This window comes from Diorhabda carinulata, chromosome 6, assembly GCF_026250575.1.
Source record: "Diorhabda carinulata isolate Delta chromosome 6, icDioCari1.1, whole genome shotgun sequence".
Lineage (NCBI taxonomy): Eukaryota > Metazoa > Arthropoda > Insecta > Coleoptera > Chrysomelidae > Diorhabda > Diorhabda carinulata.
Window position 1 is genome coordinate 9,645,435 of NC_079465.1, and position 60,948 is coordinate 9,706,382.

The 60,948-nt window shown below is 31.4% G+C and overlaps 3 protein-coding genes across 4 annotated transcripts; 1 reads left to right on the forward strand and 2 right to left on the reverse strand.

The window, feature by feature from the left end:
* Positions 1-1,088: 1,088 nt before the first annotated feature.
* LOC130894867 (general transcription factor 3C polypeptide 1) lies at positions 1,089-53,187 on the forward strand. The gene is made up of 24 exons (XM_057801882.1): positions 1,089-1,540; positions 3,213-3,409; positions 3,641-3,777; positions 4,160-4,655; positions 5,741-5,912; positions 8,350-8,566; positions 12,107-12,655; positions 16,323-16,633; positions 20,266-20,677; positions 24,107-24,439; positions 25,687-25,994; positions 26,065-26,182; positions 26,897-27,047; positions 27,677-28,065; positions 32,339-32,586; positions 34,709-34,888; positions 37,271-37,787; positions 38,791-39,146; positions 40,519-40,774; positions 43,344-43,497; positions 43,666-43,850; positions 44,480-44,666; positions 45,712-45,799; positions 53,007-53,187. The coding sequence occupies exons 1-24, from the start codon at positions 1,186-1,188 to the stop codon at positions 53,102-53,104; spliced, it is 6,414 nt and encodes a 2,137-aa protein (XP_057657865.1). The 5' UTR covers positions 1,089-1,185; the 3' UTR covers positions 53,105-53,187.
* LOC130894870 (uncharacterized) lies at positions 17,089-20,144 on the reverse strand. 2 transcript variants are annotated; one of them, XM_057801885.1, is made up of 3 exons: positions 20,115-20,144; positions 17,934-18,323; positions 17,089-17,576 (listed from the first exon to the last, which is right to left on the reverse strand). In XM_057801885.1, the coding sequence occupies exons 2-3, from the start codon at positions 18,293-18,295 to the stop codon at positions 17,345-17,347; spliced, it is 594 nt and encodes a 197-aa protein (XP_057657868.1). In that variant the 5' UTR covers positions 18,296-18,323; positions 20,115-20,144; the 3' UTR covers positions 17,089-17,344. The 2 variants fall into 2 exon arrangements, with proteins under 2 accessions (XP_057657868.1, XP_057657867.1); XM_057801884.1 differs by lacking the exon at positions 20,115-20,144 and adding an exon at positions 19,823-19,904.
* Positions 53,100-60,724, reverse strand: LOC130894868 (DNA replication licensing factor Mcm6). Its single transcript, XM_057801883.1, has 8 exons — positions 60,365-60,724; positions 59,897-60,305; positions 59,647-59,838; positions 58,801-59,230; positions 57,396-58,197; positions 55,320-55,540; positions 53,771-53,907; positions 53,100-53,561 (listed from the first exon to the last, which is right to left on the reverse strand). The coding sequence occupies exons 1-8, from the start codon at positions 60,454-60,456 to the stop codon at positions 53,454-53,456; spliced, it is 2,391 nt and encodes a 796-aa protein (XP_057657866.1). The 5' UTR covers positions 60,457-60,724; the 3' UTR covers positions 53,100-53,453.
* Positions 60,725-60,948: the final 224 nt, after the last annotated feature.

Genomic DNA, 60,948 nt, shown 5'->3' on the forward strand with positions numbered 1-60,948 from the left:
ATACATGAATTGATTTTACGAGGGTTGTTTGAGAGGTTTCCGACCTAATAAAGAAACAAGAAATTTATGCTGCATTAAAATTTTTATGTTTCAACATAGTCTCCTTTTAAGTTTATAAACTTAGTACATCAATGCACTAACCTTCCAAATAATAATTGGCGTCTTTCTCGTCAAAATATCAAAATAGATGTTTACGTATGCGAGAATGTCCTCGTCTAATGACAATATCTCTCTCTCTCTCTCTCTCTCTCTCTCTCTCTCTCTCTCTCTCTCTCTCTCTCTCTCTCTCTCTCTCTCTCTCTCTCTCTCTCTCTCTCTCTCTCTATATATATATATATATATATATATATATATATATATATATATATATATATATATATATATATATATATATATATATATATATATATATATATATATATATATATCTTGTAATTGAAGTAAGTTAGGAAACAGGAAAAAGTCTCTGGAGGACAGATCTGGTCAATTCGGTGGGAGGTCAACCAATTCGAAATGCAATTCGTTAATTTTATCCATGGCGATCACTGGGGTGTAAGAAGGTGCATTGATCTGATGGAAAAGCATTCTTAAAATATCATTTGCAAAGAAATTTAATGATTCTATAACTATCCCAAAAAATGGGCGCCATTCCTACTCTGGCCGAAGAAACCTTTGCCTTTTTCGGAGTAAGTTTGCTGTCTCCAATGAACTCTTGGCCGTTTTTTTCGTTTCAGGAGTGTAGTGGTGGGTCCAGGTTTTATCTACAGTCATGAATCCCCATAATGTTGATTAAACCGCGTCAATAAGACCTGGACAATGCGTTTTTAGTCCAAAGTGAGTCTTCTTTTTCTCTAACATTAATCCAAAACGTCTTCGTCAGAAAAGTTTTCATCTTCGGAAGAGGAAAACAGTTTCAAAAATTAATCCAAAAATAAGAAATACAGTTGTTTTTTGTTATTTTAGCCTTATGAAGGTGATCTATATCATCTGAGAAAGTATTTAATACATATATTTTCAAACAAGTCACAATGTTGGAAGCCGTATACTAAAAAGTAAGAGACCATAAACGCGAAGTTATTTTAAACCACGGTCTTAATTGAAGTATGACAATTTATGTAGATACAATAACAAAAGTACTAAGTTAAAATGAGAAATAATTTAAAGTTATAATATATTGAAACTAAAATGGGTAAAAGGTTACAAACAAAGTATTCAGATTTAAATCAACGTATTATAAAAAGATCCAAATACATCAAAGAAAATATTCGTAAACGTAAATCAAATATTGATGTGGAGGAACCTTTAAAAAAAGCTCTTAAACTAGAAACTAGTGGTCAGGAAATAAGTAGAGAAACAGTTTTTGTAGAAAAATTAGATGATAATGGAACCCTTATATTAAATACTCGAGAGCATGTATCATATGATTTGTTTTTCAGTGATGAACTTAAAAACAATTATATCAATTTCAATTCCAAAGATATGTATTTTCATATTAATGATGAAGTTGCATTAGAAGGTTTAGATGGAATTACAATTGAAGGTATGTATATGAACAAAAAAATTCTTATTGAATGAGATTTCGAGACAAACTATAGACTATACTGTTAAGAAATTGTAAGCTTTTTGACTATCAAATGGAGACTTTTCAACACAAATCTTGAATGGTGGATGAGTCGTAAAAACCAACTGCTTGGGGAAAAGCATCTTATTTTTGATGTGGATGTGGTAGTTCCAGCTAGTAACAGGTTCAAAAGAAAGTTGCCTTTGATGATGCTGTAGGGGATCTACTACAGGGCAATCCAGATCCATGAACTGCGCAACACCAAAATCGGCGCTGAACGACAAACAATTTATTTAATACTCTTGTGTTCACTAGGTTTTGTTACTTTTTCAGTGTAATTTTAAATTCTGTTGCCTTGCTTTGATTAAGATTTATTTTTAAAAGACATTATTCTTTCATTGTAATGTGTTATGAATTTTTGTGTTTATATTCCAAATCTATATCCCAAGTCATGGTAATCCAAATTTAAATGTTGCGTTATTATTTTTAGCAATTTATAAATTACTATGTATGACTCCAGTAAACCTACAGTAATTTTAAAACCTGTGTAGTTATTTAAACTTGTATAATATTTACTTTTCTTATCATCATTTCTTAAAAATTGCACTAGAAAGGGCATGTGATCTGATATGTCTTCTGATGATAAATATGTCTGCACTTCTTGAGTACATCTACATGGAAATTCTCCTGGAACATTTTCTCCATTTTTACTTGGAGTTTCAGTATCTTCTAGTATAACCTAAAGATATTCTCCAAATAGAGTTAAGATTACGGACAGAAAAGAAGTAGGCTTTATCAAGCATCTTTCCCAGTAACCTTTCACAAAGATTTAAAAATTAATTATTAAAGCTTATCATGTTTTGTACACTTTAATATTAAGTATAATTAGAAGGACTAAATGAAAGAACTTATTAGAGAATAGATCGGTGCATTCTGGAAGCCATTTAATGGATTCAGAATTCACCTTTAAGCAAGGCCTAGTCTCAGACTCTGTGCAAAGTTGAAATAATGCTTTTCTATCATATTATTAAACTTGTATAAGGAAATGGAATTGAACATGAATGTAAAAAATTATAACAAGACTATTACAGAGTCTTGATAGACTTATGGGTTCAGTCTGATATGCAGATTTGGAATGAACATAGAAAATTTGTGAAAAAATTAGTGGTTAAAGTATTAAAAATTTATTAAAGCTTCTTTTAAAGAATAATGAGCTCAAGAATGAGGTTAAGATTTTAAAATGTGCAGCAAGTTATCAACCAAATGTGCCAACAATCAATTTTTTTAAGAAGTACGTTTCTAGACTGCCAAATACTTTTGAGCGCTAGTATATAACTTTTAATAAGGCGCAATTCAAGGAGGGTTCACGGAGGTCCCCTTACTTCCAGGAAAAATTTTAGGGAAGCATCAAAGGTTTAGTACAGTTTGAACAAAGTGCCTGAAATTCATGTACTAGTATCTTATATTTCTTTTATTTCTTTATATGGATTTACTGGTTTTCGATCAGAAAAATTTACATATAGAAAGTTCTGATCACAGTTTTACTTTCTCTTTCTTTTTTTCAATTTTAATTCGTGACCTCTTCTCCCAAAGTGAGAAGCCAAAACCGTGCCTGCTTTTGATTGCTAATATATAATTTTATGTATTGCAGCATTTTGGAAAAGATTTTTAACTGCATTAGATGGACCGCTTTGCCTAGATAAGCAATTAAAAAGATTCATATGGGAGAATATTATTGTAAGTCAAGACCAGTTTCAATTTTTTGAGTTGCCTGTTCCAAGGCCTGAATTAGTTATATACAATGTGTTTGACTATTTGCACACTGAAATTGGTGTTGTTATGGAAGTGGTGAGTCTTATTTAAATTGTTTCTCATTTAATTACACCTAGAATCAAGAAATAAAATATCGAAATACTCCAATAGACGGAAATTGAAAACATAGAAAAACACAACAAATAAAATGATAAATTTATAGAAAATATTGCATCAGGTACTTGAGCAGTTCAAGTTACATGTTAACAATCTTGGCTAAAAACCTGTATTGCTAAGTAAAAAATATTATTTTTATAAAATTTTTAGGCATATGCTCCACCAGATATATATCCAATAGCTTTGGTAAATGCATCACCAATTCTTGGCTCCTGTTCCACTTTCAAGGAGAGAATCAATATAACATCGATTGCTCAAAGTTTATCATTAGATGAAGCAGAAGAAAGGTGAGATACAGTAATTCTATTTAGTAGATATTTTTTAGCGTAAACTAGGCTTCACATAGTAGTAAGAGAAAATAATGTCAACATGTTATGTCTGTTGTATCTTAGCATCATGTGGATGCAATGAATATTTGGATTAGTCTTTAATGTACTTGAAGTATTTAAATGCACTTTATCATACTTTATCATATTATAAAACAAAAGGATTTTTTCTACATGCAACATTGATCATGACGCCAAAATATGAATAAGAAATATGAATATTTCTTCGATCAATACATTAGTTTTTTAGCTTATATTGAACACAACCTGCTGATAGGTTTGTTTTATAATATGAAGTGATAAAAACATTTAAAACAAAAAGTTGAATTTCTGTTATTTTCAGATATGGCCAAAAATTAGTAATAGTAGCTAGTCAAAACATGAGGATACAAGCCCTTTATGAAGATACAGCTGACCCATGTATAGAACTTCTGAATATGGATTACTCTATACTAGAAAGAATAGGCAGATCTAGAAAATTAGGAGAATTGACACAAGGGACTATGTCTATAACAGCTGCATTTAAAATTGATGCGAAAAGCATATTTCATTATAAAAAAAATTTGTGTCTCAACAATCTCATTTCTACTCAGATGTTTATAATCAAGTCTGCATTATTGGACCACAATAAAACCGGGAGTCTCATACAGTTGAAACGTTTTTACACAAATATAAGATCTCGACAAAGTTGCATAGCTGATCAGATTATAAATGTGATAAAAAACCAACCAAACTGCAGAATATATAGCAAATTATTGAAATCTTTGTTCTCTGATAATATCCAATGTGTCAATAAGTTATTGAAGAACCCCGAATTTAAAAAATTTGTAACTACTAAGGTAAATAAATGAGACATTTATGTATATACAAAAATATCAGGAATTTAAATATCTAAACTTACATTAGTAAGTTTCAGTTCATTCAAGGTACATTCCACTTAACGCCTATAACAAGTTTAACACCTTTTCTACCATTCCACCCAAGGCCTCTTTTCTTTCTTATTTTTTTTGTTATACCTTTTCATGAGTCTGATAAGAGTTCATGTCCCGCTTGTACTTATTTACATCACTATCTTCTGAATTTGCCATTTTTCTCAATTCCTTTTTAGGCTGTTCTTTTTTGTTCCCAACTCATTTAACTGGTCTAAATTTTTCTTTCTTGGTTTTCCCTATTGGTTTTTTAATAGTGTACTGTCTCAAAGAACTATATCAAGGTTTCCCAATGTGGTCAGGTCTACGTAAATTTTTTGTTTAGAATTCATTTTCATATTGTTTGACGAGTTTTGAAAATATGGCAGAAATGTATTTTGAAGGAAAAAAGTTTGGGAACATAAACTATGTCTATTACTAACACTTTATTATATATAATGAAGTTTGAAAATTTTTTGTTTGTTGATTAAGTATTCTTAGTATTGACCAGTTTTTTCTTGAACTTGACAAACAATCAATTATTCTAAGACAGTTGTACGTAACAAAATAAGAACCGTATTGTGATCGCCAGCCTTGCTTCTAATGATTTGAAAGAAATTGTGGCGAAATTCACAGTTTAAAGGTAAGGTTTCCTACCTGTAGAGATCCGGAAGGGTTATTACAACTTGTAGAAGAATTCTTGATATAGGAGGGCACTTGTTACAATTGCAAAGTTTGAAGAACCCTAGATCTTATTTAAGACTCAATACATGGTAACATCAATGGAAAATTAATCAAAAATAACCAAACCTTCTTTCATATTTTAAGATTCTGAATACCATTTAACAAGGTTGTATATGTAACAGTTTATGAAGTTCTAGGTAAACTCATTTTGGATGAAATCTGTAAATGTTTCTAACTTCAAAAACCTTTCAAAGACGACAAATAGTAGTAACAAAAATTTTAATTTCTTATGCACTTGTGAAAAAGATTACAATACTTTCCAATTATTTTAGATTCTACCATATAGAACTTTTTATCCAGATGCCACACGTTCTGAATATGAAACTAAGAAGACCAAAGTTGAGAAAGAGTTAGTTTATTATGAACTTATAGATCCTTATGTTAATCCCATGGCATATTGGAGAGCACAAGAAAAGACAGATCCAGATGAAGAGGAAGATAAAGGTAATCAAAGTTTGTTATCCCGAAATTTTCTGATATTATCAAATATACAAGGAAACATAAAACTAGGTTCAATTTGTAGAAACATTCATCATTATAATACAGATTTTGAGCCAGTCAATCAATGGAAATAATTATAAATAGTTTCATTAGTAGTTTATTGTATAGTATATAGAGCTAATACAACGTAAATATAAATACCACATCTTCTGATTATAATATATATATATATATATATATATATATATATATATATATATATATATATATATATATATATACATTCGCAAAAAAATGTAATTAATTGAATGTTTACTCATTTCAAGATCAGATTTTTAGTTTTTCTTAAAATTCTTTAATTGTTTTAATTAATTGTATTGTACAATTAATAATTGTAATTAATTAAAAGCAAAGACTTTTACAAAGTTTTTAAATCGAAATTTCATCATATCTTCTTCTATTATCCATTAATGGATGTTGGCAAACCCGATTTATAGCTTCCTCGACGATAGCACACTGGTGTCGTCGTTCAAATTAGCTGCCCTATAAACTCTGCTATCGCACATGGCAGCAACATATCACCATCATCAATACCAATCTTAGAAACATTCTGGAATGGGGTGGAAGAAATCTGATTGAGTTTAATATAGCAAAGACGAAGGCTGCTGTTTTTATAAAGAAGACTGGTACTGAAAGCTGAGGATTTGGTCCTGTCTGGACATAAAATATCACCTGCATCGCTTGTTAGGTGTTGAGGCTGAGAGCAATATGTTCTGGTATAGTAATGTGGCCGAATTAGTCAAAGCTGCTTCATAAAAACTTGGAGCTCCCTTTAAGACTAAAAAGCAGTATACTCTGCTACTAATCCTCTACAAGCCCCAGATTCGTCCATCTTTGGAATATTGTTCGCAAATTTGGAGTTTTGCTCCCAAGCATACCCTGAGGATACTCAACTTAATAAAGAGGAAAGAAATTCAACTTATAGGTGATAAAGAGTTAACCAGGAACTTGTACAACTTAGAGCACAGACGGCAGATGCTCTTCTGAACTGTCCAATATAATACCACCTAGAGCAATATTTGCAAGACCTACTTGAGAGGCAGACGTGTATGTTTTGCATTTACATCTTTTCTCATATTCTGCAATTTGTTATTAAACTATTTAATATTGGGTTTATTAGTCTTAATTGGTTGGTGGTTCATAAAAGATTTGTTTTAATGTATCCTTTACGGTGTCTGCTAAATTACCTATACTCATGGTGTCTATATTCAAATCATTCCAATAAACTACAGAAAGTTTTTCTGTGAAATCCGTTTTAGTTATCTTTTAATAGATAATTGCAATGTATATATTGGTCATTACGATCAGGCTCAAGAGGATCTGCTACTCCTACTTCTATTAAACTAGACAAGATTGACTATTTATACGGTAACACCACTGTAGAACCCGGTTTCTGAAGGACATTTTTGGATTTTTTTTTTCACTAAAATGATATATTGCACCTCCGCTCAAAGAGTGTTATAAGTCAAAAAAATTAGAAAATCTCTTGGTACTAGAAAACTCAAATTTCTGGGCTTGAATAATGTCATGTAAATAGTTACTATTGCGGTAACTTTGTCAGTTTTATAGTTATCATCCAAAAGGTGGAAAATAAACTTCGATTTAATTTAAAACGCTTATTACAAACGATACTCTGTTTGTTGACACTATTTGAGCGAAGGTGCGATATCAGATGCAAAATCTAATTAGATGAATTTATGAAACATGTAATGTAAGGAAATTTATAATACATTTTACTTTCATTTCGAGGTACCTGTATTACGTTATGATTGCTCTCATTTATAATTTTATTAACCAGCTCTCTTGCTGGTTAACTGGAAAGGGTAGTTGCTTCAAACTTTCAGTAAATTTGCCAAAGCTGGGCTAGCAGGATTTCCCGTGGCTGTGCCTTCCAGTTGTAGAGTCTGTCATTAAAAGAAAAGTAACTGAATCCAAACAAGTAATCAATTGAATCTATAATCAAATTATACTGTATATCAGTGTGTGCCGATAGGTATCTCCCATATTTCTTAATGATGTTATTTACTAAAATTCTAAGTATATTAGTAAAAAGTGATACTAAGTCTAAATATATCAGAATATAACCATTATCCAGTGCTATATCATTTGTTCACATAAGTTTTTACTTTGTTCTTACCTTATATCTACAAGTGGCCCTATGTTCTAAATTATGCGCTATTTCCAGTGATAATTTTTTAATGCTGGATGCAGTAAAATGATTGCTGCTTAAGTTAAAATAATTATTCTAATGTATTATTAGTTCCTCGTTCTCACTAACTAAATATACCATGTACTCATTCGAACGTGGCTCACCTTTAGCAATACAGTAACTTTATGTGAATCGGAATATCCATATAATTGTATATTTTGTTTATTGCAGAAGAAAAACTTTCTGGTCATAAGATGTACGGTGCAGATACTATTAGAGATATTTACCAATATATCCGATCAAATGAAGATAAAGGTTGCTTTGGTAATGAAATCAAACTAAACGTAGGGATTGACAAAAATACTGCGAGATTAGCTTTGAATAAACTACTTGGAAAAGCGCTTATAGATTTTACCAAATTTGATGATGGAAAGCAAAGGAAATATGTGTAAGTATTTATTAACAAGTAAATGAATTTATTTAAAAAAAACTGTCTCTAAAAAAATATTCTCAAAGGCAAACGTCTTTAAGAAATCGTCGTCTAAATGCAGTTTAACTGCAACAACAGTTCCATGAAAAATGAGGAGGGGTTATTAGTAAGTGGACAGTGAAAATAAAATTGTAGGAAAGTAACCTGAACCCGATTGGGCTTTGTTCTGTTCTCAGAGGAGATCAGAATATACCTCCTTGATAAGGACAGAATGAAGAAACTGTATTAAACACCAGGAGAGTAATTTGTTACATTGAGGAAAGGACTGTTCATGGCTGTGGTTCCTTCATAATCTGAGATACAATTTATAGATTGGCCAGCATGCAGTCACGACGTAAACCAGATTTAACATTTATGGGATGAACTAATATGAAGAATTTCTCCTTTACTAACTCTAACCTCAATCGCAGGACCTAATATCGCAGTTGGAGAAGAGTCAGGCTCATTATTAAAAAGCAATTGTTAATTTAGGTAGAAGACTATACTTCTTTAAAAATAGAATGTTTTTGTTATTTATTTAAACAGTTTTTAACGGTGCGGTGAAATTATACCCAATATTTCTTACTTAGTTGATGAACTATGTACTAAACTATTCAGTTTTTACTCAATTTTCCGCTAAGACTTGAGTATTCACTTAATTATTACTAAAAACGTGTATGTATATATAGATTGGGGGTCTCATATACACTCGGACCCAAAGGACTTGCTGCTATACTGGAGAATCCAGTGATCCATCAATCCCACTCATTTTAAAAAGTCTAAAATGTAGGATGGCTTCAATTGTCAGAGATGTTCGTCTTCTATTTCATAAGCACCCAGCTGTAGTGCTCTTGAGTTTCGTAGTATTTCATACTTCGAGAGAATGTGGATAGAGGTTTTGTCCTCTGTGCAACAAAACATTATCTGCTAAGTCTAACGTGTTCAGGTGTTTGTTGAGACGACAGTGCCCCAAGAGAACTCCTGTAGATTGTTCTTACTTACGTTGATACATTCAGCAGATGTACTCTGCTTATAGTTACCCAGAAGAGTCTTTGCCTGTCTCATGAAGGGACTAAACACTTACATAATTTATTTAAGTTCACCATTTACTTGTCTATCCTGATGTGTTCTGAATGACATCAGATTATTTACTGACTACTACTGCTGTTAGAGACTTGTTTATAGTTCAGTCAAATAAAACTTACAAAGGTTACAAAAATTCCCATAGAGCTAAAAATTGGTATGAATGTTGATACTATTAAAATGAATTGTGAAGAGTCCTCATCAATCCCCCTTGTGCAAAAAATTTTATTGATGGTTAATGTTTGCAAAAATAGGTTTTTCGCGTTTTTCAGCTAAATGTTGAGTTTTACAGCAAAAATAGTTCAAACAAAAATCGTAGATCATCCGATTCTCAACAAAAAATGTATCCACACTTTTTTTCATAAGTATTGCCATTTCCGAGATATAGCGGTTGAAGGAATTGAAAAAAAAAATGTTTTATTCGTAATATGCACCTTAATGTACTTTTATATACATTTTTGAACAGTTATACGAGTAAACATATGAGTCCCCATGTCTTATACATACAAATTATAAAATTATTAGAATATAAATGAACGTCAAAAACTCCGCCCCCATTTTCATTTAGTCGCATGGCCTTAAGTAACATCTCATGTCTTCCATTCAATTGTCAGCGTGACGATGGTCGTATATCTGCTCCGTTTCAAAGGTCTCATACTCAACAAAATACGGTTAGTCATAAGCATTGCTTCGTAGTGACAACTCGTGGCTATCGGTTATATTTTGTAACAAAGTTTGTGCATTTTACTGTTTTTAAAAAAAATGTCACAATTCTGCTTTATTTGTAGACAACTTTTGACTAAAAGTGGAGTTGTTACTGTTGATCGCAGCATGAAAGCATTAATTGATGCAAGTTTGAAAGAGGTGATGAATTTTTGGAGTACGTGAAAGACCGGACATTTGTAAAAATTCATGTGCAGTGTCGAAAAAGTAGTATTGATATCGTGAAAAAGACGGCGCCAAGAAGAAGCTGGTTCATCAAAAATGAGTCCTCCTTGAACTTGAGTACGAGTAAGTGCAGCTACATTTTGCTTCAATCAGTGTTGTTTATTTTGCGGCAATGAATTAAATGAAGAGTTGGAGAAGAAAAAAGCACTGCAGTACCGACGTATGATTTTTATAGTGACTACACTTTCGTTCAAAGACAGTATTCTAACTATACCTAAAACTCGTTGTGATGATTTAGTCAAAGCTGTTGCTGCTCGAATTGAATTTGAATATGATTTAGTCGCTGCCGAGGCTAAGTGTCATAACGATTGATACAATTCTTTTTTGAAACCGACCACTGGGGGTAAAGTCGGTCGTCCTCAAGATGAAGCTACAAATATTGCGATGAGAGAAATATTTAAGTATATTGAAAAAAACGATGATTGTCAATTCACATTAGACGAATTGAATATTTGTGAAAAATCAACAATAGATAACAGAACCATTAAAATGGGATTGAAGTTGGAGTATGGTGATAAAATTATTATTACAGAAAAATCAGGATCATCAACATATTTTGTATCAAGCTTGGTACGAAAAAGAAACAGAATAATTTTTCCAAATTATTTTTTCATTTATATATTACATAATTTGCACAGCTTTCATCATTTTCAATACTCAATTTGAATTTAATAGGATCATAATAGGTTGTGGAATAGGCGTACCGGGGATATCACGTTAAAAAAAGCACACTACCTCATAGGTGGTGTGGAAACGTATCCATATTAGGAATAAAATATTTTTTTCAATTCTTTCAACTGCTATATCACGGAAATGGCAATACTTATGATAAAAAAAGTGTGAATACATTTTTTATAGAGAATCGGATGATCTACAATTTTTGCCTGAACTATTTTTGCTGTAAAACTCACCGTTTAGCTGAAATGAAAAACGCTAAAAACCTATTTTTGCAAACTTTCATCATCAATAAAATTTTTTGCACAAGGGAGATTGATGGGGACTTTTCACAATTCATTTATAATAGTATTCTGAACATTCATACCAATTTTTAGCTCTATGGTATGTAACCTTACTTCTATTTTAAGGACTAATTTGACTGGACTATTATATACACTTAATCATATCCAAAATGTTTCGAGATCTGCCGAAAACAAATGAAAAGGTCTTCTTAGAAATTGATTTTATATATATATATACATAAAATACTGCAAATAAGTTATAAAAAAATATGAAAAAATTTCTGCTGCAAATAATAAAACAACTTGATTTGTATAATTCATTTATTATAAATAAAATAAGTAATAAAATTAAGCCTAGCAATAAATGATAATTGTCTTTTAATTTCTACAAAAGTGAAAAGATCAGTCGACCGATTCCTATGCATGCAGGTTTGTTCAAAGCATCTTCAGAATGTTTTAAATATGTACATTTTTATTGAACATATAATAGTATGAAGTGACTAGTAAAAAACTATATATATATTTTTAGGTATAAAGCAGTCTGTTGGAAAAGACCAGACGATTACCCAACTCCCTCTTCGCCACCTATTCAGAAAGTATCTTCCATAAAAATGAAAATGTTGGAAAAACAAAAAGCGGCTGTAGCAAACAAAATAGAAAATCAAGCTATCAATATTGAAACAGAACCAAGTACAAATTTACAACTTGATAGTTGCTCAATAAAAACTCCAGATATTTCCAATTGCAAATTCATAGTTGCACAAATAGAACAAGAAGATAAAGTGGAACAAAACAAAAATCCAGCAATTTCTGAAATTAAATTGAATAGCTCCTACACTATACACTTATCATATGTATTATTAAATACTGAGCAGTTATTTAACATTAATCAGTTGTTACTAGAAATCACTCCGACATTAAATATTCTCGAAGTTAAGGCAATATCTGACAACTTCCTCAAAAGAAAATATGAATTGGATGTGAAAATAAAAGTTTCATTATTCAAAGCTTGTTTAGGTGATGTAAAAGCGATAAAAGAATTCACAGAGGTTAAAAGGGAAAATAATCCAAATGAAAAGTAAGTTACATTATATATTATTTAATACTTTTCACTAACTTGTGTTTGCAAGTTTTACTATATACTATACTATATATTTACTATAGTATATATGTATATATACTATTTTACTGAGTTTGAAGTTTTAACTAGCCTCAAAAAATTACAACCAAACGTTTTATCTAGTCCCTATGGGTCGCCAGCCTTTCTACTACGACTCTGTGCATCTGTTCTTGCAAAAACCTGTTACCTCTTTAATCTCTCGTTAAAATGTGGTAAATGGAAAACTGGACGAATTTGTCCCATTTTTAAAAAAGATAATAAGGTTGTTATTGAAAACTATCGACCCATCACAATTATTTCCAACTTTTCTAAGGTATTTGAAACTTTGCTTTACGAAGTTCTTCTTCACCACGTGAAACTATCCATATGTAATGAACAACATGGTTTTCATCCTAGTAGATCTACGGCTTCGAATTTAATGTGCTCAAAGCAATATAGGCAGCACACTTGGATTGCGGCAGTCAGGTTGATGTAATCTATACAGATTTTTCCAATGCTATGGATCACTTGGATCATGGCATTCTTCTGACCAAGGTATCCAACATTGGTTTAACTGATTCATTTACCTTTTTCTAATTTTTTATGTCATACCTCACGGATAGAAAACTTACAGTTACCATGGTTTCAACTCTATAGAAATTAAAGCATCTTCTGAAATACCCCAGGGCTCACTACTTGGGCCACTGTTATTTTCAATATTTATAAATGACATTGTCTCAGGATTAAATTCTAATTTTCTCCTTTACGCTGATGATTAGAAGCTGTATCATTCCATATCGAACATTGATTACTGCCACTTACTTCAATATGATATAGATTTGTGATTGGTGCGATAAAAATGCACTTCTCAACATTTCAAAGTGAAATAAGTGTAATACCTTATCTTTCACTAGAAAACTTAACCCTCTTATTTCAATTATTGAATTTCTAGTAAAGTGCTTAAAACGCCTGCAGCATTCAAAGATCTTGGTGTTACATTTGATAGTATATTGAACTTTGTTAAGCATATTAATATTATTCTTGATGGAGCCTTTAGGAACCTCGGTTTCGTACTGAGAAACTTTTTACCGAAGTTCAAACCGTATTTTTTACTTTTTAGTTTTAGTCCTTATCAAGATTACTGATAAATCTCGCAATGACTCCAGTGAATAACTCTATTAGTTATAACTGCACGTTATAAATTAGTGTTTTGTAAGTTGGTAGCAACTCTGCATTGTAGTTGTTCCATATGCATATATTAAATAATTCACTCTAGACTTTTGCGATGCTAAATCCATGAGACTGAAACGGTTTTGTGGGAACATTCCTAATACATTTTTGTGCAATTTTCTAATTTCTCAGAAGGTATTAACCAGGTATCCTTTACCTTTTACCTAACACACCACTCAATAAGTCGTGTGACTAACTAAGAAACACACTTTTTTGCCAAATCTATTTTATTCATCAATGTAATCTCCTTCAAGAGCAATACAATCATTCCAATGCTCAAATTAGACTTCAGCTTCGGCAATTTCTTATTCATTTGAGCTGAATTTCTAACCTTATTAAGCACATAACGTCAATAATGCCAATCAGCGAAGAACAACAAGGCTTTCGAAAAAACGGTCCACGATTGATGCATTATTTATAACAAGGCAATTAGTAGAAAAGTCTCTTGAATATAACACTCCTGCATATCTCTGTTTCATAGACTTAACGAAGGCCTTCGGAACAACGTCGGCGATCCGCTAAGGTGACAGCCTTAGCCATCTACTATTTAATACTGTTATGAACCAACTGGTAGAGACCGTAAAAAACTTGGGACTAGGATACCGCATGGGAACCTACAAAATTAAAATCTTATGCTATGCCGATGACGCCGTACTCATTGCAGAATCAGAAGACGACCTACAAAGAATGTTACACGCCTTTAGCAAACGCGCAGAAAATTTAAATATGGAAATTTTAACAAGCAAGACAAAAAGCATGACTATAGCTGAGTAAACCTCTACGCTGCAAGTTAACACTAGACAACACCACTATAGACCAAATCATGTATTTCGAATACTTAGGATGCAAAATAACAAGCACAGGATTCCTTGAAGACGAAGTGAGGAGACAAGTGAACAAAGCAGCTACAGTATCGGGACATCTTAAGCAACCAATTTGAAGAAATAAACACCTCAGTATACCATGCAAATCCAGAATCTACAAAACATTTGTGCGACCAATTATGACATACGGGGCAGAAACAAGTGTAGAAACGTCGGTAACAAAGAGGATACTAAGAACAACAGAAATGAAAACGCTAAGAACTATAACGGGTTACACACTGAATGACAGACAAAGAAATACCGACATAAGGGAAAAATGCGAAACAGACGACATTGTCAGATGGGTGAGAAAAATAAGGAGAGAATGGAACCCGCATGTCAACAGAATGACCACAGATAGAATAGCAAAAATCATACGTAACAACATCCCATACGGAAGAAGACCTGTTGGACGACCACCAAAACGGTGGCGGGACAGTTGGCAATCAACCTCACAGGAACTACTGCAGAGAAACCGGAACTGAACAGGTGTTACGCCTTCTACACGATGATGATGATGATGAGAATTTTTTAAAATCTGTGAATAGCCAGTAGTCACTGGGAGCCAGATCTGGACTACGGTGGATGAGGAAGCAATTCGAAATGTGATTCGTTCGATTCAACCATCGTTGCCATCCACTTGTTAATCGGTGTATTGCCTTGATGAAACAGTGGTTTGTTCTTCGACATATGAGGCCGTTTTGGAGATATTCGATGAACAATATTCCATGCGCATCCCAAAATACTGAAGCCATATCCTTCCCAGGTGGCTGTTGTGTCTTTAGACGCTTCGGACGTTGTTCACCGGCTACAGTCCACTCAGATAATGATCATTTTGATTTCGGAGTGAAGTGATGGATCCATGTTTCATCCATTCTCATATATCGACGCAAAAAGTCTGATTTATTACGTGTAAACATGGCCGAATACTGTTCTAGATCATCAACACGTTGTTGTTTTTGATCGATTGTGAATAAATGCTGCACCCACTTTGAAAAAAGCTTTCTCGTGGTCAAATTTTCATCCATGATTGTAAACACACTGCCTTCTTATATCTTTACGGCCTCAGCTATTTCACGTAATTTCAATTTACGATTAGATATAACCAATTTGTGAACTATTTTGATGTTTTCTGGAGTAATCACCTCATTTTTTTTGTTCAGTTATTTTGCTCAACTTTTTGCTAAATTGTGTTTCTAAAGAAACTTTGTGATAATGCTCTACTGTCAGGTGTATTGTTTGATGTAGTTCTTAGTTTTTGAAATAATTTACTTCAGCCTCATATATCTGTCTTTAAATTTTCAATTTTAAATTTTCAACTTTATATCAATGTGAAAATATAAACATCAACTTGTGTTAATTTTTTTTTAGTTTTCTTCTATATTTTTCCTATTTTGTTGTTTTGAAATTGTGAATTTTGTTGGTAATTTTTTTAAATGCACCACCATGTATACGCCATTGCGGAAATTTTCGGTCAACCATTTTCACCACTTAAGTTTTTGTATTGAGAAAGCAATTAAATAGTATCAAATCTAATATTTTCTTATTTTCAGGATGTCCATACCAAATTTAAGTCAAGAACAAAGAAGTATTACAGACACAAACGAAACTTCTAAATTAGATTACATGGGCTCAAATCCTACTGTAGTTTTTAATGAAGTAGATCAAGATGTAACAACTAAGATAATTGTTTCGACAACTCCTGCTGAAATTCGATTAGAAAAACAATATCCAAAGTCTAAATTGTTAACTGAAAGGGTTTCTAAGAGAATGCAAATTATTATAGACCTCGTAAATGAAATGCGTTTGATTGAAGAAATTTTTACAGTGCAGAAATGTATCATCGATAAAGAAATAGAAACTGGTAAGTATTCAATACATAGCTATTTTAATTAAAAATTTTAACCAATTCTTTTTATGTTATTTAAGCGTTATTGTCGTGTCTGAATTGTGATGTGGTATCAAAAAGGAATTTTTAAGTACATAATAGAATGAACAATCAACTAAATAGTAATATGAAAAAAAGAAATATTTTTCACAGATTAAATCACCAATCTTGTTTGATAAGACCAGTAGTTATGTCAAAATAGGTCAGAATAGCACAAAGAAAATTCTCAACAAAGTTCAAAGGCTTGCCTCTATGTGGGTATGAGAACATGGTTTATCTTATCAAGTACATTTAATCAAATCTTTTCAGTACATTCAACTATAAATTGTAGGATGCATTTGAAAGAAGGGCAAAGGGAACATTTTGTTATAAAAAAGCGTGTCTGGCAGGTTAATTATCAGTGTTGGTGTGTAGTGGCAGTAAAATTTACATTTACAGTGACTACTTTATTTCTATACGCCAAATGCTAAATTATAAAAATTTGTAAAAAACTTGAATTTATGTAATATGGCCAAAATCTCGCGTTCCGTTGGTGTCCAAGATAAGCGTTACATAAAAATACATGATAGGTGTGTATGTAAGAAGTTTTCAATCTAGAATTTAATTAATTAACTCAGCTAGCCAATCTTACTAAATAAAAAGAATATAATCATTCAGTTGCTGTTTATTCCAGCTTAATTTATCATTTCACCATAAATTGTGATCTAGTACTTCCTGAATGGGTTTAGAAAATTGTCCACACTTTCTGAATGGATGATTATTGTAGATAGTTGGAGTAATTCCTTGTGGTTTATCGCCGATGCTCTGCTTCAATTTGAATGAAGCATATGTGGTTGGTGGAGATGAATAGAGTGGATATTTTTTATACAGATCTTCATTTCTAGTATAGAATTCATCATCTGGCTCAAATCCATCTTTTCTGAAATAAAACTACATTTCAAAGGTAACATACAAAGGCTGCTATTTGTATTTCTGGTATAACAATGAATAGAGAAACATGTATTTATGAAACTGGGAAGAGAGGAAAAAGAAGACGAAATTAATGAAGTGTAACGTTGGAACATACTCCTTACATGGGTTCATCGGCTTTATGATAAAATTTCAATCCAGGAAGGAAAGGATCTCAAAAATATAACAGAAACAGGGGGAGTTAGTCTAATATCATGAAATTATGTCAGGAAATTTATGGATGCCCCCATACAGTTCCAACACCAATTTTTTTAAAAGAGAACAAACTTGAAGAAAACTATTATTATTGTTCTCAAAATATACATACCTAAAATACCTATTATAAACTGTAACATAATCCCCTGGAGGAATAGGAGCATCCACTTCTTGGAGAACCTCGTTTCTCGCTTCTTCCTCAAATTGTTTCAGGAGCTGTGATTTTTTAACTCCTAAAGCACTTCTATCATTTTGAATGGGACTCAAATACGAAGCTTTCATTGTAGAGCAGTCTACATCTCGTGGATACATGTAAGAAGCGTCTCTAATCAAAAATGGTTTACTATCACCTTTATATTTTTCCACATAACATTTTTCTAACAAACGATCCTCGACGTCTGCATTAGGTTTACGAAAAACTTTACATTTGTCTTCAACAGATGGAGGATAATCAGTAGCAATGTTTCTTTGCATCGTTTTCGTTTAGAAACGGTGCTTCAATCTAAAAAATAGTCTTTTGACAGGTCTCTTGACAGATTTAAATTTCGATACACTTTGAAAGGTATGCTGCTATAATATAATTAGGTTGTTTGATTGGCTTCTTTGTTCTTCTTTTCTTTGTCCTTTGCTTATATAAGTATGGAGTCTCCGAATATTTTGGAGCTTTTATGATTGCATTCAAACAAATAAGTAATAGACATGATATGAAAATAAACAAGAACAAGACAAAAGTGATGGAATAGGAGAAGAAGAGACCAAAATAAATATAAGAATCAATATAGAAACACTGGAACAAGTTAAAAATTACCAATACCTAGGAACAATAACAGACGAAAACGGGAAACAAGACGCAGGTATGAAAATAAACTAGAACAAGACAATAGTAATGGGATTGAGGAACAAGAGACTGGAACAAATTTTTAAAACCAGAAAGTTGTATACTATGCCTGATCATATATGATCTTCCAGATCCATATATCTTTGGAATATTGCTCTTACATTTAGAGCTCGGCTCCCAAGCATACCGTGAAGTTGCTGTAATAAATACAGAAGAGAACAATTCGACTTATAGGCGATTCAGAGATGACCAGAAACATGGAACAAAGAAGTAAGGTCGCCGACCTCATTCTGATTAACCGATACTATCACTGCTCTTCCGAGCTGTCCAACATAATCGAACCTAGAGCAGTTTTTGCAAGACCTACTTGACAGACAGACGTGACTCATGAACACCGAGTTCGTCTGTCGCCAATTTATCAGAACTCATTTCTTTGGAAAAGTACAAGGATAGGGAATCAGCTAACAAGGCACGTCTTTTCCAACATTACAACCCTCAGAAGTACAAGATTAATATCCACAGGCATCTCCACACGTGAGGTACCACACGAACTACTCGAGTGTAAAAGGGTTTACCTTCATGTGCTTGCTTTTTGCATATAAAAAATCTTTGTTGCGATCTGGATACTTTTTATTAAGTGAAAAGTTCTTTTACGATTTTGATAACCTCTCATAAGAATCATTATTTGCTCTTGTTCGGTGAACATATTTAAATTTTATAAGTACCTAATTACAAACACCTTTGATTAATGATAATGAGAAATAATTCATAATATTTTCACACGATTAATGACAAAAAATTTTCTTTTTTTATAATGTATACATTTTTTTATTAATTTAAACTGTAACTAAATAACTATCAAATCTAAAATTATGCAGTTTTCACGATTGTATATTTAATTTAATAGATTAATAAAAAACTAAAAACAAGTTATTTTGAGTGTTGGTGAACGCTGTGTACTTCTAATCGTCTAATTATTTGAAAAAAACTTGTATTCAACATTGTTTTTGTTAATATAACAGAAATCGAAATATTGGCAAGTTACTTTTTGATCGCACTGTATAAATAAAAGATGTTTCACATTTTGAAGTTAGAGAAATCATATGCATATATCTCATACATATTTTTTTCGATATTCAACTCAATAATAGTTTTATATTTACGTTTATTTACTCACTACAATATGTGAAAAATTTTGGACGAACCTTGTGAGGAAAGCAATTTCATTAAATTCATGAAGCTTTTATAAGATTTTCATTTATTATTTTATCGTGCATAAAAGTTCGATATCATACAAATATTATACACACAATACTATTTCATAATTGCCACTAAAAATTATTAATAATAATACCACACAAGACTTTTCTCAAATTAGTTACCAGTAGACAATGCGAATACTCTTTAAAACAACTGGCTCTTACCAAATAATCTTGGAAATGTAAGAATAATTACCTGTTCAACACATTTTACATTATTATATGTATATGTTCGTATTCTGTTTAATCAATATCGAAACATTATTGATTGTTTACGTTTATACGGGGTACTTTCAAAATAATATGTTTCCAATGTTTAAGACGTACTAAATTTATTTGGATTTTAGGACACAGCGAAAAAATTGATAGAAAATCTTTATTGAGAATATTAAAACGACTAGTAGAAGAAGGGTTTATAAAAATTTTCAAAATAATCGTTAATAACGAGAAGATATATAAAACGATTGTATTTGTTTGCCATCCAACGGTAACCTCAGACGACGATGTTATTAAAAGTGCTAGCGAACAACTTAAATGGAAATACTTCTTTGGTGTGGTTAGAAAAACTTCAAAGCCGCACATTCCTGGAATTCAAAAAAATATTGAAAATAAATTTTCATCTTCTCCATTTACCCAGGGTGACGTTTTGAATAGCATCAAGGAAATGAAGCAACTGGAAACTGATTTATTGAAAGAAATCAAACGGAAACTTAACAAAAACATTGGAAAAGTGTATGGAGTTAAACCAAAATTTACAAGGTAATTGTACATTTCTAATTTTTTTAAAATTAATTTTGTTTTATTAGGAATCTTCTATATCCTCTATATACTTCGTGTATATAGAGGATTTTTAAGACTTGATAAAGAGTTTGCTTTGAAATGTACTAAGGGGCGTTTGTAACCATACCTAGAATGTTGGATTGGCTTCTTTGGATAATACTTGTGATTGATTTGATGACACATCCCCATAGCTGGATACCATACATCCAAATTAGCTTAATAACGATTTTGTAAATTAGGACTTTATTTTCTAGAGCCAATTTGTTTTTGCTTCTTAACGATGTGTTCAATAAACCTAAGATTTCTTATTTTGAATAGAAATCTAATATTTGAATTAGGTATCCTTTTTTTGCTTTTGGTTAGTTATAATGTAATTGAACACATAACAGAAGAAAAGGGGAATGTTCATACTTATTGAGAGTATCTTCAATTACTGATTTCACTTTGGATTGCACAGTCTTTAATTTGTTTATACATTTTATTTTTAAATTTGAAGTATGTTTAAGACAAGGCTAGTTTTGTTTACTTATATATATTTGACTCTCATATTTTTGAATTTGAAAAAACTGTTTTTTGGCTTGATTTCGTTATTTTTTAAAGATTAATCATGACATCAATACCTTTTTCAGCAATCTGTAGGGCAAAATATGTAAATGTGCTGAAATGCTAGATTTGCTTTGAAATCATTTTATATAAAATGATAATGACAAATGTGGCTACAAGTTCTTTTTAGGCAATATTAATATTCTCGAAAAAACAAAGGAACAAAAAACTATCTTGATATCATGAGTGAATATGGTTATAGATCAGCAATTAATATTCCCTCCAGAGTACAAAAAATTTCCAGCACATTTTTGGACCATATATTTGTTCATACAAATAATTATGATAACATACAACCCATGACAATCGCCACATCTATTATTAACTATCATACAACATTATTACAACTCCTTGTGGAGAAAAAATGAAAAGGGTTTATACCAACTTTAATATTAATATAAAGAATACATTATTAACAAAAAACTATTAAAAAAATATACATGCGCCCCATTGAACATCATTCTGGAACCAGATCTTGATAAAAAAAATAAACAAGTTTATAAATATTATACAGAAAACAGTACAACAATCTATTATTCAAGGTAACATATAATCAAAAAATAAGGAATGCATGGATTACTTTCTCACTGATGAAAACTATTAACAAAAAAAAATAAATTATATTTAGAATTTGAAAAAAATCCTAACAACATTATTAAGAAAACAGAATATTTGGACTGCAAAAATGAAACAGAAAGATTGATAAAGAAAGCAAAAAAAAATTATTACAATAAAAAGGTGAAAAATGAAAAAAATTCATCCATAAAGTTATGGAAACTAGTCAATGAAGTATTAAAACAGAAAGAAAAGAGATTCAAAGTATCAGACAATAACCAAACAATTCATGATATTGAGCAAATGGCCAATATATTCAATAAGTATTTTATCGATGTGGATAAACATTTAACCCATATATCAGTGCTGAATCGCTAATAATTAACAATTCACTAGAAACGGGACAATTTCCAAAAGCATTCAAAAACACTGTTGTAATACCAATTTTTAAATCTGGTGACAGGAATAATGTGGTAAATTATCGCCCAATTTCACTGATAAAAAGTCTAGCCAAAGTATTAGAAAAGATCGTAAAAATTATAGTAAACAAAGTCTTGGAAAAACATAATCTACTTTCAAATTTTTAATTTGGATTTAGAAATCATGAGTAAACTCAAAATGCAATACACTTATTAACAAACACCATTTACGAATGCATAGATAAAGGTAAACCACCAATAGGGATATTTCTTGATTTGACAAATGTTTTCGTTACTGTCAAACATTTCATTTTACTAGTAACCTTAGAGGAACTAGGAATGAGAGGTGCAGCATATAGTTTCTTTGAAAGTTATATGAAAAATTGAAAACAACAGGTCAAAATAAAAGACAAAATAAGCATAACAAAAGAAGTGACATTGTTATTCACATGAATAATATATTTTTATTGGAAAAAATGGGATAAATCATGATACTGTAGTCGTATATGAAGACACAAACTGGTAAAATTTGAAATTGAAAATGAAAGGAATTTTGTAGAAATACAAACTTTGTTGGTCTATAGATTATTATCAGTGAATTTAAAAAAAACAGTTTATCTACCATTCGACAGCCTCGAGACAGCTCTTCCAAAATATGATATAACAATATAAAATTCTTTCACAATAAAACCAGTAAATGAAATTAAATATTTGGGAATAATGTTAGAACGTACTTTCCGATGGAAAACTCATGTGGACTATTTAACAAAAATATTAAGGAGCATTCTATATAGTTTTAAAAAAATTGTCGAATAACCTACCAGATGATATAAAAAAAATACACTAAAAAGATTCAAGACTGCAATAAAAAGTTATATATGGAATAGACCAAGAAAAGATATTCTTGAATTAATTGACTGTTCTTGATCTAAAAGAAACTGAGAACGTACATTGATTGTGATCCCATATTTATACACAAATGATTTTATGAGCTATGAAAAAACTTTTTACCCCGCTTTTTTTGTTTTGTTATTAATGGGTTTATTGAAGTAAATGTATATTTAAATATTTCAACTTGATGTAATTAATTATATAATGGATTTTTATGTCCATAAACAATATATATCTAAGTACTATATCTTGCTCTGTAACTTAATTAATTAATATTAAGGCTGAAACGTCCGCTAAAATCGCAATTTTAACACCGAATAATGTGCTATAGCTTTTTCATTGATTGGTGAAGGCTTCTCACAATACAAATGACTTGAATATACCATAGGGCAGAATAATTGATTTCTAGAGCATTGAGAAGTTTCAAAGAGGCGGAAAAATATCAAAGACGACTAGGCAGGGCCGCCCCCACATAGTGATAATTGGAAAAGGTCTCTTTATGCAGGTATATTGTTGACATATTAGAACCACAAGGTACACCTCACACTTCCTTTTTAAGAGAAAATTTTCTCGTCGTGCATGACAATCTTCAAATTGTCCAATTAATAAGATGGACAGGTACTAGCCCCTAACCTCAATCCAATAAAGTCTCTTAGGGATGTAATTTATAGTCACTAACAAGCTTTATTAAATACGCCTCTCATAATCACTAAAATATAAAATGATCTTGATCAAAATGAATTTAGAAACAAAAATCTTAGCTCAGATGCTGTGATTGATGCCAGTGGAGAAAAATTACGAGTTATTCATTGCAATATTTTCAAGATTAAAAAATTTTGTGTTAATTTTGCTGCATATTGTATATTTCTAATTATTACTATATCAATACAAAAAAATATTGTATTATATTAATTGAATAATATGTTTTCAATATTTTCAGAATGCGAATAATGCATGAGTTTCTTTTCTTTCTAATTCGCGAAAATAAAAATAAAGACACCATATTACCAATGGAATCCGTAATTCGGTTATTTAAGAGCTGTAGAATCGAGTTATCTGAAAATGATATACAGGAAATGCCGAAAATGTACCATAATGAAATTAGTTGGAAAATGTTTGTACCACCTTTACCTTCACATTTGGGTTGGGAAGAAGGATGGGCTTTAGTATGTGACATCATTTTAAGGTTACCCGTTAGCATTTTCCTTAAGCTCCATAATTGTACTTACGAAGATGCTGATTTATTAGAAATATTAAATCATCCTATTAAAAGGTAAGTGTGGTGAATATTTCAAGAGATAATTTTTGACTGCCATTGTGTATGAAAAGAATTGAACTTTAAATAAATAAATAAATAATGCTTGAAATGTTTTTATTAATAAGATGCTAAATTAACTTTGAATACACAAAAAACAGTAACGAATAGACATCCTCAGATTTTATCCAGTTCACCAAAAACGCTTTCAGAGAGTTTTTTTGGTCACAGATTCGTTGAGCAATTAGCAGGGTTTTCATATAACTTGTTAAACATAGAAATGGGCACACGTAAGTAAGTCTGAGAATTCTACGAACTCAATTCCATTTTTAAAATTGCTTGCACTTGTTCGAAGTTTGAATGTGAAGTAGTAATCTCTAATAAACTGAGCATAAAGACATCCGTGACTACAAAAGCTTGTAGAATGGGTTCTCTACAAGAATTAAACTTTCGGAATATACAATTTAACCCAAAATAATGCTTGTAATCGATTTCAATTATTAGGATGTTAAATTAACTTTGAATACAAAAAGACTAGTAACGAACAGACTTTCCTCACGTCAGATTTTATCCAATTACCAAAAACGCTTTCAGAGAGCTTTTTCAAACACAGTTCCATTGACCAATTAGCAGTCTATTTATATAACTTGTTAAACGTAGAAAAGGGGCACATGTAAGTATTCATGAGAATTCTACCAACTTAATTTCCTTTTTAAAATTGCTTGCACTTGTTCAAAGTTCGAATGTGAAGTGAAAATCTCTAATAAACCGAGCATAAAGGCAACTGCGACTACAAAAGCTTGTTGATTGGGTTCTCTACGAGAATTAATCTTTCGCACTATACAATTTACCCCAAAATAATGCTTCAAATCGGTTTTAATTATTAAGATGTTAAATTAACTTTGAATACAAAAAGATCAGTAACGAATAGACATTTCTTCACCTCAGATTTTATCCAGTTCACCAAAAACTCTTTCAGAGAGCTTTTTCGAGTACAGTCCCATTGACTAATTAGTAGTATTTTTATATAACTTGTTCAACATAGAAAAGGGGAAACATGCGAATGCTACCAACTTGATTTCTTTTTTCGAAATTCTAATGTGAAGTGCATTAAGGCCACCGCGACTACAAAAGCTTGTTCATTGGGTTGTCTACCTCGCGGTGTCTAGTAATATCCCTCTTCTGATTAACAACTTAAATAAAAAAATGTACTAAGAAGGGTCTATTTTTATCGTAAAAAAATACGTTTTCCTTTTTTGTTCTAGGTACTATTTAGTCAAAGATTTACCAGAGAAGTCTAGAAAAACCATTCTTTTTAAACGTAAATATCTATTTTCTCTGTATGATACTATTAGCTATCTGGTATTTTGTGGCTTAGTTCAGTTTGGTCCACAAAAATATAGAGAAAAGGACCAAGTATTTATATATTTAAATTCTAAAGCTTCTCTTTTGGATACAAGAACTAGTAGCCCTGGATACAATGAAATCGAACAGAAAGAATATCCAAGACTTTCATTTACATTCAAAACACTTGCTGATATTGATCACTATTGGCAAAAACTAAATAAGATCAGTAAGTATATTTCTAATTTGATTTGATATATTTTCATTGTAATTTTTTAAAAAATAATCCACATTTTCAGGTTTGAATACTTATCTGAATTCAAGGGAACCAGGAAAACTTGTAACACTTGTTTACATAAACTCCAAACCTGAAATTGTAGAGTGTGTGAAGTCGAGAACAGTTGAATCAGCTAAATTGTAAGCAATTTTTTTACAGTCATTATCAAATAAATAATATGTGTTTAATGAAAATCAAAATAGAATGCTATTTTTGTCTGATTTCTCCAATCTTGTTAGACCTACGGTACTTCAAAAACTGCCCTTTGAAAAATCTGTTAACTTGCACTGTATTACAAGGTTTAACTTTTATTTGTCCCCAATTATCCCTTTTAATGGATAGAATAAGTTGGTAAAACTGTCTTAAAGAACATGCAGGAACTTTGTCTTCCACAAGGGCCCCGAGTATGCTCAGACATGAGTAGTGCGAACTAAATTACTACTTTTTACCACTTTCATCTGTTTGAGGATGTTTTAGGCAGTCCTGGACATCAATCACCATTCAGAAACTTGTTTGCACGATAAATATTAATTTTTTCGCGATTTTCCTTCGATTGCTCTATCTGACGTCTTGGCATTTTTCTGACATATCACTAATTCGACAATTGATACAGTGAAACTGGCTTCCCTAGTGAAATCAGAGCGTAAACAAAATGATCAAAAATGGTTATGTTTAAACCTGTCGTGTCACGCTCGTGATTTGTTTGGGCCTCATTCTGGTTAAATATGAGGTATATAGATACCATTTTATTTAATATGTTATGAATTTCAAGTATAAAGTCCTCATTCCATAATTTAAAATTATTTTAAATGATGGAATGATCACTTTAAGTACAATTTATTCATATTTTCCAGACACGATAATGGAAATATTCCAGGAGATGGTAAAGGGGCATGTGGTCTAGATTCATCGCTTTGGTGCCATTTAGTAAGAAACTGGATGAATACTGATGTACCCGCGGGAAATTCATTGTATACAGAATTAAAACGGAACGTTTTCAAAGAGGTCAGTAATAATACTTCACAAGATGAGAGAAATTTTTTTACCAAACCTTTCTGTCATGTCAAATTTTACAACTGGATTTAATGCTCCAGATATAAGTTACGAGTGCCATTATTATGTGCCATTGTTTTTGTATTTGTATACCCATTATACCTATATTACTATGTTAATGGGATGGCTTTAATTGTCAGAGATCTTCGTCTTCTATTTCAAACGCTACCAGGTGTACTGCTCTTGAGTTCTTTAGTATTTCACACTTATCAGCTATTTCATTTCCCTTCGCTCTGGTGTGTCCCGGAATCCATTGTAGGGTAACATTCAATTTTTCTAGGTAATCCCAAATGAGTTTGGATTTTTTTATATTGGAGCTTGGAGCTCTAATGGCAGCTTGGCTATAGCATAGGATGATGATGTCCTGTTTACGACAGTTTTTTATAGATTGAACTGAACACATTTTTTAAATCGAATTACTATTAATTATTACATCTACAAATAAAAACAAACTACACTTCTCTACACTATTTCTACTACTCATAGTACACCAACACTCACAAAAACCATTATGCATATTTCACTACCGAACAATCACCTCGATATTAATTGTTTCTCTTATATTTTTATTTTAATTGCAGAATGCTCCACAACTTGTGTCATTCAAAGAGTTGCGTCTGAACTCTACAAAAGTATATTTAGCTCACAAAAAAGCAAAAAAGAAAGTAAACAAAGTCAGTAAAATTCCTAAGAAATCTAAACGCAAACACGTAATAAAAAGAACAATACCAAAGCGAAAGTCAACGATAAAAAAGGAATACTATGACGCCGTAGATAGAAAGATATTAAAAAAAATCGCAGGACGCAGAATTCGTTGGTCGAAAAAAGAAGAAGATATGATTTATTTAGCAAAAGTAGCGGATTTATTTTTAGGCGCTGATAAAACTTATAGGAAACAAATAGTACCATTAAATGTTATTCGAGATGTATTGCATATAGTTTCGGCTGAAAGCAAACTCAAAACTTCTAGGTAATTTCTTCAAAGAGTTTGAATAATAATGATTTTTAATTTATCATTTACATTTAGATTTGACACCATTCAAACCAATATTAAATTGAACAAAATGTCCACGCTAACATAGTACAATATACAGAGAGAAAACCGCAACATGTGCAAGGTCATTCGATATTCAAAGTTTTTGTAATAACAATTCCTTATTTATTTTATAGTTCATTAACAACCAGATTTTTTAGATTTTTCTTAGTAAAGCCCTTCCCATAAAATTAGATTACCAGTAATAAAATTTCATACTATAATGTGAATGCACATTATGCAAACATAGACTGCCATAAATATGTAATGCTGTATTAATAACAAAGCCATGCAATAGTCATAAGAAGTTAAATAACATTCTCAATTATTCTATCCTAGATCCTCAAAAGAAGAGATTTATTACCCCCAATCACGCAAATTTGTATGTTAAAAAGTTAAGTGAAAACAATTGAAATCATATAACATCAGAAAATGAAGTAAATCCCTTGAGCTCTGATGATCATCTACAGTTTATATCATACAACACAAATTTTAGGAAAAATACTTCTAAGATCAAATAAAACATTTCTATTGTGCACATAGTAAAAGTTTTGAATATACCGTAAAACAAATAAATCTGCACATACAGGCTACGGCAGCATAACTCCTTTTTTTAATGCTAGACTAGAAACCAAAACCACTACAAAATCTTCCTTGTACCTAACCGGGCTTTTTTATATTGGGGGTGTAAACTACCCCTTATTGCAAAAAAAATTAAAATCTCGGATTTAATGCAATAATGATCAATCAGATAAACCCTTCTTTTCATCCCCTAATCATATGAAAAGTTAAAAAATAATTTCAACGATTCATTTATAATTAAAAATTATTAAAAAGTGTATTTATGTTAAATTGAGAATATTTCGTCAGTATTTTTAAGAAGTGTTGGTTTTTAAATGTTCCCTTATGAAAACCACCTTCGATGACCAAAAATTTCAATATTCCATCTCCAAGAAGAGGTGTGGCTTTCACCGCAACCTTCGGCACAGGATAGATTTTGAAAGTTATAAATACTACGTTCTAACCAATTTTGAAGAAAATCGACCGTAATTATCATAATTTCATGGAAAATCGACTGGTAACTGGCCTATGTTGTTAATACTACAGGCTACCAAGGTTTCACCTCCGATTTCCATGAACCTGGATCGATTTCAATGAGATTTTCATATCATGTAGGGAATACTATAAAAAGGCAAAATCTTCCCTATGTCGATGTGTTCCACACAACTAGGGGGTCAATATTTTTATGTTTAAAATAACCGCGTAAATTGATAGAGGACCAAATTTCAAGCAAAAAATCTTTTTAGCATCTTTTTTCAAATCAATAGTTTTTCAGTTATGCGCGATTAAAAACTAAATTTTTCTATAAACGTTTGTATTTGATTTGTCATGAACTCAAATACTTTTGATTTTATGAGAAAAAGTATTAGATACAAAAATGACGCTTATAGAAAGACAAAGCTTGTTTTTTTTTTAAATTTGCTTCCGGTCAAGTTATGGCCGAAATAAAATCGATTTATATTTTTTCTTCCTTAGCAATAGTATCCAAATTGCAATAAAAATATAATCCAGTGGTGATTATTTACGTACTAATCATGATTTCTTGAAGTTTGAACGATTCAGAATGCATAATTTCGAAAAAAAAATTTAAAAAATTCTCCTTATTTCAAAATTTCTGAAAAACTAAAGGATATACATAAAAAATGATGGGGATCAGAACGCATCTTTTTAACTAATATTTTGCTTTTTCTACATTTTTTACTGTTTGGGGATGAATTAAAAATGAAGACTCTTTGGAACCCATTGGAGTGCGGAATAGACTGCACCACAGGATCTTCTGCAAATAATATTTTGCTATTGCAAAAAAGGATGTGGTGTCGTAAAGTTGGGCTATTTTGCAACTCAACCTGCGGCTGTTCTGGTGAAAATTGCCAATAATGGATTGCGAAGAGGGACAAAACGAAAATAGCAACGACGATGATGAAAATTTAAAAAAAAAAGTGTATTGTATTAAATTTTGTGCACTATTTTTTCAATTTATTGGGATAATAAGGGATTATTTATAGGGGTTGTAAAATATAAATAAAAAACAGATAAAGATATGTCCATTTAGAATAAATAAATCATCAAAAAAAATTCGTCTATATATATTTTTTTTTTCAATTTTTTTCGAAATGAGGGATGATTTATGAGGGTTAAATATTTGGGATACAAAATATTTGAGTTGAACACAAACAAAAAGAGTCAATATAATATAAGTAAGCTACCACAAGGTAATTAAATAATATTTTTTTAATTTTATATTAACCGGGGGTGCTTTATAAGTGATAAAATACATCAAGCAGGGTTGAAAATTTAGAAATACTATATTAAAGCAACAAACAAACTTTTATTCAAACCTTAAAAGTATTTTTCTACTCATTAAATGTTTATACTTATACTTTGATTGATTTTTGGCTATAAAGTTTTCGCTCCCAAGAGTAATAAGCACATATCGGCATAGGCTAGATTTTGAAAATAAGGGTGAGTCAAGCTTAAGTCAAAATTTTTACGCAAATCGATGCAGATTCATGGAAATCGGAGGTAATACCTCATTTTTACCTTGGTAGCCTGGACTATAATGACGTTTGCCGTTGACGCCTATTATACTGTTGCTTTAATTTAGCCCCTTTGATCCCTGTTCTGAACCAGAACTGAATTTTTATGTGGGTCACTACGTTTAGACAAACTGCAAGTGCGACAAAATTAAGAACTGGTGTTTCTCGGTCCATTAGATTACATCAAAATATTGAGATAGTGGGAGGTTTAATGTTGCGATCTGCATGCAAACATGCATCTGCATTTTCCAATAGGTTTGTGAGAAAAATTATCCATGAAAACCTACAGTTTCATCCATACAAGATGACGATTATGCAGGAACAGTCAGAACGTGGCTACAATTCTTGGAGGGACGCGTGGTTCCTGAATATTTGAGTACCATGAAACCGCAGTGTCCGTTATTTTGGGCCGATATGTAAAAATGTTACATGAATTTTTTTCCCACGGCTAAATAAGTTGTAATTGGGAGATATTTGGTTACAACAAGACGTATCAATAGCAAATTCCACAGGAGCTTCGATGGTAGTTTTGAGACAACACTTTCCAGACGCCTCATCTCAATCAGTGATATTTTCCTATGGGGTTGTTTGAAATACCGTGTTTATGTGAATCGTTCAAGAACCCTTCAAAATCTAAATAACATGTAAGAAAAAAATCTATGTTTAAAAAAGTCATGACAAACACCAGAAATCGATAAACTCAATGATTGAAATTAAGGAACGTCAACTACATGATTTTTTGTTCAAAATTATGTAAAACAAAACTTTATGTATGTATCTACATGGTAAAAACCAAATAAAAACTTTCTGATTTATACAATACGTTTTATCAAGTTTTTACAAATGGAAGTTATGCTGTCGCACCCTGTATAATTCAAACATAATTTTAAATAATATAACATTTTATTATTCTTAAAAATATCCTGTTAGCAATTAGGATGTTTTCAATTAAATTGAAAAATATAATTAGTTTCCGGACTGAAAAAAAAACTTTTGTTTTGAAAAATAAAGACCAAAGTATAATTTTCACTTCCGAACTTTATTTTTAAAAAACTTTATTCACAAAAAAACCAGTTACAATTTTACATATTTTAAATGAACTTGATTAATTTAACAAAATTCATTAGATAAATGAATTAATAAAAACTCATTAAAATGGTTTTTACAACAATTCCTATTTATATTGAAATAAATGCTGATTAAGTATTAATGAAATATAATCTATTTTACATTTCAATTTTTAATGTCTGGATTTTTAAAGATGTAACTATCAAGCTGTTTTTTTCATGTTATGGTTATAATCTGAAAGGTTACTTGTTTGAATAATGTTTTAAAAAGTCACCAAAACTGGAGATGTTTTTGAGGACTTCTAAACTTTTTTTGTTATCTATTCATTAACATAACTATAAACTCCTGTTTCAACTTGAATTTATAATAGAGAATAGAAAATTTTTTACCAAACATAAATTTAATTTTTTTATTGCTCTCATCGCCTACAAAAAGAAATATTTTATACAGTTATTTTTTTTATATTCAATGTATAGAAATTTTCAAACAGCTCCAGGAAAATTATAAATTAATATAAATAGTAACGTTCTTATCATTTTTATCAGGGCTATCCAACGTCGATGGATGAAATTGCAACAGAGCGGTGTCTATCATAATATAGAAGAACAATTTCCTAACTTATTCAAAGTGATACCTATTAAAGATACTTTCGGATTGTTAGCAAATAAACTCAACACTCGCGAGGATAACAAGAAAACATTTAGAATTACCGATGGGCAACACTATGCAGCTTTCGTTATTTTGTATCATTATCTCTTGAAAAACATGCATAGGATTATGGATATTCTCCATGGTAAGTTTCTCAAAACTTTTGTCTAATTTTGAGAAACTAACATTGATTTTTAAGTAATATAATAATGTAATCCATGAATTTGTACTTAGATCCAATTATCAGATTCTGAATTTAGATGCTTAGCCATTCAAAAAGAAAAATTGCATTGAAAGAAAACAATTATCCTGAAAAAATTATAAAAAACATATTAAAAAAGGGGATAAACATATACTATAATCAGAACATCAGAACATAAAACATTTCTTCTTAATATATGTAGAAGGACTTTCCCAAGAACTAAGGACATAATACATTATCCAAATATTTCACTAAGCTAAAATCTAAAACATCCAAAAATAAAAGAAGAAATTTTATATATCAAATACCTTATAATGATTGTCTACATAGACCAGACATCTCAGTATTTAGAAAACAGACTAAAAATAAAACTGTATTAACGAACCACATAATATCAAAAAAAATACATTCAATCATAAAGAATCAAAAATTCTTGAGACGGAATCTAATACACGAAAAGAAGAATTTTTAGAAATGGTTCACATTCATAAGAACGAAAAAGATATAAATGGTAAAAAAGACCTAAATAATTTGAGTAAAATTTTCTAGTTCCATTTAGTAAATTTTAATACAACTACGAAAATTTGACTGATAGCTGCTGCACATTTTTGAAATGTAAAAACTAAGGAAATAGAATATTACACTACACACTATTACTCGCAGGTACAGGACCGAAATTTCAAAATGCGCGCGTATACTTCTTGAGGGGAATAAATGATGAACTTTCGTCCCTGCTATAAGGGACGAAGTACGTATTATCGACTTAAGTTTGAAGAAAAATTCATTTTTCTCGTTGACACAGATTTTGATATTCATGATGTATGCGATCTATGGATTAATATAAATAATTGTCAGTATCGAAGCATCATTTTTATATGCTTTTAAATTAAATTTTAATTGATAGAGACATACAATCAAGATAATCTGTACAAAACTATATAATTTATTATGTTACTACGAGGGTTATTCAGGAAGTAAATACAAGAAAAAAATATCATGTACCAACTAAAATTCTACTTTCGTATGTAAACACCAAATAAATTGAGATAGTTTTCATAAAAGTTAACAAATTTTGACATTTATTCCTTATAGAATTCTGCCACTTGTGATCCCAGCTTTTCAATGACACTCATTCGCAGCTCCTTGTCGGGGTTAAAGTTCTGTACTGATGATTAGCTCTTTGTTTTAAGAAACAAGGGAAAATCGCCGGGTATAAAATCGGGATTATAAGATGAATGTGATAAAATCTCCCATTTTAATGAATTAGGAAATTCATGAGTACCTTATAAGGTAAGGGGGATTGCAACAAAATTTTAAACGTCAAATTTCTTCGGTCTTACTTAGAACTACTCTGCTCTTAAAGTTATACCTAGTTAGACAGAACCGCTCAGATTTTGGTTTGCACCACGTCTAGAAAATCAATTAGAAGCACACTTAGTCTATCACAAAAAACAGTCGCATAATCCTTCTAGGTGACAAGATTTGCAAAAATGTTTTTGGTATTTTGGGAGAATAGTGTGCCACCACTTCATCGCCTTCATCCAGTAATGAATAACCATGTCAGATTTTAGAGCTACCCCCTTTTGCTCACCTTTATGGAGGTTTATAAATTTGGCAGGCTAATGCACAATTTACTTTAGCAACTTGCAATGCTCGGCGCTCACACTTCTCATCGTGAACGTTATTTCGGCAAGTTAATTGAATATATAATATAAGGTTTCCAGGCGAAACCTTAATTCATAACTTTTTACATTTTCCAATAAATTCTTATAAGTTTTAATTTTTTGTCAATAAAAACCACATCGTATCTGGCAGGATTTTCAAACTTCTCCGGTGTAATCAGAAAGTTAGTTTTTGAATATTCCTCATATATTATTAATCCAACATATTTACATAATTTTGTAAGAATGCGGAGAGGAAATTTCTGTATTTCTCTTTCAAACTGACCAATGCACCTGGAAATTTTATTCTAACTAACTAAAGAAATTAGTGTAAAAATGGAAATAGCTTTATTAATTGATTCAAAATTATATTATGGCTACCATGTATAAAATTTTATTTTCAGGTAATATCGTAAACATTAATCATTTGTCTGAACAAAATTTAGAGTATACGGAAAAAAATTTGATTGATATAGAAAAGAAAGTAAAAAAATATAAAGATGCTAAAGATCAGGAAGACATTAAAAAAGATGTGTTGAAATCAGTAGTCCATAGTTCGTTATGCTGTAAAGAGGGTGAAGTTGGTAAGAATTTATTTTTTTCCTCATGAATTGTTTTCAGTGATTTTATTATCTAAATTTTGAAATATGAACATTAATTTTTGTGTTCATACTCCATCATAACATTCAGTTTCACACGAATTTTATACACCAAGTGCAAATTTTAAGTCAAAATATATATCATTGACATACTCAAGTTACGAATAATAAACTTGTCATTTTATCGATATATGATTTTTTTATCAAAATTATAAAAATTTCGCAGAAAACAGAAAATGGTATTAGCAATTTACAGAATTTAAATTCTAATGATGTAAGTATATTGGGATATCTTAAACACTGTGTCCCCCTTTCTTGTAGTGGTACTGGAAAATCCAGTATTTACAGCTGATCCATCAATCCCACTCCTTTTAAAAAGTCTAGATGTGGGATGGCTGTAATTGCCATACATCTTCGTCTTCTATTTAAAGCGCTTCCAGGTGTAGTGCTCTGGAGCTCTTTCACACTTCAACAGTAGTCTGCCATAATTTTTATCTCCTTAATATCTTGGTAAAATCGTTCAACTTGCTCTTCAATCACATCTCCTAAATTTTCTGGAAAGTAGTCGTGGTGAGAATGAAGAAAATGAACTTTCAAACTCATTAGACAACCTAAATCCTGAAATGCTTTTGACGATTTGTTTATAATTAGGGTCCTTGTTATTGCCTAAAAATTTCTCTATTTCTTTTTGGAAATTCGTCTTGGTTATGATGAATTGTGGATCAGCCATAAGCCGTCTAGTATCTGCTCCAATAAAACACCTTCATTCAACTTTGCAGTCGAGAGGCCTAGAAACTTTGATAGTAAGTAAAGCAGTGGTAGAACTTTATGAGGAGGCACCAAAGTTTCATGTAGGACGTTCTTTTCGTCAATGTTAAACTTCCTCAGGTGCCAACACTTTTTGGTCCAGTGATTTGCTCGGTCTCTACTATCCATACCATAGTCACAAAAATCGTAGTAATTGGATAAACCCAGATTGTTGTCCGAGCAACATGCCCGAGATTTTAAAATCACCGCACCTTTATATTTTAATTTACAAAGAACCAATTCCAAGTTCTTGTATGTTTCATTGAGGTGTACGGAATAACCTACAGCAATGGAAACATAGAAACCGCCATTGTGAAGTAGAACTGCTACAAGGCTTTTTCCTAAAGAATGATACGTTATAGCCTGTATACATTTAAAATCAATAATCAAAATAAAATTGTACTTATTTATTTATGACTTGAAGTTATCCCAAAAATTCCCTAGTAGTAACTTAAACAGCATGTTCACTAAATTTCGTTTCCGAACTGTTTACCAGTCAGATAGTAATTACCTACCTGTTCTGGTTTTAAGAATGGTGAATATAAATACCCTACTAACAGAGCAATTTTTTCGATGTTTTACCGGATTTCACCGGACAGTCTCCAGAGAATATACCAGTAACTCTCTTTAGCTGTCTTTGCTTAATGAAAAGTCTTTTTGGGTCTAGTCAGTAGAATAAGAAAATAATATCGTCGATTGTTTCAGACTTGGGGTCTTACTTTATGTTTCTGATTTTCTCTTGTTTTCATGATCACTTGATGTCTTTTTTGGATTGGTGATTATCACTTGATATCTTTTTTGGCAACCTATAAAAGATTGTGGGATCCCACATCATAGTTACTTTGTTGTTTTTTTTAGTACGTTCAACAATAAGTATTCTCATACGAAATTTGACTCAATTTTACAAGATTTAAATGCTTGAAGGAGTGCCCTTCTGTCTGATAGTGCTATATAGTGCGGTGTTTGCATTGCAGGCAATGGGCTGTTCGTCAACGAATGGCGAATGTTTTCGCCTGGAAAATGGAAGGTTTTGTGCCCATTGGAGCCTTATATGCCTACTTCTATTTGTCCATTTGGTGTGTTATTGCATGGCAAACCGAGATTTGAATCTTATGTAGGATTTTTACTCCAATTTTGGTTTTTGTTCTTGTATCATGAAAGCTGCATAGCTTATGATATGATATATATATATATATATATATATATATATATATATATATATATATATATATATACATCCAATTCATTATTATTGGTTCCTTTGCTCATTCTACAGCAGTTGTATAAAGCATTCCGAGCCTCATGACTGGGGTTGTAGATCACCCCAGGATATTTTATATGGTGCTAGTTCATTCTGATGGATTCCAAAACATACTTGTCCCAGCACATAGAACTAGGGTAGTCATTTAGAGGTTTATGCTCAGACATCCATTGATCCACCTTCTCCATGTATATAGCGTGAATTATTATTTTGTAACATTAATCGAAATATTACTTTATGAACGTGCTATAATATACTTCCTAGCGCTTCTTGTTTAATGTGAATTTAATATATTTCAGATTTGAGTATACATCTATTGAAAATTTATCAAAACCATCCTGATTTGGTAGTACGAGCTGCTGTTACCGAACTAAGAGAAACGAGTACAATAACACGCCAAAAAATAACAAATAAAAAGACGAAACTCTGGGATACCCCATTTGCACTCTCACAATATTATATATTTTCACAATACAGCACTTTCGATAAAACAACAGCTGTAGAAGCGTACACGACAATGTTGGATATTGTTCACAATGAAGGAAACTGTATTCAAAATAGGGAAGAAGGTATACAACATAAAAGATATGGACAATTATTAGGTATAAATGAATTTTTCGGATATTGTGATAGTATTGGCTTCGAATTTAATTTACCTCAGTACACCATTGCGTTGAATCCTAAAATAGAGAACCACGACGAACTTGTCCATGAACTCGCCCTAAGATTCCAGATCAAACTGAAATCATCACAGCAGGATAGTAACGAAGCTGAAATTGATTTGGAAGAAGAAGACGACATCAACGATACAGTCAAGTGAGTATATAAATTAAAAAATATAACAATCAAACATTTTAAATATGCCTTAAAAATACAATATATTTTTTAATTTATTTAGTATCGATCCATTCACATCATCTCAATTAATTTTCCCTCTTTCTTGAAACCAAAAAAGAACTATGTATCCCCCAACTTCTGTTAATTCAACATATATTTCAATGACAATACTAGTGAGGGACTCATCACAACCGTAATTTAATAGACAAGACTAGATTAACTTGGTGTAAAGGCCACGAATCGACCTTGATAACCCTTTGATTACCAGCCAGTTAACAATGATTTTACAAAATGAAAAACATGTTAGAGGACTATACTTCTTGCCGCTTCTAATTTTAAGAATATGTATACCAGCGGTGGTCCTTCAGCTTCCTTTGCCGCATCTCGCATTTCGTATGCCTCACTTTTCTATCTATCTACACGCTTTCGCGGATAGCTCTGTCTGTCATTATCTGTTTAATTCCTTCCTTCCAGGTCCTTGAGGGTCTGCCTTGTCTTATTTTTTTCTGCGTTTGACATATCAATGCTTTCTTCAGCCACCTGTTCTGCTCCATCCTCATCACATGTTCGTTCCAGAGCAGTTGCTTAGTGTGTATTCTCTCTGAAGTCATGTATACTACGCGTATATTTTCATTTCGTATATGCTCTGTTCTGGATATCCTGCACGATCTTCTCAAGTAGTCGATTTCCACAACCTCTCTATATGTTCCCTCTATTCGTCTCGCATCCATACGTTAAAATGGGCTCACTATGACTTTGTTTTAAGAAAAACGGATGTAAATACCGTAGCCTTTGTGATGTACAGTCTCGAAATCACTCTGTCTCTAATTAAATTTAAGGGAAAAAAATGAGACAATTTCACATACCACATTTTAATGGTGATAGCACCTTGTATATATTTTATGATTTATTAGCCAATTCTCGGTACATTTAGACATTGTAGTATTTCCTATAATTAATTCAACCAAACAATTTATTTTAGAATCTCGGCTGATCAAGAAACCGAAAAAAATGTATCTGAACCATCAGATCTAATCACACCTATGGACGTTGATATAGAAGATACACAAATAAATCCTTTAGATCTCACAATCGATCACGGCATTGCTGATACTATAGATCGTTTAAAGACATGGGTAACTGACCGAGTAAAGATTAACGATGAACGAAGAAGTCCTAGTCCAGAATTTATGCTCATACCATCTGATATTGATGAAAGTTATGGTGATGATCAGAATCCCAGTGAAGACCACATACAAGAAAAAGTTGTTGCCAAAAAAATCAAACCTCGAGAAAAACAATCTAAACAAATTCCTAGCTTGGAAGAAATTAAAGCAGGTAAACTTTTAATTTAGTATTTTTTAAGAACCATTTAATTCTACCTAAAATGATTTTGAAAATTGGATTAATGCACCTAATATTATTTTTACTGCATTGATTTTATAGTGGTCTCACTATTTGAATACACTTATTATAAGCACTGACATCTAATACATACACTGTTAACCCAACCAAAAACTAAGGTTTGATTTGGAATTTTTCAATACATTATTCATCGAGTTGGAGCTTTATATTGTAACAAGGCTACATATGTTCTTCAAATGGCGAGGTTATTTATTTTGCCCCTTTAATTTGACCTTTGGTTATATAATTACACAGTAATCGATTATTCTGAAATTTTAGTGCCGTCTATTGGAAAAACCTTCAAAAATATATGTTGTAGAGTAGAAAGTTCCAAATCTTGATTTATGTGAAATCTTTGGTCCCGACAAATATGTAAGCGTTCCAGTGTAGTACAAATTAGTATGGGGCTGTTGGTGGTGGAACTCAAAATAAATCTGAAAGAGACAGTTAGAAACTTGAGGTATCAATGGTGATAGGAAAAGGCTACTAAATTGACAAGAGTTGACTTTGTAAGGTGTCACTATGCAAGATTTATTGGACGTTGTTGCTACTTCGGATCGATTTATAGATGAGGCGACCGTTCTTAAGAGGGTAATAGTGACATCCAGAAATAATATAGAATGAGCAAGTAGCGATGACGCTTTCACGAAGCGGCATGGGATAGGAATCCATTAGTCGATGCTTCTATCTGCTATAGAATAACAGATGGTTCCATGAAGGTCATTAGAGACCATAGTTCTGTAAATTACAATATTCCAGGATTAGTGGTAGTAACTACGTCTCTTTTATGGACAAAAGAAGCATCGATTCTGGTATTAGCAAGCCCGAAGAACCAGCAGCAGTAGAGGTCTTTAGGTTAAATACCTGTGAATTTGTTTGGTTACTAAATGAGGCGCTTGGAGTTGGTCAGCAAGTCCGGTGACGCTGCTGCTGGAGAAGTTTTCAGATCAGGCATGAAGATCCTATTTATAATGAGATAAAGCGGTATTAGACCTTTGGTATTATTTTATCCATACCAGGAGTTCTCTTAGAATTTGAGTAAATAATTTCTTGCTGTATTTCGTTTATAGTTGTGACTAGATTTGTAGTTATTTGGAGGAATGTCAAATAAATTATTTTATATTTCAAAACTAGGTATCTAGTTGTTAGACAGAAAACCTTTTTGCTAAATGTACAGCAAATTGTCCATTAGGTTTTATTTAATCTATTAATTACTTTTCCGAATTTATTCCAACAAAATAAATTTACTAAATATGATTCTTACTTATTTAACTACTCTCAAAATCACTTCCATTACATTTTTTAGGTATGTTGGAGTTGAATACAAATAATGAGGAACGAACGATTCCATATATAACGGAACTGAGTGATCTACTAAAAGAAAATTTCAGTGAATTAAAAACAAACGTTAATGTGTTAGCTTTAAAAGAACATTTCATTACTCAATACGCTACATTGAATAGAATTTTATACGAAGATTATGAATATATAAAAAATCATTATATGATAAAATTTATTGAGGATCGTACCCAAAATAAGAAACTTTGGGATCGAATTGAAAGGTAAATATAAGTTTTAGGTAATCTATAGGATTCACCAACACTGTAACTCCATATTTAATTAATTCATATGAATTTTTGTGTTACCTAAAACAGCAAACAGTAGAATGGGAAAGAATTAAAAATGTCCAAATTTTGTTCATAAACTTCAAAAAATATGAATGAAAGAAGAAACAGGTTAATGTAAAAGAAGGAAATAAAAAGAGTGTGAATTTTTTTGCAGTGCATAGTGCAGAAATTTTTATCCAAAATTCAATTTTTGTTTGCGATAAAAATTGATCCTATAAATTAATATATACCAAGCAAATTTCCTCAACCCTTAAAAAGGTCAAAGTCAAATACAAATGTTATTTTTTATATCATATCATGACGTATACAAAATGTGGATTATTTAAAACATTACATTTAGAAATATATTCAGGTTGTATTGTTGCAATTTTTTTTGTATATGTGGAGAGGCTACCTTGATATATTTGGTGCTCAAGACTATTGTAAAAAAATAGTAGAAGTAATTAAAGAAATACAGACGATATAATAGCGATGCTGCTAACATCAAAATATGTGTTTAGATTAAGAAAACAACTCAGTGGAGTTTCAAATTGTTAGATGTAACTAAAAGTCCTGCAAAATATGAGAACAGCGATTAAAAGGTGAAAATATAAGAAAAAATTGAAGAATGTTAAAAGAAGAAAATAAAAGTTATGACATATTGATTTGTTTAATGTGATAACGGTAGTAGTCTGTATTAAAAACTCCAAGAGTATAAAACGGATGAAAATGTAACCTTCACGTCTTGGAAGGAAACTCTTCCTCTGGAAGTGATGTATGGACTTAGATAAAGCATATATACTATTAATTCTGGAATTAGGCAGCAAATCGAAATAAAGAGAATAAAAGAAATTAATGAAAGAATATAAGCAATATGACCCCAGTAGAGTTTAACAAATTAAGTATTGTCTAGAGATAGTAGAGGAGAAGAATCCTGAAATGAAAATATTCAACTTTTGATTTCAAAGTGATTATATGAAAAAAGTAACAAATAAGTAACTAGTGAGCTACAATAATTAATTAAATAGAAAACATTAAAGAAAAACGTTTTTTTGGAAACTTAACAGTTTATGAATCTCTGAATAGTCGATATTAGTTACGACTATTGACTGATATTTTAACTGGGGACGGTCATTCAAGATACCTTCTCTATGCTATATGCATTCAAAAGGAAGAAACTGCAGACCACATAATCGGTGAATGCTCCGAACTCTCACAGGTGAGGTTCAAAAACGTAGACAAACTTTACAGTTTTCTCAGTGACGTTAAAGTGACAAGTCAAGGTATTGGATTAGCTTTTCCATAGACATTGGTAGTTTTATGTGAGACACTGACCTATCAGTCTACGAACAATTGGTGATAAGTAACAAGAAGGTTCAGTAGTGCTTACATATAAAACAGACGAAAACTAAACAACAAAAAAGTAATGAAAGTAGTTGAGTTAAAATTTCTGGTTATATGTACACACTGTTTACTACAAGTTTATCTTCGGTCTCTAAAAAAGATAACTTGGTTATTGAAAGGTTGGGCTGTGTAATTGAGAGTGTTGGTGCAATGGTAGCAACAAACATTATGTTTAGAATGAGACCAAATATCTAAGTTGATAAAAATTCTTTTCATATTAAAAATAGGGTATCAGTATGATTATCTAAAATGTGATTGTAGAACGTAATGCTGTAGATTCTACAAATGTTAGTTCTATATTTATATTTATTGCTAAATTTAACGATTGCGTTGGCTATAAAAAAATGTAAGACAAGCATAACTTTATAGTGTGGACTGTACTTTCTTCCAATCTATAATTAGTTCATTGAAACTTTACATTTTTGGACCCCTACCTTGCGTTTCTCAGAGGACGTAATTTTATTTGATAAAAATATTTGATATTTGTCAAATATTTTTGCACAAATTTTGCTGTATAACTTTTTTTATTTTGATTTTACAAAAAAAAATTCCTCAGAACAATCTTTTAGATCGTCTTTTGAGGATTAATTTTACCTATAATTTTTTTGCATTTCACTAATTTTTATGGGTCATAGAGTCCGTAGGCGCTTTTTTTACGTGGTAACCCCAATAAACCTAATTCACAGATAATTTGTAGGTGAGATAGTTGTGAATGATTACATTTTTTGCAGCTAATCTATTTTACAAGATCGTCAAGGCTGTAGTTCACATTCTAATTAATTTTCTTCTATAAACTTTGATATTTCCATGATGTTGGTGCAGGTTTCGCCAGAACAATGGAGACTATTGCAGAGCATTTAAGGCCTGCTTTTCTGCAGCCGCATATGCTTCCACAATTTGATTTGCACCTGCAGAAAATTAATTTCATAAGCTTGGGGGTACTGGAGGCTTGGAAGCGTGTATTGTATGCTTCTTCCAGACCCAATCTTCAAGATTCTGATGTCTTCCATCCCCCCACACATCGGTAAAACAAAATTGCGCCCTCTAAGAAATGCAAGGAGAAATGTGACATTTCAGTGGACTAAATTTACGAGCATAATATTAAATCTTTATTTTTTAGTGATATATTTATAAAAGATTTCTTATTAATGCCGAATTTTGAGGATCTCATGAGGGAAGACAATGCAACCGATGAAGATATTCTACTGGCTAATGAGATTATTCAGTTTGCTGCTTCTAAAACCTTGTTAGGTGCCTCCGCTCAAGAACTAAAGGTAATTGAAAACTAGTTTTCTTCAAATAGTTGAATAGCATGAATTTTAAACTTGGTATCTAGTTACCGATATAATTCAGATTAAATAGATTGAAAAATCTATTCCATAATGTTGTCATTCCAAATGTGTTAAGCCTTATTTTGTTGGGCTCATTAAAATTTTTTTCAGGACAATTTTCTACATCGCGAAAAGAATATCTCTTTATTGAATATTTTGAAACATTTAATGAAAGCTGGTATTCTACTTCAAACTGGCATTTGTTCATTAACATTTGTCCATTATAGTTATCAATATGCATGGATTCTTCAAGATGTTATTTGTGCGAATGTAGATACGAAAGAACAAAATAAAGGGTATGTATATTATTCAATATACTGTGAAAATATTGTAATAAAACATTATAGAAAGTGGAAAGTAGAACTCTTTATTACGTTGCTGTTAACTCTTGCTTTATTCACTGGCGTTAAGTGGATAACCAAGACTATTTATTCATAATTATGTAATAGCGTTTTTTAATCTATATAAGTAGTTGATAAATGATTTCTGTAATAATTATTATTACCCATCAGACATTTTCCACTGCTTACTGTGTACATGTAGTGATTTGATTATTATCTGTATATATATATATATATATATATATATATATATATATATATATATATATATATATATATATATATATATATATATATATATATATATATATATATATATATATATATATATATATATATATATATATATATATATATATATATATATATATATATATATATATATATATATATATATATATATATATATATATATATATAATTTTTTCAACTCTATAGTGCAAATTTCAGTAAAGTGTTTTTATATTAATATATTTCCATATATTACTATTTATTCTAATCTTTTTGATTTTTTCCACGTTCTTATACTCGAAATAATTTTAAGCAAATATATATACAATAATTCGACTTTTTATTACTTTTAGACAAAAGCGGTGTAGTATGAAAGTTATGCCTTGGGTGAGGGTGGATGGCGTCTTGAATAAAATAACATTGAAAATATGGATAAGCAATGTACTATCATATTGCCTGGATTTTCCAAAAGTACCATTCTCTAAACTTTGTGATAAATATTGTTTCATAAAACCGGTAGATTTGTTTTTTATCGTACAGGTAAGTGAATGATATAATTTACAATTAAAATCGTAATCGGAAAGAGACAGAATCAAATATCACAATAAACACTAAATATTTGTAAAATGTATCATATGGAAATACGAGGATGTATTGATATCTAGTTAGCCTAGACCAGTTCTATGCATAAACAAAATATTGCGTATATATATAGCAACGAACAATTTCATCAAATACCTGTATTTAAAAGGGTTGAGTGTTAAACAGATATGCTTAATACCCTTGGTGATCAATGTCCTTCGTATGCGACCGTGAAAATTTGGACTGCAAGCTTCAAAAGAGGTAAATTTTCCATTGAAGATGATAACCGATTGTGAAGGCCAGTTTCTGTGTCAGTCCCCGAAAGTATCGATGTAGTTCATGACATGATTTTATCAGACCGTCGAATTGGGCTAAAACGGATATCTGAAACACTGAATATTTCATACGAACGCGTTCATCATATAGTTCACGTCAATTTGGACATGAGAAACATTGCTGCAAAATGAATCTCCAAATGTTTGAATGTTGATTTCTTAAACTAAATTGTTACTATGGATGAGACCTGGGTACATTTCTACGAAACAAAGTAATAATCGATGAAATGGCGACACTCTGGTTCTCCAGGACATAAGAAGTTTCGTGTCCAAAAAACTGTTGGAAAAGTTCTTACTTCAGTTTTTTGGGATTACCATGGAGTAATCATGATTTATTCTGACCGAAATATTATTTTGTCTAGCAAATTGTATTAAAAAAAATAATATTCATATATTTATGGAATACATCGTTAAAAATTAGTTATAAAACACTTGTTTGTTCTACAAACGACTCTTGTAAGAACCATAATACCCATTAAAGTACTGGGTCTGCAATTATCATTGTGGTTTAATAAACTTTATTAAGATACTGGGTCAAATTTAAGTTAATCTATCACCAAACCCTTGGTACAAACTTACTGCTTCACAATTATGAAAAATACCGTTACATTTTACAATAATTTGAAAAAAAATAAAAAAATTTTCATAAAAATTCGTACGTTTTTTAGATTCTAGAAGAATTAGGTTGTATAGAATTGTTATTTTACGATAAGATGGAAGAAGATTTGTTCACAGAATGGACTATGACCAAAGAACGTAAGATCTCTTTTATCTATAAAAATATTTATTGGAATAGATGAATTTATTTATTTGTAGAGTCAACAATTTATATTATCTCGAATCTTAATTTTTTGTATTCAACTAAACTAGTAAAATATTTGACAATATCTTGTAACACGCGAAGGTTTTTTCATTATGTGCTGATAAAAAATCATGGATGACATGGAAGTTTACAATTTTCTACTTCAAATTTTGAAATAACAAAGTCAGAGCAGAATTATTCTTGTTGGAGAGAATTCGAATCACATTTCGGTCGTAGCGCATAACTATCAGTAACTGTAACAATTGGGAACATGTTGAGCGTTCGCTGTCAAGACTATTATTTTTTTGTGTCTTAGGGATAAACAGGTATATTTTCAAAACAGAAGCTATTAGGTTGCTTTGATTGAACTTTCTTATATTAATAAACGAATTTAATCATTTTTCTTGTAAGAAAGGTTCTTCTTCTTCTCTCTCTATTGGCCTTTTGTCTGACGACATACAGCCAGGATCTGTGTTTTGCTAGTTACCAGTTTATTTGAAGAGTGTACCACATGGTACGTCTGAAGACCTGCTTTTACTAGGCGTATTTTTTATAGAAAAGAAATTTCTTCCTTTGATTTTGCTCTCACCTCGATAAAGTTGAGTCCAATTTTTCTATAATTCTTCTTTGATTATTGGCCATATATCAACGTAATGTAATTTATATTCCCTTATTAAATTTTGTTGTCTTCCTTGATTGGCTAATTTATCCGCTTTTTCATTTCCTGTGATTCCTGAATGACTTGATACCTATAATAATTTGACGTCTTTTCCATATTAGACATTGAATCCGAAACGATTATAATTTTATCCTGCTTTTCGCTACTTTCTTCTAAAGCTTCTTTAATTGCAATCATCTCTGCTGTACAAATTGGAGTGAGGTTTCCGATTCTTCGGGCAATGTTCATATTTTGGTTCCTTTGAGTGATCCTAATTGCGCATGCTCACGATCCTTTGTTTATATTAATCGTATGCCTTCATTATTTCTAAAAATTTTCCATTGCAGCCTATTGAGCACTTAGAAATATTGGAATTTAACCACTCCAGTTTCCGTATTTACAGCCAGTATTCATAATTGTAGCATGGATATCCCTCTGTGATTTCCAGTTTATCTATATATTGTAAGGCTAATTTAAACCCTCCTAGTAAGTTTGGTGGAGGCCCTTTTCTTCAAAACTTCGGCTCCTCATTATATAATTGATAAATCGTGATCAGTGATCTTCCTATCTCATCATTTTTAAATGATAGTAATTTAAAACAAAATTTCGCATTCAACCACACTCTTCTATAAAATAGGCTAGTTTCTGATGCCTCCGCAAGTCAAACGTTGGTTGGGGTTGATTTCATAAATCCCAAGGCTGTTCTAATTGCCTGATATTGTACCCTATCTAGCTTTTTCCATATCTCCTTTGAAGCCTTGCAGATTATTCCCATATCGTACTCAATATGTGGTCTTACAATTCCCCTGTAGATATTGAGGAAAACTGAAGGATTGGCTCCCCAATAGGTTCTGGTGAGAGCTCTCATCACGTTAATTCCTTTACCTGCTTTCAGGCAACTGTTGTTTATATGTTCTAATACTTATATGAGTCAGCCTATTCTATATTAGTATCTAACAGAGCAATAGGTTCTACGTATTGTCGAAGTTTTCTCTTATTGAATATCGTCGCCTTAGTTTTGTTAACAGAAATTTCCATGCCATGTTCGATAAGCCATTCATTAACTTGGTGTAGAGCTTCTTCCATACTGTACCTTAAGTGATCGATATTAGAGTGTGAGTAAGTCAGTACAATATCGTCTGCATACTGGATAACTTTGATAGAACAATTAACAACCTTCCTCAAACTTGCTGTGTAGACATTGAATAGTAGTGGACTTAGGGGAGAGCCTTGTGGTAGCCCCTTCGTAGATTGTCTAGGACCAATTAGCCGGCCAGAATTTGGTGATCTCATAAATATTCTCCTTGCTGTTAACATATCTGTGATTAACCGAATAATGTCGGCATTGATTTCCATGTCATTCAGGTGTTGTGCTAATTTATCCAAAAGAACATTATCATAGGCTGCAGAGATATCCAAGAATATGCATAACGTTCTTTTACCTTCAGTAAATGCTGTATAAATCTCTAGAGCTAATTTTGTGATGCATTTCATTACTCCTCTGCCTTTTTTGAAGCCGATTTGTAGATCATTGAATGTTTGTTGCTTTCTAAAAAGTGATCTATTCTCATGTGTATTACGTTCTCTAGGATTTTACTTACACACGATGTTAATGCTATTGGGCGGTAGTTATCGTGGTAATTAGGGACTTTACCCGGTTTTAGAATCGGTATTATTATCGATGTTTTCCATTGTTCAGGTAAGGGCATATGTCCGTTGATAAAATTGTTGTAAATATTGAGCAAATTTTTGATCGTGATCTCTGGTAAGTTCTCCAGCATTGAGTAAGTTATATGATCTTTTCCTGGTCCTGTACCCCTCTTTTTCTTCATTAGAAACGAACGTAATTCATCCTCACTAATTGGTGGCGAAGGTGCTAAATTTCTAAATATAATAACTTCTTCGTCCCTCGGAATGATCGTCGGGGTCATCGCGAACAACATTGTTTCTAACCATTGTTCCGACTCTGTAGAGTGAGTCCCATTTTCTTTGCCTCCTTTTGCATATTTTCTCACAACCTTCCAAATCTCTCCAATAGGATAGTCTCTGCTTAATGATTCCATAAAGGATTTAAAACTCTCCTGCTTCCTTTTCTTCATGATTCTCCTAGCCCTGGCTACCATTTTCTTATATTCTACGTATTTTTTCTCGGAAAAGTCGTTCTTATATTTCTTCAATGCGCCACTTCTTAAGCTGCGAGCTTTTTCACAATCACTATTCCACCATATTGGCTTTTGTAACTGTTTTCTTGTTCTCATCGTGATTTTTGTTCCTGGGATAGCCATATTAGCCCCTTCTTCAATTTTCATTTCCCACTTCTCATAAGTTAAGCCTAATTCAACGTTTTCCAGTGCCTTCGTATATTTATTCCAATCTGCTAATATACTAATACTTTCCATTGACTAAATGGAGCTAATTCTGGAGTCACAAGTGCTATGTCAATGACACTTCGATTTTGACCTGGTGGTGTCAACCGTGTAGCTTCTCCTGTATTCAAGTATACTAGATTTTGCTCTTCAATTGCGTCCAGTGTATACCTTTTGTATTCGTAGTGCCTGATCCCCAACTTGGTGGTCCGCGTATTTTCCTAAATATCTCTAGATAATTTTGTTTTGTAATTTACAAATCCGGTGGGCAATAGATTATAACTATTGAAATTTCTTTAACCTATTCCTAAGATCTGAAACCGGTTGGGTAAACTGGTACAGATATTATTATGGCTAAACGATATGTCTTTGTGTTAAAACTCTTAACTCAGAATAATTCGAATATAAACTTCTATGTTCCATTGTAGAATAATGAATTCTTTTTTCCTTTTCATTTGTGCGTCATTAATATGTACTTTGTGCGTCAGATTCATCAGGGCTATTTGATATTGGAATCTCATCTGTATTCATTTTTTGGATCGTTTCAAAAGTCATATCCTGTTGTCTTTGTTCCATTTCTATATCCGCCACTTCAGGTGATTCTAGAATATACGAATGTTCAATTCTCTCAATTTCTGAAAATACTTCCCTCTTTGTTATATCCTTAATTTATGAATATTCTGATAATCTTTTCAGAAAATCTACTAGTGAAATAGGGTCTGGCTGGTACTCATGTACCTGCTGTTGTTCCTGTCTCTGCGACTTATTGACTATCTCTGGGGTAGGAATTCTACATAGTAGTGGGAGTAAGCACCTTACAGTTCCACATTATAACCTGGTGATGGAGATTGTGATTTCCTATTTCTATCTACTATTTGTGTATACTTCATTTTTGATGTAGAAAGTTGTTCAAAGTTGTTACTTCTTTGATGCACTTCTATTACATTTTGTTGCCCTTGACACGGCGTTCTTAATACAGGAAAATCTCTACCAGTAAATATGATTGTATCTCTTTGTCTTTCAATTATAGGAAACCTCTGGCTGGCTTCAAACTATGAGCAATTTTCAAATGTCATAAGTTTTTTAATATTTTTTTGTCTTTCATTTTCCTTACAGTTTCTGTCAGTGGATTTATGTTGAGCATTACAGAAGAAGCATTTCTGTTTCTTCAATTGACATTCCTCTTCCTCGTGTTGACTAACACATATGGAGCACCAACACTCGCGACATCTTTTTTTGTGTGCCCAAATCTTAAACAGCTCATGCATTGGATAACTGGTTCAACATATACCTGTACTCTCGACTCAAAGTAATTTACGCCAATCGCATCTGGCTATTACTATAGTTTGTGTTGGTTTATATTCAATCATATTATTTTCATTTACAATTCTTCAATCTACAATCTAAAAACCAACCGCTAAAGTTTCACGCATAATGGGATCCGTTGCATTAAACCATACGGAATTTAAGAAAATGGTTTGTAAAATTTTTTGATTCAATAATATCTAGTAGTATGAGTTAAAACTCAGTATTTTTTAAAAAAAACTGCTCGCTGTCTTCTTTAGCAGAGTAGTTTTTCAAAACAATGAGATATCTCGCATCATTTACTTTGGTGCAGTTCTTGACGCCAAACATACTAACAGTAAATTCTTGAAAGGTCTTCATTTTTTCATCCATGAAAATATCATCAATATCTGTTAAAGAGGCAAAAACTTTTTGATTTCTTCCTTTAAAAAAAACTGAAAAGGTTTTTTTATTATAAAATACTGCCGTGTAACCGCAAATTGTAAACGCATGAAAGCGGGAAGACTTTGGCATAATTTGCTTCAACTTCAACGCTAAATCGGTGCAATTAACAGGTTGACTATTAGTTTTTTTGTTGCTGAATTTGCAACCCGAAATTCCGATTCAATAAATTTGTTAGTATATCCTAACAAAATAATGAAAACGTCTGTATCAGAGGCTTTAATTAAAATTCTTGAGCCGGGCTCTGCTTTAGAAGCATAATTACATTCATAATTAGTTTCTTCAGTTTACGTGAACTTGATACAAGTTAGGTTAGGTGATCGATGGTTAAAAAGATTTTTTGTGTTTTGAATTATTGTTACCAAATTGCCATTTTCCCAATTATCAGTGAGAAACAGCACCAAAACCTCTTAAAACGATAATTTTGTTGAGGTCTTGAAATTTTATACAGAACATCGAATTCTTTTCTGCTTTCTCGTTGGGAATCTTTTTCATTTAAGCTGAATTACTTACCAGAGAGCCTTTTTTGAGTTCAGCGAATAGCCACTGGGGGCCAAATCTGGACTATACAGTAGATGAGGAAGCCATTCGAAGTGTAATCCGTTCAATTTAACCATCGTTGCAGAGACCAGATAACACTTTTGAAGTCATTACTGAGCTTCTACAGAATTGTTTTTCGTCAAGAATCAATGATAAATTAACACATGAAATTGTTTTGAATGTAACAAAAATAGCTCCACATAAATCGCTGTCACTTTTTTCTGACTAATCGAAATTATATATAAAATTTTATTCTTTTGAAAACTGGTACTTCATAAACGTTAAATGGGTTTGACAATAACAGCGCCATCTGTGTGTCAGTGACACGACTGATTGAGTAATGTATTATTTCTGCTGCTTGTTAAACATATCTACAAAAACTATCCTTTATTTCAACGTTAACATATGTTGGCACAACCATTTCAGTTTTGAATTTCAAAATCTTTGCTGTTGTTGATTTTGAAGTTTTCAACATCTCTGCAGTACATGAAAAAAGAGCAGGCGGCAATGGTGCTAGTAGCAAAGTCAGGCAATATTCGAGATTAATTTTTTTTGTTCAGACAAATTGCCTAAAGTCACAGCAAAATGTTTTTGGTTCTGTTTATACTAATAAACTTTGTAATTTTCCATGGGACTCAAAACGACATATCTCTTTCATCAAGATTTTTCTGTTTTGAACAAATTATTCTGAAAGTGTCAAAAGGGGTGTCTCGAAACTATTTCAAGAGTTAGTGTGAAGCAAACAAGACGCGGGATGTCGTTTACTAGCGCGTTCCTTAAATTTTTAGTTACTATCATGCCGCACCCGGGAAAGTAACATTCTATACTAATATACTAAACATTCAATACTAATGGAAACACTATTGGCGAAATTCATCACGACCGTCCAAAGACAGCAAGAACACGTAGAAATATTCAAGCTTTACAAGAAAATGATTACGTTATAAGATTGAATTTTGTGAATGCAATGTTAACAATTTCAAAATGTTCTTCAGCGATGATGCACATTTTCATTTGGATGGATCCGTAAATAGCCAAAATTGTCGTTTTTGGGGAGAAAAGGATCGACAGACCTTACATAAACGCCCTTTGCATAGGTCAGAAGTCAGCGAGTGGGTCGCTATGTCTGCGAACTGCATTATTAGGCCCTACTTTTATGAAGATAGCAGAGAACATGCATTGACTATAACTTCTGCACGCTATGTCTACATGATACGCAATTTGTTCGGGCCTCAACTACAATAATGTGAGCATTATAAGCGGCTGACTGGGTGGAGCCACATCGCACACTACTAACAACTCTTTAGCTGCATTGCACGAGTTACTCCCAGAAAAGGTGAATTCACGAAGAGGTGATATTGAACGGCCACCTCGGAGCCCTGACTTGACTCCACCTGATTTTTTTCTTGTGGGGTTATCTTAAGAGCGAAGTCGACGAGAATAATCCACGATATTTGGCAGATTCAAGAAACAATATTGAAGAAAAGATCAGGAGTATTCCTCGACCACTTCTTCAAAAAGTTTTGAAAATGCAAACGGTTTGAGGAGTGCCGTCAACGTCAACGTGATGGCCGTCATTTATACATCGTCGTGTTTAAAATATAAAATTTTATTTATCTATTAATCCATACACACACATATATATATATATATATATATATATATATATATATATATATATATATATATATATATATATATTTATATGTATGTATGTATGTATAATGTATTTTTTTCCAACTAAAGTAGTTGAGTCGTTATGAGACACCCTGTATACAGTTGATGATTGATTTCTGATTTACACACACGCACAATTGTTCCTTCGTCATTTTTAATATGTAATCTTTTTAGGATACGCCACATTCCTGGATGATTTGGAGGAGATAATTATTCAACCAAATATTGCATCCATGACACGGCTGGGATCGTTTTTCTATGAAACAATTTGAAAGATAGATGAAACTTTATTGTATTTTGTTATGTACATTTTTGTTTTCTAAAATAAAATTTCCAATTGATATTTTTAATCATAGATACTGACTGAATGTTTTGTGTTGTGAAATAGCAAAGTTCAATTAATAATTGATTAATAATTTCTTATTTCAACTATCATGCATAAATCAAAAAGTCCTATGTTAATTTTATTCCACTTCATGTACCATGTTTTTTCATTAAAATACAAAAGATGAAAATTCGATATTAAATGATTTACAATAATATGATAAATTGATAATGAACATGATTAATTATAACTTTATGTATGTGCATAACACTTCTTGTTGTGTAAAGACTCGAATTCTACTGGTCAATAACATAATTTGGATGAACTACTACCACAGGATCTTCCTCTTCTATTTGACTTGGTCCTTTCAATCCCGTGCTTGTTAGTGGGATAATAATTTGATCCTGCAGAGATGAATATAAGAATTAATTTCCTCACGTTTAATCAAAAGATGAGTATAATTTACATATTTTAAGGTAGATCTTTGATATTCAAACATTTTATACACAGAACAATAAAAAATCTTCATTCAATTTATATTATAAATAATATATATCAATTACCAAAAAGTAGTTTTATATATGTATACTCCTACAAACTATCAAACACTTACATGATACATAAGGCGATCAAGAACTTTTTCAAACATGTCTTTTTTCTCTATCAATTCATCTTCATTTTCTATTTGATCTGATATTTGGTTAAGGTACCATTCAACTACATCACTTCTGCGAATACCTTCTCTGTCTTCTATAAATTATTAAAATACAATAATGGTAACGTAAATACATAAACACAAAGATTTCAACTATTTAACATATGAGAGTTTATAATTTTCTATCTAAAGTTTAATGTGTTTCACTGATGTCCCCTTCTCATATTAAAATTAGACCTATCTATCCTCATTACACTGTCGCTTCCTTATAATCAATCCTCCTGGAATAACTGTACACTATGAATAGTATTTTGATCCCTTGTTCAGCTCATCCATTTACTTACTCGTCTTCAGTACAATTTCTGGCGTATAGTGTGCCAGATGACAGAGTATTTTGCCTACTACAATCTCTCAACATAGATGTTGTAATCAGCGGTTGAAATGAAGGTTTATCTTTAGTAAATTGAAAGCATAACACAGAACTGTAAGGTCACGTTTCCCCTTCGGGAGACAAAACATTTGATATTTTTGGAAGAACTTTATTCGAAGATAATTTTAGCCCTATATCTATTTCGAATGAAAACACTGATTTACAATAGTGTTATCCAAAAAAATAAAATTTGTTGCATCTTGATATAAGGTGAATAATGACGTGTAGTGAAGAATGATGTCGTTATGATCTCAATCATAACATGAAAAATAAATTTAAGGGAATCAAGAAGAAACGTAAAGGATATATTGAAAATGCGGTGCTCTACATGTACATATTGGTATAATTGTTACAACAATAAAATCTAGGATGGACGTCTTTATTAGTAATAATTGTCTGCCATCAGTGGTCGATTTACCAGCAGGCTGAGTAGACTGTACCATAGGGCGAGAATATTTGTTAACAATTCCTGTATTTTGATATACAAAATTAAAAAAAAATGTTTAATCGGAAAAGACGAGGTTTGAAATTTTGACAGAAAAAAAATGAATTTAATAAAAATTGAAATATGCTTGATATAATGTCTTAAAAATTTTTTGCCATGAAAATAATCAAAGATCTTACAGGAAACCTTAGTTCTCAAATTATAAAGTTGAAATTGTATTGATAAAAGGTGTACTTTGAATAATTGTGAACTAAAGTATGGAATTTTAGAGATCAGTAGAGGCGGGAATAGATGAGTTTAATCTATAGACAGCAAACCTGTAAATCCGCTACTGTCTGCCATGACGCGTTTGCATTTCAGTATCAACTCTGCATGGTTAATCTCTTTATGTTCATATAATAAATCACTTTATGCTACAACTATGTTTTGCAAAATATATGACACTTATATGGTTTTGCAAGAAAATATCAAAAAAAAAACAATTTTGATTTACTATGAAAATCAAATGTAATAAGCTAGCCAAATCATTAGGGCATAACAGCTGTTGGTTAAAAATTCGATGTAAAATGCATAATTACAACTATTGCAGTGATCTGTCAGATTCGTTGAAAACACCTGATGGTAATATTTACCTGTTTCCATACGACTTTCTTCTCTCCTCATATGAACAACGATCATATTACTGATATTTTTGTATTCCTCAAAACTCAACACCATCTTCTTTTTTGTTACAGTAGAAGTTACAGTGGGTTCTGGAGTTGCTTCTATATTTTCATCATTATTAGCTTCATCATTATCATCTCCCAGTTGAATTTCAGGTTGTTCCACTCTTATAATGGATTTATTCAATAATCTTAAATGGACAGGAAATATTTTTTATAATTTATCGTGTTTATGAATATGTGAGAAACATACATTAATATTTTAGAAAATTAATCAAACTAGTCCCAGTTTTGCATGGTTTTAATTTAATAAAAAATCCTAATAATACTATAATTCAAAAATTCAGTTTGATAATATACTGCCTCTCTATATATGACTAATTTATTTTATTAATTTGCTCAAGTCTATATATCTAAGAAAAACCAAAACCAAAACAATGATCACCTCGTGAACATCCCGAGCGAAACGCAGCGTGGCATCGTTATGGTCTAAATCAGTGGCAGCATAATACACCACAAAGAAAAAGGCGCGGGAGGGGCCAGCACAAAAAACAAATGATTGTTAATATTTATAAAAATGAAACACAAGAGAATGATGACAAGACTGTTAATGACATTATTTCTAAAAAGTAAAATATTTCGAGAGTATCTTCTGCAAGTGTTTACGGAATCGTACAGAGCTAATCATTTTCAGTGGCCGACCCAAAAAAGTATGCATCAACAAAAAAATTAAAAATTAAATTGATGATTTCGACAGAAGCGCCATTAGAAGAATGTACAATTTTTTTTTCAAAATGAGTTACCTACAGTGGATAAAGTTCTGAGATTAGTTAACAAAGATAAGGACCTGCCGGATTTTAAAAGATTAACATTTTGTAATTTATTAAAAGAAGGATTTCAATACAAAAACGAGAAAGGAACAGTTTATTATTAGAAAAATAATAATTTTGTGGAAATGAGGATACCTTAAAAAAATTAAGAAATTTCATGGAGAAAATAGAAAAATTTACTACCTGAATGAAATATGGGTAAACACTGGACATAATAAGGATAAGGTTTGGATGGATCCTTCAATACAAGCCTCAAAGCAAGCATTCTTGGATGGACTTTCCATCAGATTAAAAAACCCATTAGATAGGTAATGTTTCAAAAAACTATTTTACAAGTTTTTTTTAGTGTCACCTGTCTGTGTATGTATGTGTGTAATCAAATCTAAAACTATAAAACATAACTGAATATCTTTATCTTTATTTATTAATTTCTCACTTGATTGTCTAGTTCTAAATATCAAGTAATTTGAGCTTCTTCTATTTCTAAAGCCACATTGTAAGTCCACTAAAATTTCATTTAAATAAAAGCTTATTTCTAAAAAGATTTTTTATTATTTATTATTATTGGGTTGACTAAGATAATTTCCATAGTTATTACAAATCAAGAGAGTTAAGTTAACAGCACATTTTATGTTTGTTTTTATATGTGCCAGGTTTTACAGGGAAAATTTAATTTTAGGAAGAAAGAGTTTATTAATTTGAAACGAAAAAAACGGGTACTATTTTAGATTTTATGAAAGAGTATAAAAATAAGTATAACTCGAATATTATTGAAGAAATGGCCAAAAAAACACAATAAAACCATTTTACAGTTACCGCCCTACCATCGTGAACTCAATCCCATTGAGTTGATATGGTGATCAGATGTGAAACAATGTTGCAGGAGAAAATAAAACATTTCAATTTTCTGACTTTAAACATATTTTTCATGAAGCTATTCAAAGAATTAGACCTGATAAGTGGAAAAAGTGGATTCAACATGTCAAGGAAAATGTTGAAACCAAACTGTGGAATTTAGACATTGTCATTGATGTGCAAGTTGAGATCATTATTATAGATGTTGTCGAGAGTGGAAGCTGATGGTATATATAATCATTGGAAAAAGTAAAAATTCGAATATTATTAATATCTAGTTTTTAAATGAATGTGTTGTGTAGAGTGGAGTAATATTTCTTTTATTTAGATATTCTTATTAAATAGTCACTTTTCTACTTACCGATATGCTTCTTTAACATGTTTGATTTGAACTTCATCTGAAATATCCATTCTTGCCATTGCTTCAGAAAGTCGTATCATACTTTCCAATTGTCTTACGGTGATACGCCACGTTGACTTTCCTGTACTTGAACTATCCCTTAGTCTCAATCGATTGTAATAATGTACCAATAAATCTCCAGCTTCCTTGCTGAGAATAGGCTTAAACTTCCTAGCGAAACTAATGTATTGTAGCACTTCTTGTTTAGTATAAACTCTTTCGACAGTTTCTTCTATATTACAATGGAGATCCACAATTTTTCTAGCTATTGCATAGTCTATCACTTCATTACATTCATCTATTAGAATGAAGAACAGATCAAATCTTGACATAATAGGAGCTGATAAATCTATATTCTGTTGTAAAGATTTAGCACGATCGTAGCGACCACCAATTGGATTAGCTGCCGCTAAAATTGACGTTCTAGCATTCAAAGTAGCTCTAACACCAGCTTTGGCTATGGAAATAGTCTGTTGTTCCATAGCTTCATGAATAGCTACCTGATCTTTTACATCCATTTTGTCAAACTCATCTATGCAACATACTCCATTATCTGCTAACATGAGAGCTCCAGCTTCAATAACAAAATCTGAAGATTCTTCATCTTTTACTACAGCGGCAGTTAAACCTGCTGCAGATGAAGCTTTACCTGAAGTATATACTGCTCTTGGAGAAAATTCGGAGACCTGCTTAAGAAATTGACTCTTTGCTGTACTTGGATCTCCAACTACACAACAATTTATATCACCTCTCAATGATGTACCTGGAAATGTAAGAACATGATTAGTTTTAACTAAAAAATAAATAGTTACAAAAATTTGTTATTTAAAAAAATATAAAACAGGAGTCCATTCTCTGAACACTACTTGAAAATATTATAGAGCAACCATTCTATAATAGCTTTGTGATGAAAATCATCAGAGAAAAACTAAAACTGTGTTAGCCACCACAACATTTCTGCCTCAGATTATATTCGTCTACTGTTCTAAAATTGTTAGTAAATGAAAAAATAAAATCATTATTACAATGAAGCAGTGTTTTAAATAAAAGAATTGTCTTAGTACTAGACTTTTATTTGGGAAAGTTTGAGGGAAGCTTCTCAAGTAGAGAAAACAGGATTAGAGAATACCACCAAATAGTTTTAATTATATAATTCAAGAAAAAAAAATAATTTAAGTCAAAGGCAAATGCAGAGGATAATGACAGTAATCACAAATTTCAACTAAAAATTCCTAAAACCCTCACATTTTCCAAAAATTTAACTAACGAAACAACAGCAATGCCAAAACCTAAAAGACCAGGTTGATTTATTGCAAATCTGCAAATTTAGGATCATCAGTAGTCTCTCTGATTACTACATACATACCTTCTATTGTTGTTTTTGAAACCCCTCCAAACAGCATCAAAAGAATCCCTTTCTTCACCTCCTCATTACCATGAATACTTGGGAAAAGACTGTTTATCATATTATTATACAAATTTTTATCATGGGACATTTCATACATATGTGTCCATTCTCCTTCAGTCATCTGCTGTTTCATGATTTCAGGAGTTATCTCTCCTAAAGGCATTTCAATTCCTCCAAATTTGGAGACAGTCTGTTGCACACTACATGCTAAAAATGCCATGCGGTAATGTAGATCCCGAACTCCAAGAGCTTTCAAGCCCCTTACACCTTCAGACTCCTCAGTGCGTCGATTTTTGGCAGATATCTGTGTTTTTGCACCAGGAAGAGCAAAAGCTCCAACATCAGGTACTACTATGAGAGTTCCAGTGAAGTCATATCTATCCCCAGCCTATAAAATCAGAATAACTATAATTAATTAACAAGAATTATATTTCACATTGAATAGTAAATTTCAAAAATTGAATTATTCTGCTAAACAACAGAATACAAATATAAAATAGATTTGCCACAAATTATTGAAAATTATACATATTATAAACCAACCTGACAAGTATTTTTTCAATTTTCACGAGAAAAGTTCAAAAAATATTGAATAGATTTATAAAAATAATAATTTGAGGTTTTTCTAAATTGAATGAATATTATAATTACATTATAGTCATCTGAACAAAATATTTTATTATTTATGAGTATGGTAGTTGCTATATAAGCTGTAACGTAGGTCATATTAGTCTTTTCAATCTCAGGATTACTATTTAAGTATAAAAGAAACAAAGAGCTGGGATTTAAAATTTAACAATTTACCTGAACTGTTTCTACATTCTCTGCTCTTAACACAACCTCGACACTTCTTGGTATACATCCTCTGGGTAATTCTGCTTGTGTTTCTTGAATTCGAACCTTTTGGAAGTCCACAAATTTGGACTTGTCAACATTTAACGTAAATTTACGGCGATTACTGCATACTGGATTTCGACAAATTGTGGGATTTGTAAACTAAAAGAGTAAGTAAACTTATTATTGAATAAGAGATTCACTTCGTCAATTATCTTACCTTAAACTGTTGTTCTACATTTTTTATCACAGTCTGACATTCCACACAAGTGAATGTTCCGGAAATCAATTCTGGATGCACAGGATGAGTACGAATAACTTGTCCAGATATCCTTACCAATGTACCAATTTTATCAGTTTTCAGTTCTCTAACTTTATGTCGTGTAGGTACATCCATAAAACTGATATAACATTCTTTTTCCGTTTTGAGTCCAGCACGGTCTTTAACAAAGTTTGCAACAGCTTGACATAGATATGGATAAATCCTAAAGTATTCTTCAATTATCGTAGTAGCCAAGTTTTGGTTGTACTTTTCTACATCTTCAAAACTTATTTCAATTGTGCTTCTTTCCTCACTCTGAAGTTCTAAAGCTGGTTCTAAATATTTAAGTTCGCCTTCTTCTTTATACCTTAAGAAAACAGTAAATATTAATCAATTACAAACCAGTTACAAATAATATCTACATACTCTTCTAAAAAATCCTGAAACAGTTTTTGGCACCTAATTCCAATTTCATCACGATGTAGTCTTAAACCGATATTAGCGTCAGCAATATCCATTTTAAATATAAAAAGCAATAAATAAATAGGGTCTCGCAAACTTAAGAAATATTTTTGGCGGGAATGATCTGAATAATATGAAGTTAGTGGCTAAAGTTCATTTCTATCATCGCGTCATCAATCCTGATTGGATGAAATTGAAAGGTTACTACCAATGCCACGTTCCGACTAAGGAAGACAGAATGGCAATGATTTCTCTATCCTCCAGGGTTCCAGTTCGATTTTGCGCGTTCTCAAGCATACGCAGTATAGATAAAGTGTCTTTAACGAGAGAGAAAATGAATATTGTTGCCACCCTAGCGTAGGGACGTTTTTTCCGAAAAGTCATTGAATCTCACCTTTAGAACTGTCAAATCATCTTCTTAGTTAAATGGCCACTGGTCTTTTTTAATACGAATATGTTGATAAGCTGCGAAAGATGTTTCCACTATAACAATTAATTTGATTATTTCATTAATTCTAGTTTATATATTTAATACTTCTATATGGACA

Excerpts from the sequence above, each read along its gene's own strand:
- LOC130894867 (XM_057801882.1), top strand. The coding sequence starts at position 1,186 with ATGGGTAAAAGGTTACAAACAAAGTATTCAGATTTAAATCAACGTATT. Across the intron at positions 1,541-3,212 it reads AGATGGAATTACAATTGAAG|CATTTTGGAAAAGATTTTTA; the intron begins GTATGTATATGA and ends TATGTATTGCAG. Across the intron at positions 3,410-3,640 it reads TTGGTGTTGTTATGGAAGTG|GCATATGCTCCACCAGATAT; the intron begins GTGAGTCTTATT and ends TAAAATTTTTAG.
- LOC130894870 (XM_057801885.1), bottom strand. The coding sequence starts at position 18,295 with ATGCAAAGAAACATTGCTACTGATTATCCTCCATCTGTTGAAGACAAA. Across the intron at positions 17,577-17,933 it reads GTTTATAATAGGTATTTTAG|AAAAGATGGATTTGAGCCAG; the intron begins GTATGTATATTT and ends GTTTTATTTCAG.
- LOC130894868 (XM_057801883.1), bottom strand. The coding sequence starts at position 60,456 with ATGGATATTGCTGACGCTAATATCGGTTTAAGACTACATCGTGATGAA. Across the intron at positions 55,541-57,395 it reads CATGTTAAAGAAGCATATCG|ATTATTGAATAAATCCATTA; the intron begins GTAAGTAGAAAA and ends TGTCCATTTAAG. Across the intron at positions 53,562-53,770 it reads TTGATCGCCTTATGTATCAT|GATCAAATTATTATCCCACT; the intron begins GTAAGTGTTTGA and ends TCATCTCTGCAG.